Source organism: Pleurodeles waltl, chromosome 11 (assembly GCF_031143425.1).
Source record: "Pleurodeles waltl isolate 20211129_DDA chromosome 11, aPleWal1.hap1.20221129, whole genome shotgun sequence".
In the NCBI taxonomy this organism is placed as follows: Eukaryota; Metazoa; Chordata; class Amphibia; order Caudata; family Salamandridae; genus Pleurodeles; species Pleurodeles waltl.
The window spans coordinates 558,869,852-558,941,940 of NC_090450.1; positions in this window are offsets into that span (position 1 = coordinate 558,869,852).

Below are 72,089 nucleotides of genomic sequence, written 5' to 3' on the forward strand. Positions count from 1 at the left end.
TGCCACCCACCATGCGACCGTCGTCACAAGTTGCCCTCTCAGTCCCGGCCAGTCTTATCAGATCCCCACCGGTTCGCGTGAATTACGCGTGCTTGGCACAGGAACTAATTGCATTATCGATCGCTTCTGTAATGCGATGTTTACATTCTCATCTGTCACCGCGCAAGATAACCGTGCGGTCCGACCGTAAAGAGATCGACGGCCTTAACTCAAGCAGCAAAAACCCTCCGGAACACCTCTGTTGACCAGGATTTAACAACCAAAAATCTTGTACATGTCAAAAGCAGGACTACGTCCAAATATAAAGCGAGTCACACTCGTAAAATTAAAATGAACTTTGAATCATAGTATCCCGTTTGCATTCTGTTGCACAACCATACACAAGAAAACGTGTTTCCTTTGCATGATCGACATTCTTTTCAAATCACGACATGGGACTTTTTGAGGTGGAAAAGAGTGGGATCTATTGGGAACCACGTACTCAAGCTTTCTAAATGTACCAAAACATCTCCCCTGCATTTTTTGTCAAAAGACAACTGTTGTGGAAAGGTTAATGCTGACCTGGAGTTTCCCTGAAAGAGGGGAGGAGCAGGCACTTGAAAAGCCAAACGGTCCCGCATAGTTGGCTTTGTTAAGGTTGTGCAGCACTGGAGAAAAAACAAAACGTTTTGCCCAAGTTGTGTAGCTTCACATGGCCCCTGTATTGTGTCTGAGCCCTGTATTGTCCGACCGGGCCCAGCACTTTTAGGCCCACTCCAGCGCTGTCAGAAGGCTCTCCAATTCGCTCCCCTCTTTCTCTTTTTAACCTTCTGCTTCTCTCTCTTATTTTCTTGCTCCCTCTCCTGTTTATCAATTATATCTGCTAATTTGCCCTTTGAGCTGTTTTCCTTCTTTCTGGGCTTTTCTCTTTCCTTTATTCTCATTCACTTTCCTGAGCATTTCTCACCCTTTCCTTGCAGTTGTCTGTGCCTCTCACTCTATCTCATATATTCTTTGCTGCTTTTTTATTCATACTCACTCATTCACTGCCAGTTTTCTGTGCATTTGTAATTCTTTCCTATTCATTCTTTGCCACTCTTCTGTGCTTTGCTTTTTTTTCTCAGACCGTGACACCTTTTGGTCTCTTTTACACTCGGCCCATTTGCCTTTTTTCGAGTTTCACCCTCTCATGTGCTCTCTTATCTCTTCTTCTCTTTGCTTTACTCCCCACTCTTTTGCTCTCCTTCGTACCCTTCTCCTCCCCACGGGTGCCATCCTGCTTCCTCTTCGGCATCACCCTCCTTTCTGTTTCCTGCCTCGCTGAGCTCCACTCACCGACAGAACTTTTCTACCCTTCACTCCTACTTAACGGAGGCTGTGTCAGGGTCATGTAGCTGATGTGTGTAGAGGGTACACCAAAGAAATGCCTGAGGCAAGCCCATCTGCGCTTGCCCCAGCCCCGCTCCAGGACTCTTGGTCCTCCTTTCACTCACCACCCTGAATCCCAGATGCCCTCACAGCACTGCTGCTAATCCTTGCCGGCCGACACTAAGGTACCTTCTCCGCCACGTCTGCTGCACCTTCCTGCACCTTCCCACCACTATACACACAACACACACCTCACACTCACAAGACATTTTAAGGCCAGGGCAAAGTGAACCCTGGCACAGGGCCCTAGCCTTTCAGGGAGCCCCCTTGTAGTGCTAGCTCTGTTCTGTAGATAGTATTATCAGGTTGACCTCGAATAATTCTTTAACAGATTGCTGTAAAAAACATTTTCCTTTAATTTATTTTTAGTGTGAGTGATATATGGGAGTCTATTACTGACATTTTGCAGAGAAATGTTTGTTTTTCAAAACCATACAACAGCCATAAAAAGCTTGTTTTAAAATAAAACAGGACCTCACATATGAGAAATGGGGGTGGGGGGTCACAAATAATATGTGCAATAATATCAGTGAGCTGCTGCATTATATCTAAAAACCATGCCACTATTCATGAATATTAGCTGAAACTGGATCATAAATTCAAAGCTGTTTCGAACAGTGGCCCCAAATTACATTTGGCCCAGGGCCCCCAAAATCCTTAAGATGTACCTGCACACTCACCCATGCTTATCTGACCTGTCCCTGTCTAACCCAACCTCCTTAGATCGACTCCTCCTCAACTCCCGCTCCCTAACCAAACTCACCACTGAATATGGGATTCTCTGTATGACTATACAGTGGACCTGCTCTTCTTGACAGAAACCTGGCTGACTCCCACGTTGTCTCCCACGTGTATCCCCCACCAATACAAGCTCGGAAAGTCAGACAGAAGTAAGAAAACAGGAGGAGGACTCACCAACATCTTGAAAGAATACATCAAGTGCTCCACTACATTTACTAGCGCCAACAGCAATGTGAAACATCAGACTTTCAAATTCCAAGCACTGTCATCTACACCCTAAGCACCACCTCCCATCTATGGACCACCTCAGACCCTGAACCAACTTTGGAAGCCCAATTGCAGACTCTGTCACTCCTCTAATACTCAACTTCAGCACCTTCATCCTCCTCAGTGAACTCAACTACCACCTGGAGGACCCTACCGACACCAACACAGCCAACCTCCTGGAGGACTGACAAACCTCAGGCTCACCCAGAGAAAGTCTCATCCATGCCACAAAACACCTATTGGACCCCACCTTCATCAGTTTAAATAAAATCACAGCAGACAAGACCACATTCATCACCTGGTCTAACTACAACTTTGTCCATTTCAACATACTCATCTCTCACTACTGCAGCAACGACATAGCCAAACCCACACAATAGGATTGGAACAAGGTATCTGAGGAATCCTGAACTTTGGAGCTCCTACCCCACTGATCAAAACTCCTCAGCGACCTCCCCAGATCAATCTCCAACTTCAACACCTGGATCACCTCCTGTGAAGACATCATGGCCAAATCAAGACCACCAAGGCCCCTAGAACCAAACCATAAGCAAGCTCATACACAAAAGATCTCAAACCCACCAAGCACCAATGCAAGCAGCTAGAATGCAGATGGAGACAAAGCCAGGAGGACACCAACAAGAGCAACTACTGATCAGCTCTTTGATGCTACCACCAAGAATTCAGAGCCACCAAACTCCCCATCCTCAAACTTGTAGCTGTCCTAGCCTTCACTTCCAATGCTCAGAGGACCACTCTGGTCACCTGGCCAACAATCACCATTGAAGAAACCGCAGTGACCATTTGCACCATTCACACTGGAGCAGCATCAGCTTCTGCCCTCATCACATGTTCAGTAAAGGACTGGACATAATGAGCTCAGCCATCACCCTGCTCTTGAATGACTCAATCAACACTGTCACTTTCCCAGATGCCTGGAAACACACCACAGGTCTCCCTCTCCTAAAGATACCCTCAAACATCCCTGACACACTAGCCAACTATCAGACCATTTCCCTGCTACCCTTCCTGATGAAAGTCATGGAGAAGATCATGAACAAACTGCTAGCCACCCACTCAATGAAACAGCCTCCTCTTCACCACATAGTTCAGCTTCAGACCCAACCACACCACTGAAACCGCCCTCATCACTGCTACTGACAACATCCAACTGAACACGGACAGAGGGGGCATCACTGCCCTCATCTTTCAGGATCTTTCCACTGCTTTTGATAAGACTCATATTCCATCTTCATTCAACACATACACAATGCTGACATTCAGAGACCAGCGCTTCTAAATCTGCTCTTTCCTTGCTCACCCAGTTGGTCTGCTTTACTCTTTTCACCTCGGTCCCTACCAAACTCATCTGCAGAATACAATAAGGATACTTGCTCAGTCCCACTTTGTTCAATGCCTACATGGCCCCACTCAACAGCATTCAGACTCACAGATTAAACTGTAAATTTTACCAGAGGATATCCAACTCATACTCTCCATTGCCGATAAAGCATCAATTACCTGAACAAACTTCTCTACCTGTGTGTCTGAAATCACCCGATGGATGAAAATCAACTACCTCTAGCTCAACACTGACAAGATAGAAGTAGTCATTGATACTAAAGACACCTTGCTGCAGGACCCCACCTAGTGGTCTGATGATCTGGTGCCCATACCCAACCCAAATACCCATCCAAAAGACCTTGGTTTAATAATCAACAACTAGCTTATTATGACAGGTCAAGTGCACACAGTCCATGTGTCCTGTTTTCACACACTAAAGATGCTCAAGAAGAATTTGCAGTGGCTTTCCTTTAACACCCACAGAACCACACCCAGGCTCTCATCACCACCAAGCTGGATTACATCAGCTCATTCTAAGTAGGAATCAATATGCAACTGACCAGAAGACCCCAGACCATACCCAACTCAGCTGCCAAACTCACACTCAGACTTCCCTCCTGCAACCACATCACAGTGCTCCTCAAAGATCTCCACTGGCAGACATATGAAGCCTTGCACAAGATTGGCCCTAGTTACCTCAATAGTTGCATTGTCTTCCACATATCTACCTACCATCTCCACTCAGCCGTACTCCTACTCGCACAAATCAAAGACGCAGAACCAGTTCCAGCAGCAGAGCCTTCTCCTCCCTTGCCCCAAAAGTCTGTAATGACCTACCTCTGCACTTCAGAGCTGTCTTTTCAGTTCTTGAATTTCGCAAGAAACTGAAGACATGGCTTTTCACCGTTGCTGAGCCCTGGCTTGGCCCACTCCCTTTCTTCATTTCGGCAGCTGGATACCCTCCTGGGTGAGTCGTGTACCCTACAAATACACATAACATAATATAACAAAAAAAATAACATACCGTCATGTAATGTAACATAACATAACAACATAACATAAAATAAACATAACAATACATAACATAACATAGCAAACTATGATGATGCAGCAATGTGATTACATTGGCACCTGTGTTTGTGATAACCCATGAGCACCTACATCACCACACCAGCATCATGTCAGTGGCATCATGTTCCTGCTTGCACTCTCGGGTACGCCCGACAGGCCTTCTCTCTAGGGTGCCTGCTACCAAAATGAAACTAAATGTTTCCAACTGATTTATTAAGTAGCCTGAAGGCAAGGACACTGGAATTAGGCAACTTTGCACCAGTGGCGTTTTGCACATGAAAATGGATTTGCGGTTTAAGAAATTGGGCTATTAGTTGCAAAGGATCTTAGTCCTTCACAAGTTATAGGTCCACAATTGTCTTATTCCTCAGAACCACATACCCCATTGTAGCACTTGACTCTCTTAGGGTAGCATAGGAGACCAGTTCAATGACTACTCAGAGGAAGTGGTGTGGTCCAGCCATCCCAATTCCTTGGAACACAAAAAATGATTGTCCAGTCAATTCCTTTTCTTTAAAAAAGTATGTTTATTACACATTTCTAAATAATACACATTAAGTTACAACTATGTACATCAGGCAAATGGAAATACCTATGGTGGCACCCTCATATCACATTAGACTCCTAGTGCTTTTCGAACCCTATAATTAAAATACCCCCACCTCTATCAGATGCAACATCTCAATACAAGGGGGTAACTTTTTAAAATGAAGCAGGCCTACTGACTTTGTCAAAGAGTCATAATAATAATAATAATAATAATCATATGTTATGCGCTTGTCATGGTAACACATAAGGGGTATATGTTATATATGGGGGAAACCTACTGGTATTGTTAGAGTTACATCACATTAATAAAAGAACCACATGTTATGATTTACAATCAGATCACCATTAAAACCAAACAGGACCAAAGCAATAACGATATTCACAATGCATTTGTTATAAATATTACAGTGTTAATTGGTAACATGATCAACTTTTCAATTCAAAATCAACGTGTGTCTCTAAACCTTTTTCTCTATTTACTGGCCACATACTGCAGCTATGGAACGAACCACAGAGAGGTCTCTCACACTCATAGTTAGGAGAGCAAAGGCTTTAGCTCTAGAAGTATTTGAAATTATTGGGAACGTCTGGCGTTCTGAGCGCAAGGCCTTAGGATATTTAGGGTTTGTTTATAAAAAAACACACTTTAGCGGGGGCAGCTGCTGCACTCCATGCAGTATTTACAACACTTGCCCATAACATTGGTGGTGCCCCTGCCCCTCCTTAGGGCATCACATGAAAAAATATGCAAATAGGCTCCTGCAAGGCATTAAAGAAAGATCCATGCTGGTGTTTATGAATTCTTTATTAGAAGCCTGGCTGGTGAGTAAAGCGGCCTCTGCCATATTTGTTTAATGCATTTCTTATCTTGCTTTATTTTGTCTCCTTTTGTACAAGGAGCCCACCTGGCTTGTCCACTGGCCGTTTCCTCAGTTTTGTGGAAAGAGCAGGCAGACCACTCCCATGCTGCGTCTCTGGTTGTCTGGGCCCCTCTTGCCAGAGCTCTTGCTCCGGTAGGCGGGAAAGCATGATTCACTCTTTCCTCAATCCACATGGTGCCGCAGTTGCAAGACTTCCAATACATAAGCAGAAGTGGTAGAGGCAGCAAATCACGTCTCTTTTGGTGATCTTGCCACCCCAGGAGCAGTAGACTGAGGGCACGGTGGTGTTCATTCTGCTCTTCTATGTCCTGGGGAAAATAGGGTCACTAGGACTCTGATACTTACCTTGGCCATGGAACAAAAAGTAGCTTGGAAAGGAGGGCCCACACACTCTCATCTCCACAGTAATAATTGTAATAAATTTGCGCTGATCCCGGGGCTCCGGGCTACATCTAGAAAAATTTTGAAATAGTGGCAAAGTGATTTGTGCTTGTATCCATCGTTTACTTTGTTGAGAAAGAGTAAATCTGTAAATGGGCATGTCTCAAACCCAGCAGGGCCAATGCTCTCCATCTATGGCTCGGTTTGCTCCTGGCGGCCTTGCCTAGCCACCAGGAACATATTCATCAGGCATCCTGGCCTTTAAAGGGGAAAAGTCTGAAGGGAGATGGATTTTCTGGATCCTCTGACTTGGCTCAAGTGCTGGTTGGGGGCATCTTGCTCAGCCCCTCTGCTCCTAGCCTTCAGAGCAAGTTTCTGTCCATACTTCACAGGCCTCATGTCTTCCTGTCAGCAAGAGCGGAGTCCAGGTCTTTTCTCCCTACTCGTTTTCAGAGGGCATAAAGAGGCCAGTGCGACTAGAACTCAAGAGAATCATCCTAGTCATGGGATTCAGCAGCATACACAGTCCTTAAGCCATCCCTGCAGAGCACCAAGTGGCTTGTCTTTCCAGTTAGGCACCCATTCCGCTGATCTCTCTCTTGTGCAAGGGTTTTCAAGTGGGGATTCGAAGTTCTAGATGCCAGATACCGCTGCCCATTCCTAGGATGGCACATAAAAGCTTCCCCTTTGTCCCAGCCCTCCTGTACAGCCTTCTGGGACAATTCAGCATGGCGACTTCAAGTTTTCTTTGAAGAAAGCCCTTCACAACATCAGACCTGCCTACCTCAACCACTGCATCTCCTTCTATGCACCCCCAGGCTACTTGTCTGTGTTCAACTGACCCTCGCCCCTATCCTTAGGATCTGGAAGAACATGGCTCGAAGAAAATCCTTTTCCTAACTCATCGTGCAGACCTGGAACACGCTGCTGCTTCACCTCAGTCAGTCACCCTCGCTGTGTCAGTTCAGTAAGGACCTCAAGACCTGGCTCTTCAACTGACCTCCGTCCCCCCAATCAGTGCCTTGACACTCCCCGGGTGAGAAGTCGTGCTTTACAAATACGTGATTGATTGATTCATTAATTGAAGACCTCCTATGAGGGCCTCAGGTCTGTCCCTAAATGACATCACTTCCTGACCACTTTCCAACTACACCTCAAAGGTGAGCCATTACTGTGTTGCCTCCAAAAGGTCTTGACCTTCTCATTTGTTATAGTGGGTCTGGGTTGTCCTATCCCAGGTGCAGTTTGTCAAGCTAATTATCAGATGCAGATTTCCCCCACACCCTTTTTTTCTCCCAGGAACTGAGTCCCTCATTGATGATTACTCTTTTTGTGTGCAGAGGTCTTTGTTCTCTTTTCTGGAGAGCAGAGCAATTAACTTGGATCAGCAGGGTGAGACAAAGCCTTAGAATCTAATTATGAGTCAAGACATAGAAATATGGCAATTCCTGAAGCTTCATAAGGTATAAATTCAATGGGATGTGGACTACAAATTGAAAATCGGCATGCATGTTTTTTCCCAGTTTGGTACCTTGCTGGGCCCTGTAGGTCTAAGTGCAGCAAAACTAGATTAGAACAGATTTTGCCTATATGTATAACCAAGCCCACTGGAATTATGTGATTTTGCGGCTGCATCCTTTTCTGCATAATTAAGAGCTTGCAGTATTTGCCACATAATCCATCATCTACTACATAATCGGCAGAGTCTACCAATTTTATTTTTCTAGCTGAAATGGAGAAAAAAAAACAAAAAAAAACACAGTGGTATGTATTTTGCGCACTAAAAGGCCTTGTTCACTGGTCTACTTTCAGTTGCTTTTTGTATACTTTGGTGCTAAATTAGTAAAAATGAGGTGAAATATTTGTCCATACAGTGTTAACCTGTGTACAAATGACAAACTAAGAACGGAATACTATCACAAAATGTACCTCATTTAGGGCCAGATGTACGTGGGTTCAGGTTTGTGATTACCAAATAGCAAATTTTTGTGATTCGCTATTTGGTAATCGCAAACACCCATGTACAAAAGTGTGCTTTACACTGCCTGCTCTTAAAAAATAATTTTGCAACAATTTTCAAATTCTCATTTGCGAATGGGTTACCATCAACCTGAAGTTGGTGGTAAAATGCAAATGTTTTGTGAATGCATTTCGGTTGCAAAACATTCACACATACCAGTGCGATTTGGTATTTGAAATGGATGCCCTAAACACACCCTTTCCTAATACAGACACACAAACCCAATTTGTGATTTGGTAATAGGTTACCAAATTACAAATTGAGCCTTTGTACATTGAAAAATGCCTTTTTTCTTTCACAAACTGCCTGATTCTGCATATAGGGCCATATGCAAAAGAAAAAAAGCTTTGTACATCTGGCCCTAAGCCATTTAATTTGCTTTTTCCTACAACATAATTTAGCCAACGCTGCTGCATTATTTGGTCCTTTTCTGCCACATAATTCCAGTGGCATTGTGTATAATACAGTGAAAGTACTATAGATTTTCATATACGCCCTACAGACCTATTCTATGAATGCCTGCTCTTATAATAACAACTGCTCCATGTCAGTACTAATCCTTGCAGAGTCCCTTTTGTGACCGGTATTGCTCTGCGCATGATGGTAGTCTCACATACATACATACATACAGCCTTTGCATGTGCACACACATGTTCACATGTAACTAGTCCAGTGCCTTTCACCCTAGCTGCACAGCAGCAACTGTATCTTAAAAAGTGGTCACTGTCAGTTAACACACTCAGTCTATTTACATTAAATTTAGTGAGTGATATTCAGGTAGTGAGACTCACCTACAGTAAAGGGACAAAAGTTGGGTAGTTATAAGTGAAAAATCCCAGTGGACTAAATTGGTGGAATTGTTTTGCTACATGCCAATTTTGCCATAGAATCCATCATCTGTTGCATCATCTACAGATTTTAACAACAAAATGTTGTTTATAGCCTAAGTGGATCAGCATTTACTTAAAATGCTGTGACACATGTTGTAGCTCAGTGGAAGGCCATTCTCTAAGGTTATCTGGACATCTTTCTGTTGCTTATTGTTGTACGTGGGTGCTAAGCTGGTACTAGTATGTGAAACATTTGCAGAGACAGTGTTAACGTTTGTAAAAATGTCAAAATAATGAAATAATACTATCACAAAATGTACTGCATTTCAGCACATAATTTGCCTCTTATTGTCACATAATTTAGTCAACCCTGCCACATAATTTGGTCCTTTCCTGTTACATAATGCAGTGGCCATGTCAACAGTCCACTTGGAAGCCACTATAAGCTTTAATTAATAGAATAATTTGGAGCTTTATGGTGTCAAAGAGTTATTCTTTTGAAGGGTGGTGTAAGGGTGTTACAATGTCTGGAATGCATCATTTTAATGGAAACCTATAAAGAAGGTTAGTAGTTGCAGAAGCTACACTCTGATTGCTAATACTAACAATCTAACTTTTGAAAGCACTGTATGCACTTAAACACTTTTTTGTTGGGTTTACTTTCAAAAGGAAAACCTGTTTTGCACTGGAAAGTTGCCTGAAAGTAACTCAAAGCAACACTGCTGGACTTGACCCTTTCTGCAGGGACATCCTCAATCTTTTTGCCTTCACCCTCCTGTTTTCTGAACCCATTTGTGTTTGCTTTTAGAACTCTGTACAATTCACCACTGCTAACTAGTGCTAAAATGATTATAGTCTCTCCTTTAAACATGGTAAACCTTTCTTACACCCAGTTGGCATATTTAGTTTACTTGTAAGTCTCTAGTAGAGTGGTATTACATGTACTCAGGGCCTGGAAATTAAATGCTACTAGTGGATCTGCACCACTGATTGTGCCAAACACTTAAGTAGCCCTTTAAACATGCCTCAGGCCTGCCATTCTAGTATGCGGGTGCAGGTTTAAGCTGCCATTTCCACCTAGCAAAATAAACCCTTTGCCAGGCCTAAACCTTCCTTTTTATGCCACAGCCTAAAAGACAGTGCAGTTGTCTGGTTTGCTAAAGACATCATGGGGACATTTATAAAGTTGATCTATGAATGCATCCTGCCCCATTGCTTGCCATTGACTTTTTGGTTTGAAACACACATTTTCTTGCATTCCATTTGCTGCGCTATTTGTTTTAGACTGTCCATCTTGTATTCGTACCTTCCCTTGCTCAAATCTTATTTACAGTATCCTTCTGAGTGCTCACTTTCTGTATAGAGAACTATAAATCTTGTTCTTATCTCATCAGTTTTGCTGTGCATTTAAAGAGTGAGGTCAAATGTCAGGCACTGTCTTCCGAGGGCACTTGATTACCTTTTTTTCTCTGACTCCAAAGTAAAAGGATTTATGTGATAATCTTGCTGCATAATGTGGGTTAGGAAAGAGTTTTTGTCTAGCACACAACAACATTTAAATGAACTGTGTACGTATATATCAGAATTAGGAACACAAGTGAAGTACATTTTTTGTTATTTCTGAAGTGTGTTGGAAACAAATACTTTAGTATGATCAAAACAAATCATTATGCTAGGTGATGCAATTCCCACACATTTTCTTCTTTCTTCTGTGCACTGTATAGTTTTCTTGGTAAAACTGTATGTCTGTGCAAATGTAATGGTCAAATCAATTGAAAAATGTTGTGTTTGTCATGTCTGTGTACTACCACACCATGAATACTCCATTCTGTGCCACTCCACTCTACTCTGCACCACTCCACATCACTGCACTCTACTTTGCACCACTCTAATTTACACTACTCCACGCCACTGCATTCTGCACCACTGCACTCTATACCACTTCACGCCACACTTCTCTACTCTCCCTATCCTGAACCCATCAACACTATGCCAATGCTCTCTTCAGCACTCTACACCACTGAACTCTTCACCACTACACTCTACATCACTTGAGTCTAGTCCACACCAATCTACTCTGCACAACTTCACTCTATAGCACTGTACTTTACGTCAGTGGTTCCCAACCTCTTGACTTCTATGGACCCCCATGTTTTCATTACTGAAGGCCCAGGGACCCCCACTGAATCAATATTGGAATCCAGGGACCCACCCACTGAGTCATTACTGAAAGATGGGGACCATATATATAAATATTTGTTAATTTTCTAAGCAGTTGTGGACTCCATGATGAGGCTTCGAGGACCCCCAAGGGTCCACGGATCACAGGTTGGGAACCACTGCTCTATGCCACTCTGCAACACTGCCCTTTACACCACTGCACTCTATGCCAATATATTCTATGCCAATGCACTTTACTCTATAACACCTAACTCTATGCCCCTGCACTCTATGCCAATCCACTGTACACCACTCTGATCTACTCTGCACCACTGCACTCTATGCCACTGTACTCTACACCACTTTACTCCATGCCATTACATTCTATGCTACTCTACACAACTGCACTGTACCTGCACCACTCCACTCTAGGCCATTTCACTCTACTCTGAAACAATCTACTCTATGCCACTGCACTCTACACCACTCTACTCCACCTTGCACCATTCAACTCTATGTCATTGCACTCTACACCAATCCACTCTACACAACTACACTCTGTCACTGCACTCTACACCACTGCACTCTACTCTGCCTCACATTACTCTATGCCAATGCTCTCTATGCCACTTTACTTCATTCATTACCACTTCACTCTGACACTCTACTCTGCAACACTGCACTCTGACACTGAATTCTACACCACATTACGCTGCACAACTCTACTCTACTCTATGCTGCTCCACTCTATGCCACTGCACCTTACAGTTCTGTACTCTATTTTGCACCACTCTATGCTACTCTACTCTGCACCACTACACTCTATGTCACTCAATTCCACTCTGCACTCTACACTATTCAACTCTTCTCTATGCCATTGCCCTCTACATAACTCAACTTTACCCCTCTCCAACCAGTACCACTCTATGCCACTCTGCTCTGTGCTACTGCACTGTACGCCACTGCACTCTGCTCCAATGCACCTTGGTACTATACTCTAGTCTTCACCACTCTATGCTACTCTACTCTGCACCACTCTACACCACTGCTCGACTTTACTCTGTGCAACTGCCTTCTGCATCACTCAACTCTATGCCACTCCACTCTGCACCACTCTATTCCACTCTGCTTCTGCCACTGCACTCTACACCACCGCACTCTACACCACCGTACTCTACACCACTGCATTCTACTTTGCACCACTCTTCTCTCTGACACTCTACTTTGCACCGGTCCACTCTATACCACTCGACCCTGCACCACTGCACTCTGCACCACTACACTCTACTATGCACCACTCTAATCTATGCCACTGCATTTTATGATGCTGCATTCTATGCTGCTGAATTCAATGCCACTGTACTCTATGCCACTATTCTCTGAAACACTTTATGCCAATGCACTCTACACCAGTCCAGTCTGCTCTATGCCACTCCAGTGTGTACCACTCTACACGACTCCACACTATGCCACTCCAACACACGAAACTCTCTGACACGCCACTCTACAACACTCTACTGCACTCTTCACCATTCCACTCTATGACACTCCACGCCACTTACTTTTAGCCATGCTGAACAACAGCCACGCTGATGTACAATATGGCTAAAACACATTGGCAAAGCCAATAGCTCTAGCACGGACGAGACCTATTGGCTGTGTTTATTCTCCTAACGTTTCTCACTTTGCATGTGCTCTCCACTGAACAGCACATATCCAAAGTGGGAAACGTTTTAAAGTAAGTTGAAGTACAGTATTTTGTACTGGATGGGTACCTTTTCAGTACAAAACTTAGGCTAGACTCATTGAGACAGCTTTGCACTATAGTGCAAAGGTGTGTGCATGGTGCTCAGCAGCTTGGTAATGCACCAGCGCTAGGGAGACAGTAAGATAGTGCCATATCTCTGGAGATATCGCCCTTTCTTGCTCTTTACCTGTCACACAGTGAAGCGACATAATTTTGATTGCTGTGCTACATTGGATAACAGTTTGGTAAAGCTGGACCATAATCATTTTGACATTTTACAGCAAACTATCTTACATTGTTTGCAGCCTACCTAATAGCATGAACAATACATTTTTAACTTCAGCAGCCTGTCTTGGACCATTTGTAATTATTTTTTAAACTAAAGACTTACATATTCCCAGTGCTTTCTGTGACAGTGTGTGACACTATACCACTATGACTATACACGTCACGATTCCCCAGTCCACCTACCAAATCAGTGACCACCTCTTCAGCCTCTGCTGCCCTCCCCAGCTCCTCTGGCTGTTGCTGCAGCTACATTGCCTAGGACGAACTGAGAGTCTGCCTGACTCTCAGTTCGAGTTTGAGGCCCTCCTCCACATGAATACTCCTGCCTGCACCTCATCCCTGGTGGTCTAGTGGCCATCAACAAGTAGGTATCTCTCTCTAACGTACTTTACTCTGCCCTTTACTCCTGCTTCAATACTTCTGCCTTTTTTTTCTTCTTTCACTCGTTCTTCCACTTTTTATTTTTTTATTTTCCTGTCCTTTCTGTCCCTCTTCCTGCTACTCCAGCGGCCCGCCCCACCCCTCACAAAGCACCTTTCCCACCATCCCGCCTCCCAGATGACCAGACCCCCCCCTTTATAATGGTGGCCGCAGCTCGGTGAAAGGGCAACTACACTGACCTCCTGGTCGGCGTCTGCTGTCCTCCCCAGCCCCTCTGGCTGCTGCTGCCTCTGCCTTGCCTGGGACGAACTGAGAGTCTGCCTGACTCCCAGTTTGAGTTTGAAGGCCTCCTCCATCCGCAGGCTCCTGCCTGCACCTCATTCCTGGTGGTCCAGTGGCCACCAACAAGTAAGTATCTCTTTCTATCTCTCCTTTACTTTGTCCTTTACACCTGCTTCAATACTTCAGCTTTTTTTTTCTTCTTTCACTTGTTTCTCCACTTTTTCTTTTTCTGTCCTTTCTGTCCCTCTCCCTGTCGCTCCTGAGGCCCCACCCCCTTCCTTGCAAAGCGCCTTTCCCGCCCTCCTGCCTCCCAGCTGACCAGGCCCCCCGCCCCCATCCTCTCCTTAATGGCAGGCGTCCACAGCAGGTGCACCGCTGATGTGCCAAAGGCAAGCCTTTGGCCACTCCAGGTTGTACCACTCTACACGACTCCACACTATGCCACTCCTACACACAAAACTCTCTAACACGCCACTCTACAACACTCTACTGCACTCTTCACCATTCCACTCTATGACACTCCACACCACTTACTTTTAGCGATGCTGAACAAAAGCCACGCTGATGGACAATAGTGGCTAAAACACATTGGCAAAGCCAATAGCTCTGCACCCGTCCACGCCCGACTACACTCACCCAGGAACTCTGGATCTCCGTCAAGCCATCCCCCGGCCAGCATCCATTACGACGCCTTGACCCTCCACCCCCTTAACACCCAACATCTATGCGACTGCTGAACCACATCCCCAAAGGACACCCACAGACCTTTTTTGTGCAGGAACTGCAACTTCAATGCCTGTCACAACAAGCAGAAGGTACTCCCCATACCCGGAAAAACCCACACCAATCACACCCCCATCAACTGCCTCCTCCTGAACATCTGCTACCTCCAAAAGCACGCCAACGAACTCTGGGATCTGATCAACACCACCCGACGGGACATCGCCTTCCTTACCGAGACCTGGACCAACCCCACCTCGGGACCCGACATCGCCATTGCCATCCTGGATGGATACAGCATCCTAGAGAGGGACCGGACCTCCCGCCCGGGCAGAGGACTCACCATTGTGCACAAATCCTCACTACGTATCAAGGTCAACTCAGAAGCACATTGCACCACCATGGACCACCTTCACTTCCTGGTCCACACCGATCAAAACTCCTCCATCCACTGCACCCTCATCTACAGACCACCGGGCCCCTGTCCGGCATCCATTGATGACATTGTAGCTATTACCACCCCCCCAGGCCCTGGCGTCCAATGACTACCTCCTCCTCGGCAACCTGAATTTCCACCTCGAGGACTGCAATAATCCAAACACCACCCCTCTACTCGACAACCTCACCACTCTCTGCCTCAGACAGCTGATCACTATAGCCACGCACATTGCAGGACACACACTGGACCCCATTTTCACCTCAAGCAACCGGATTACCGTCAAGACCATCTCCACCCCAGACTGGACCAACCACTGCTGCCTACACTTCACCATCACCGCACCCAGTAGCCCCTCTACGCTCCCAGGATCCCCCCCAGGAAATGGAATGAAACAACCAATGAGCAACTCACCACAACTCTCGCCAAAACCCTCCCGCCTCCCCCTGATGACACCAACACATCAGCTCGCAATCTTATGAATGGATCACCAAATGCGCCAACACACGAGCCCGTCTCTGCCTGAAATTGGCCAAGCACATACCTAAGAAAGCCAGCTGGTTCATCATGGAACTGCAAGAATCTAAATGCACCCCCAGGCGTCTACAGAAAAAATGGAGGAATAGCCAAACCAGTGAAGACCTCGCCTCCTTCAGAGCCGCATCTGCCATCCATCACCGACACATCAAGAATGCAAGAAAGAATGGACTCCGAGAACTCATTAACTCCTCCACATACAACATGAACAAACTTTTCTCAGTCATCAACGAGTTCATGAAGACACCAGCATCCCCCCGTCGCAAGGCCTCTGCGACAAACTCACCACCTTCTTCCACAGCAAGATCCAAGACATCTATGACAGCTTCCTTCTGGAAAACCAACGCAGCACCAGAACCTATGAAAGACTCATCACCTCCCAGAACCCACCCAGACCATCCACAGCTGATCCACACTCACCACATAGGAAACAGAAAGCATCATGCACAGCACCCACTCCGGAGCCCCATGGACCCTTACCTGCACAACATCTACGTCAGAGCCAGCTCATCCATCGCCCCTGAGATCTGGAACACGATAAACCGCTCCATCAACACGGGCACATTACAGAGAACTGGAAACACGCTGAAGTATGCCCCCTTCTGAAGAAACCCTCGACCGACCCATCAGAACTAAAGAACTTCCGGCCTATCTCGCTGCTACCTTACTGGGCCAAAGTCCTAGAGGAATCCATCAACACACATCTGCAGAATTTCATTGACGTTAACAACTCTCTGGACAACTCTAAGTCCGGAGTCCGCATCAACCACAGCATGGAGACAGCTCTTCTTGCAACCACTGATGACATTCGATCACTTCTAGACCGCGGCCACACTGCAGCACTCATACTCCTCAACCTCTCAGCGGCATTCGACATGGTCTCCCACAGCACACTATGCACCAGACTCCATGATGTAGCAATCCACAGAACAGCCCCAAAATGGATCCACTCCTTCCTCCCTGGAAGAACTCAGAGGGTCAGGCTACTTCCCTATACATCTAAACCCACAGGGGTCAGCTGCAGAGTTCCCCAAGGATCCTCTCGGAGTTCAACTTGTTTCATCATATACATGACCCCGCTCACAGCCATCGTCAGAAGCCAAGGAATGAACATTGTGTCATATGCCGATGACACACAACTCATAATTTTCCTCACCCAAGACCAGGACACGGGCAAAATTAATTTCCACACAGGAATGGGAGCCGTCGCTACCTGGATGAGAGAAAGCTGCCTGAAGCTCAAATCTGACAAGACAGAGCACATCATCTTCAGAAATGCCACCTCAGCATGGTACAACTCTTGGTGGCCCACATCTCTCAGCACCCCACCCTCACCGACTGAGCACGTCCACAACCTAGGCATCATCCTTGACTCCTCCCTATCTATGACCCACCAGGTAAACTCAGTCACCTCTTCCTGCTGGCACACCCTCTGCAATCTCCAGAAATTTTTTCAAATGGATCCCAGCAGACTGCCGCAGGACAGTTGCCCACACCTTAATCACAAGCAAGCTTGAGTACAGCAACGCTCTCTACGTCTGCACCACAACGAGTAACATCAAAAAGCTGCAACTCATCCAGAACGCTGCCGCCAGACTTATCCTCAACCTCCCATGCCAAGAAGATATCTCCCAGCACCTGAGAGCCCTTCACTGGCGCCCAATAGAAAAATGAATCACCTTCAAGCTACTCACCCACACATACAAAGACATACACAACGTCAGACCGGCCTACCTGAACCACTGCGTCTCCTTCCACACCCAGCCAGATCTCTCAGCTCCACCCAGCAAGCTCTGGCCACCATGCAATGTATACGGAAAGCCACTGCCGGAGGATGGTCCTTCACCTACCTCGCGGCAAAGAGCTGGAACAACCTACCCCTACACCTCAGACAAAGCCCATCGCTCACCATCTTCAGATAGAACCTCAATACATGGCTCTTCTAATGAGGCTCTGTCTGCCGGCCCCCTCCCCCCCACAACGCCTTGAGACCCTAACGGGTGAGTGGTTGCGCTATTCAAAACTTGATTGGTTGATTGAGTGACCCTCCCTCCGGTTAGCAACACAGATATCTGAAAGGTGCACAATAACCCACGGAGCTTTCCTACCACAGCAATCCTGCCCATTTGAAGCACTGCCTATCTACTGCATTAAACCAGTTTAACTTGCAGTTACTAAAGGTATGTGAATTCTATTTATGTGCAGTGCCATGAATACAGATACAAAATATTTTGTTCTTTTAAAGCACTTTTCTGACCCCGTCCTTAAACTCACTGACTCAGCAGCCATGGTACTTAGGATCGCAGTTTCCATTCATATTTTAGCCACTTCAACCAGTGTGTTTTTTGAAGCAAATTGCCCGCACCGACCATTGAAAAGTGGGGCTATCCCTGTCCTGACTAAACAGGAACCGCTGCTTTGGTGGCCATGAGTCTTTTTTTCATCACGTAGTACGGTGGGCGTCGAGAGAGTCAGAATCCACTCCTTAGCGGGAGCCAAAACGAGTAGACGCGCATTGCGATCCGCTGCTACGTGAAATGCCATCCTTCAGAACAAAACAGGACGGCGAGGAATTCGAGGGCGAGAAATAAATCCATGACACGCAATTCAAATTCTGATAAGAGGCAACATTTGCAAGTGACATTTCGAAAGCCGCCACCGAGACGCCAGGGCTTCTTTTTACATGCTTATACCCATTGATGGCAGTAATGAAAACAATAAAGGTAATACTTCTTTTCTTAAACAAAGGACCGTCGCCCAACCTCCGCCGCCACCTTTCGCGCACCTCATTCCAAAGACTGCAGATAAACCTTTCTGAGAAAAACGAAATTGTTTTATCAGAATCTACCACGTGCTGAGCTAATCAAGGATGTTTCGCGTTAAATTCTTGTACCGAGCGAACTCGACCAAGGGAATGAATGCACGGTGTGATATGGTTTAATGCAGTAGATGCAGTGCTTTAAATGGGCAGGTACTGTCCTGTACTGAGTACCTGCACTTCTCAGCATCCATTTTTTAGTTGTACCCTTACTCAAAAGCTTTGGATTTTACGAAAAGTCAATCTATAATACATTTCCTATTGATTTTGCTGAAATGATATGTATTATTTTCTTAGAGTGGCTTTCAGGCAATCGTCTTCATCCACTGGTCTGATACTTTTTTATCATTCACTTTTTGTGCCACCCACTACAGCATGGGGCGGTCATTCAGTCAGACCACTTCACCCTTTGGGTGAGTGACACCATTATGCTCTTTCACAAGGAGCATACTAGCACACTACGTAGTTCCCTTCAGTGCCAAGCACTATGTCAAGGTGTGGTTTTTGAGATTTTTTGTTTTTTTGTAATTTATTTTTTAACATTGTAGCGGGCCTTGCGTCTCCCGCAACAATGTTTTTAAACAATGGCAAGTCAAAACAAGCATTGACAAAGTCACAGGTCAAGCAGCCCTTACCAGACTCACTGGCTTTGCTATCACTTGTTGTAATGGTAATAAGCACAGTCAGTACTAGAGACATATGTAAGCGACCTGCTTTCAACGTGACCAAAGACTGCAACTATGCTATGCTTCCTAACTGGGAAGACTGGTGCCGCTAGTATGAAATGCTCCTCTGCATTCTTTTCCCTGTGCACTCCTACCTACATTCCCTAACACACTAACCTTATATATTATTTCACTCACTCAATACTCACCCACTCTTTACCCATTTACAAATTGAAATGTGCGCTGTGCCCCGTGCTACATGGAGCCTGCCATGTTGTTCTCACCTATGGGCACAGCACACAACAGTTTACTATTCAGCACTGCACCACACTCCCTCTCTTACTCTGCATAACGTAACAATCTAAAATATAATACAGTGTGCTGGTCCTAACCATTCCCAGAGAATCACAACTTGTGCCTCTAGATGGATTTTACATCAGAAGTGTTTACTTATCACAGTAAGTGTCCTCACCCACGCCAATGGGTTGCATGCTTCATTACTGAGCTTGCGCCTCGTTGAACCAGCTCTGCAATGCCCAATGGGACCCTAAAAATATATAATTTTTTCTCAATTTTGAAATGTATGAGTCAACTTTAACTCATTTTACTCCCTAATGTTATTCAGGAGCTAGTCACAACCAGGAAGAGTAGAATGGTGAAAACCTCTTAAAATCCATTAGGGATCCCTATAAAGATGCTTAATTTTAGGGGTCACTCTGAAAGATTAAAAATAACTGGGAGTACATTGGGAAACAATGTTCCTTATAGGTTGACATGTTTCTTGCCCTTCTTAGTCTCTACAGATCTATGGCAATTCCTCAAGTCTAAATAAATACTACATATTGTTGGCTCCAATTACAAATGCACCATGTGCACCCACTAAAATGATCTCCAATGTGCACTCACAATGGTATGACTTACAACTCGTTGTTTGTAAAGGGTTAATCCATGAACACTAAAACAACTTGAAAAAAAAAAAAGGCAAATTAAATTATAAAATGATTGCATCACTCACCGAGAACCTATATCCTACTTACAGTAGTAAACAAAGTTCACCAATCACATCTCACACGTACCACATGTTGTGTGTTGCACCAATGTGATGTCAATCAAAAATGACATTCAAAAGACCTCATGTGTGTAATAATGTGCCAACATTCCATGTCTCTTATACACAGAGCCCAAGCCCTGCACATTCCCTGTGACAATGTTATAAGCATTTAACATTACATTCATCCTTTCCGGAGCAAGCCTCCCCTCCCCCCCACAACAGCACCAGTCCCCATTTCACATACTGTAATGCCTCCAAATAATAGGTTAGTTGATGGTGTTAAATAATAAACTTCTATCCCAAAATACTTGGTCCGGCAATAGTTGATTGTTGGACCAAGTATTATAACCAACAGGAACATATCAACCAATGTAAAACAATTGCCTTCACTTTTGGGGGTGTACAGTTCCAAATCTTTGGTGTCAGTAAGAATTAGATGGTGAATTTGCATCTACCATTCTTGGCCATCCATATAAGCACAAAAACTCATGCATCATTTACAGGGGTATGGATGAATCTGTACACTGGAGACATATCCCAGAGAGTTAGCATATAGTCAAGTTACAGGTTACTCAACCAGTGACCCAGCTCATCCCATTAGCAACTGGGGTAAATCCCCCATCCTAGAACTGCAAGCTACAACCTGTAAGGGAAACATCATTGCATAGACAGTACTCACATCCTTCAGCCCAACATGTCGTGTGCCATCTGTGGGGTGATCAAGGGAAACAATGCTATATTGCCAGCAGTGTGTGATTCTGAGGCACTGTCTTGTGAGGAGCTGGAGCTGATGGGTTTCTTGGTAAGTTGCAGAGAGTTTGTCAATCAAATTGCTTCCTGCTGTCCTTCCAGGGCCTGTTGTGGGGAGGGAACCATCTCAGAGCCAGCCCGACAGGATGCTCACACCGTTTTTTCAGTGGAGTCCGCTGAGCCTTGTGTGGCTCGGGTCTTTGCGTCCTCCATCTCTAGGAATCCAGGAAGTGTTGCTCCAGCCAGTCCCATTCTTCTTCTGGCGTATCAAAGAAGATGGTATGTTCTTCATGGATCACCTTGAGTCTGGCTGGAAACAGTAATGCATATTTGAGGCCAGCCATGCACAATTGTTTTTTGACGTCGTGGAAGGAGAAGCACCTGCATTGGACGGACAGTCTGAAACCAATCCTCGATGAATTGGGTGGTGTGGGGTCCCTCCACACCCTCCAGGACACCCACGAGTGAAATACTATTCCTTCGAGTTCTCCTGTCTGCACCATCGTCGCAGTCCTGGAGCTGTTCTACTCGTCGTCACAGATGAGTCAGCTGCAAGGAGTGATCCAATTGGCAATGGCATGGAGCTAGGGTGTAGAGGGTCTGTTTATTTTTTTTGATTGCATCAGCCAACTTACGTTGGTCATCTTTGAGCAGGCTGATATCAGTTGTGATGGCCCCCAAGTGTTATTCAATCCCCACACAGGAGTCTTGGATTTCCTGGAGAATGACATCCAGTTTGTCCATTTCGGGTACCACTTTGGTGGTGGGGCACGTACTTCTCTGGTGTCTGAGTCAATGAGCTCTCTGAGGGGTGGATCAGAAGCGGGAGTGGAGAACTGGTTTGTCCATTGTATTCTTGGTGCAACCCATCATAGTAGCCAGTGGTCTCGAGTCCAGGACACGGGTGGGGAGACGCGCACCCCACTCCGCACCCTCCCACACCTCAGAAGTCACAGGCAGTTCAGTAGGGCCCACAGGCCGCAAGGGGACCAAGCCCACTGCAGTAAGGTGAGTCCTAATCCTGGGGGAGAGAACAGCGCAGAATTCCCTGGGCAAGAGTTTGAGTCGGGCCATTCTCCAGGTCCTGCCTGCGGTTAAGTGGTAGGAGGGTGGAGCTCTCCCCACCCGCCAGAGTCTCCACCCACTAGCAGTCCACCACACAAAGAGGAGCAAGAGCGGATCTCCTAGGGAAGTGTACAGTACTAGACTGTGGTTGCTTCTGTAAGCTGCACTCAAGATAGGCAACCAGTACCAGATGTATGGGATTGTAGCCAGTGGATTCCGCCACCCCGCACGATCTGGATTACCCATCCGCCAATAGCTGAGCTTTACTGTTGAGGGTATCTATGTAGTCTCCACAGTCAGGTCAGGAGTCTGGGTGACTTTCTCAGGTTGAGGGATACTAGTGCAGGATGTACCTTGAGGGCATTTCCACTCACCTTCGCAGCACCTCCTTTCAATCAGCGCAATAGTGGCACAGATGTATGCGGCAGGGGGCCCGCATCAGTCTACTTGGTGCCCAGGAGGCTGAGTGGCAAATCACCGGGCCCGACAGAGCTCCCTACACACATTTCAAGTGAAGCCGAAAGTCAAGCCAGGTCCCCGGACAGTCAACAATGTGGATTGCCACCGGGCTTGTCGCACCATGCGTGCTGCCACAGTTCAATAGGCCGTGTAGGCCACTCTGTAGGTATCCCTCCTACTGTTGCCATGGATCTCCTCTTAACCCCCAATCATCAGTATAATTTTGCCAGCGGGGATCCTTTCAGGCCAGCAGATGCACTGGCATCCCCAAGGCTGCAGCTGTGTTTCCATCAGTGGGGCTGGCATCTGCAGACCCTCCTGCACCACTCCTACCCTCCAGTGTCATAAGAGCTGCCGGCTTGCACCATTCCTGGACCGTGCCATGATCTGTCGGGGGTTAAAATTGCCAGGGTTGCCCTCGTAACCATTGCACCTGGCACCACACTCGATCCATGAGCTGGGCCTCACTCAGGTCCTGCCACCATTTTCATCCTGGCATTCAGGGCAGCGGGCATGGCTTTTCCCACCGTCCATGGCAGGACATCTGCCAGCCGGAGACTGTCAGTTCACCAGGGACCTCAATGTGTTAATCCAACAAAGGTAACTATAACTCATGCCCTCGCCATGCACTGCTAATTACCCCACATATTACATCAGTCATGACATCTTCTGTGACATCATTTATAATATCACTGCAACATTTGCAATAAAACTATAAATGAATACTCTGCATGGTGGGGGCACTTATTAATTATTCATAATCAGCTTATATGTTAGTCCTTAGTAGTTAACACTACATCTAACACTAAAAAACCAAGTGTCATTGCATAGTGGTCTAATCCGCTGCCTCATATATACATATTTAGTTTGAGAATTATACAGAATTAATATTTCTGTATTATTTATTTTAATAATAACAGCTTACTAAAAATACCTCCAATTTTTACACCTATTAAAAATCCAAATTAATTTAAATGAACTCAAACAAACTTGAATTAACTTTAATAAGCATTACTTAAATGTTAATTAAAAATAAAAACATTGGTTGGGAGTGATTTTATTTTGTGAAAAAAATAATATATATATAAACTAAATGTATATATATTGAAACTTTGCAATTATTTATTAAACTAAATGTGCCTTTACAGTTTATTTTATTCGGTCCAAGACTAAAATATTTCTTCTATTGTTTTACAATTTTATTTTACATGAATTTTTTTTTTTAGAATTACCCTACAGACCAGTCCAACTCTGCAGGGGCTCTCCTCTACCAGCAACAATTAATTATATTGCCAGTTTAATACAAGCACTTTCAGGTTAGGCGGAGAGGGTGGTTACCATTCTTGCCCAAGGAGATTATAAATGTATCTTAGAAAATTTAGAATTGTGCTTCAGAACGTACTTTTCGTCAGACCTGAGTGATGCAGTGAATGAAAAGCTTTAGCACCTGATTTAGTCGAAAACTGTGCAACGTGTAACGGCCAAATACACTCCATAAACAGAAAATCCTGTTGGATTTCTTAAATTTGGCCATCCATGCATACCACACTATGCACAAACTGTGAGCCCCTGTACACAGATTTGATCCATTTGAGAAGCATAGTGGAAGGAAGAGAACTCACAGAGAGCCGTGTAGACTGACTTGTTGGAAGCTAAACAAAAAAAGCAATACACGTATTCATTGATCAAAGTGGTTTATAACACATACCACTATGGTCTTTACAATGAGGGACAAACCATACCTATTGCATACCTACAAGCCACATTTATGCCATCATGTTGGCATGTTTTAGAGTCTGTCGGGCCAGTCTTTACTGTTAATTTCCCTGATATTTGCCACAGATAGTGCCTGTAGCATGAACAAATGCATGCAGTCTTCCATACCTTGCACAACAGCTATACAGTGGGTCGTTACTGCCCAGATTTGCAAATATTGGCCTCTTTTTTTACTATAAAATTTGCTAATGGGGGCCACCTTTATGTTGATGCCCGAGCCTATCTCCAATCCGACCCTGGGCCACTGTGAAAAGGCACCCCTGTGTCTATTATCAGTGAGCACGTGAGCGGAGAAAGCAATATACAAAAAAAGGAAGAGTGAAAAGAAAGAGTGAGACAGGAGAAAGGAGAAATGACTAGGGAGAGAGGAAGAGAACCCCACTAGGAGACAGGTATGAGAAAAGAATGATAGCGCGGGAGAAGGAGACTGGTGAGAAGTGTGAGAACACGAGTGGGGAAAAAAAGGTGAAAGACAGGTGACGTATGAGAGAGAGGTGAGAAAAAGGTAATTGATAGAGTGAAAGACATGTTTAAGATAGATACTGGTAGAAAGGCAGCAGCAAACGATAGAAGTGGAAACTACTGAGAGACAAGACAGGTAAGAAAGAGACAGTGAGAGAAAGAAACGGAAATGGGTGAGACAAAAGAGAAAGATAGAGGAGTGAAACAAGAGAGAAAGATAGAGAGAGGAAGTCTACGATACAGAGAGGGGTGTTAAAGAGACAGAGTTAGTTTGGAAAGGTACACTTGAAAAATGGGGGACATGTGAGAGAATTAGGGTTGATGAAAAGACAGCTAGATAAGAAAGGGGGATACAGAGGTGAAAGAAAAAAATGAAAGAAAGGACAGAGCTGACTAATCGACGTGAGAGCAAGGGCGCGAAAGGGAGAGGTGAAAAAGTAACACAAATATTACAAATCGATAGCAGATGGAGTAGGAGGGAAACAGATGATGGATGAGGCAACTGTGAAAGAGACAGCTGTGAGAAAAAGATAAATTAGGAGATGGGGAAACATAGAACAAGGGGAATAAACCAGAGATTAAGAGAGCTAAAGAGGGTATCATCTGAAAGATAATGAGATGATGACAAAGCAGAAATAGAAATAAGTGGTAACAAGATGAGCTGTATAAATGTATGTTGTAAATGCTTCCAAAATTAAACGACCGTCCACAAAGATACAACAGAACCAATGATTTTTATTGATAGAGTAAATAAGCAGGCCCAATTATAAAGTACGCCACCGCGGTGGGTGAAAGTTTTATGTCGTATGAATAGAAATACCTTCTTAGGTTAGGGTGGACCACCATTGTCTACCAATGGTGCAGTCTTTACTGTGAATTATTCAGTTTATCTTTAGGGGTGGGAGGAATTGGTGGAATTTGATTATGTGGAATTCAGTGGAATCACATTACAATTCTGCGTGATTCTGCAGAATTCCGCAACAGAGCATAGTGGACATCTGGTGCTATTTTCTAAGTGCAAAATGCACCCTCACGTCAAAATATGAATGTGAGAATGCATTTTGTACTAAGAAATAGCACTGCCAAATACCAAATGCATTGCAGTAAATTCCCGTTTACACCCTTACATACTCTGCAATGATTACTGCAGAGTATGAAAGGGTGCCAAGGGGTATGCACTGTTAGTCCATTTGGTATTTGGCACTGTTGCGTATACCCCTCAGCGCCCTTACATACTCACGTTATGTAAACCTTACATACTCAGAGTATGTAAGGGTGCAGAGGGTATGCACAGCAGTGCAGAAAGTGGTTTTAAAACAGGACTACAATATAGAGCTGTCACTCTATGTTTTAAAATCAGTGCAGAAGTTTTTAAACATAGAGGGACTGTTCCCTCTTCCAATCTTGCTTAAAAACCAAACACTGCAGATTAATTCTGCTGGCAGGGCAGCAGAATGTATTAGTAATTCTATGATATAAGAGTAATGCAGAATTACCAAATTCCTCCAATTTTACAGGTGGAATTAAAAATTCTGCCACCCTTAATAAACTTTTGACTGTTGTATCTGTGTGATTATTGTTGTTGACAAAAATGGATGCAGGTGAGAAACAGAAGGCTGGGGGACAACTAAGAGTGAGATTTTTTTAAAATAGAGATTGGTGAGAAGAGGAAAGCAGAGAGAGGGGAAACAAGTGATGTAGAAAAAGGAGAGAAGAAACATAATCAGATTAGCAGAGACTTTGAGGAGATAGAAAAGTGCATGAGTGAGTAAGGAAGAGAAGTTAAGGAAGTTAGGTGAGATAAACGATAGAGCAAGAGGAGATTAATGGGGCAGCAGAGACTAGAGGAACAAAGCTGAAGATAGAGAGACACATGAAACATAAAGGAAGGAAAAAAGATGGGAGAGGAGACATGCTTCATAAAGGGAGGTAAAGAGATGAGAAAAACAAATGCAAGGGGTGGGAAGAAAGGCAGAGACAAGTGACCAGGGAGAGAAAAGTATGCAAGTTTTCTAGCAATTGTATACTCAAAGGTTAGGCAGAATATAATTGGTGCTATGTTGTGGTTTATCTGTGGACTGCTCTTATGGAGTGTGTGGGCCATTTCAAACCATGAAGCAGAGTATCACAATTCAAATCAATGTCTGATCATTTTTTAATTATCCTCAATCATCTACATTGCCAAGGGCAATACATTGCATAATGAGTCTGTACAGGCGACGCCAAAATGACTTTTGTAGTATCTAAAAGAAGTCTCATATGAGCCATTGATCACAATTTTCTTCCAAGACAATAGCTTCCAAAGAGTTTTCGAGGTACAAGGGGGCATATTTATAATCTGCGCCGTTTTGTGCGTCATTTTTTTAAATGCAAAAACGACGCAAAAACTCCACATTTATAATTTGATGCTACACCTTTCTAGTGTCAAAATATTGGAGTTAACGTCATTTTTTGGATGTATGAACCCACCTTGCGTCAATGAGATGCAAGGTAGGTGTTCCCATCCAAAAAATGACTCTAAGCCCTTAGCACCATATTTATCCCCCCTGGGCAAAAATGGCGAACGGGTGGGAGGTGGGCCTAAATAATGGCACTAAGCCTGCTTACTGCCATTATTTAATGCCTGGTTCAGACCAGGTGTTAGGGGACCTGTGGCCAAACACCATGGAATGGGCCCACAGGTGCCCACTACAAACCACAGGAACACCCCCACCCACCCCAAAGGGGCCCCATCCCGGGTGAGTATGGTAAGTATTTTTTTTTTGTGTGAAAGTGCCACTGGGGACCCTTACATGGGCCCCCCTGCATGGCGCTGGGTCCAATGGCCATGCCCAGGGGACACTGGTCTCCTGGGCATCGCCATTGGGGTGGTGGGCATGACTCCTGTCTTTCCTAAGACAGGAGTCATTTCTGGGTGCTATTGCGTCAAGAAATGACACTAGGCTGGTTAACACCATATTTATTGGTGTCAACCAGCCTAGCATCATTTCTGGCACCCTAACGCCATTTCCCCCTACTGCCACCCTCACCCGGCTAGCGTCTTTTCTTTTGACGCTAGCCGATCCTTACTGCTGGCTTGCGCCATTCCATAAATATGGTGATCGGCTTGCTCTCAGGAATGGCGCAAGCCGGCACTAAACTTTTTGATGTAAACTGCATTTGTGCAGTTTTGCGTTAAAAAGTATAAATATGAACCAAGGTGTTTTGGGCCCCAACAGCCCAATGAGCAGGGCATAATATCTTAAATTCTGCTCATTGTTGCACCAGGAGCCAGTGAAGATTTCCTGGGACATTACATGAGTGCATTGCTTCAATGTGTAAATCAGTTGCACAGACCTGTCTTCAACTAACTGGCGTTTATATAAAGAATGTCGGCGTTGTCCAAACAAAATAAAATGATTTCCCTGCTAAGTGTGCCCATGTTTTTGAAGTCCAGGAGTGGAAGAATGCTTCAAAATGAAACATGCTTTCATGATGATGAAAATCTGGGAAGTATATTGAGTTGATGGTCAATATAGACTCCTAGGATTTTAACTGTTTAGCTGATTTATGGTCCTACACCAATGACTTCTGGCATGGAAAATATATGAAAGTGAAAGAGCTACTCCTATTTGCATTATTCCAATTGTTTCCCCTTTAAGGACAGGTTTACTTACTCTCATCCAGTGACGGATGTGAATTAGACACAAATGAAGATGTTCTTGCCCTAGCTCTCTTCTTTCTGATGAACTATCATTTGGATCCCATCCGCATAGAGACAAAAACTCCAGCTAAAATATTTGCATCAGTCTTTAGGAGGATGCACAGTATTTATTCAAATGCACGAGGACAATAGAGGTACCCTGTGGAACCCCACAACTAAATTCCCTCCCTAGGGAATAAAATCTACAATCTTACCCTGCTAAACCCTGCCAAAGAGAATTGATTCTAACTAAACTTTGGCATGTACCTTGGATCCCTAGTCAGCAGTTAAACCATTCCAGAAGAAATGGGTGGTCTACTGTATCAAAGGCTTCAGCGGCATTCCCGTGGCGATGGACAACAAATGCTTTTCTTTAATGTCAGTTTGGTAGTCTCTGTACATTGCTCCCGTTAATGCCCTGACTATCATCTATTAAATAGAGGAAAACTACAGTCATGATGCTCGATCTGTTGGTGTACAACCAATTTGAACACTTTGAGCAATGGTGCCAGCTTAGAATTTAATCTAAAATTGGTCAAGAGATGCAGAAGAACTCATTATGTTTCATTTGAGAAATTTCAACAACTTTTTTGAGTGATCATTGGTCTACACCCTCAACCCAATAGGGGAAAGAATCATGTCATTCAGTTGGGCAGGGATGCAACTGTGACCCAGCGTGGCCAGTTTTAATAAGCCACAGAGAAAAGATGAGAACTCCTGACTTGTTGCTATCAGTGCTGGAATGAGATCAATACTTGCTTCAGAGTTGTTTGGGTGAAAATGTCTCTTGCAGGATCTAGAGAATGAGCATCCTCTCCTGAACTGACTGTGTGGAATCTCTGGAGATTTTTTTATTTTTGGTCACAGTACACACAACAGTCATAAGTGTGCTCAGACAGCATGTGTAGACATAGATTGAGACCCAGAGCAAAACCTTGTGGTCGGATAGGGCACACCAAGTACACCTATCATTTTCTGAGAGTGACTAAAGTGGTAGACAAAACTGATTATGCTTACAGGACAGATCTTTTTGCCTTTTGCCTGTACAAAGATGTGAACCTACTAACCTCTGTTGATTACAATGGTCTGCAAATTCCCCGCTATTGGATCTTTCACTCCATTCTTGTGAGTCATGGATGCCACATGTATATTTTACACTATGAACTTGTAGTGGTATCGAATCTAGAATATCATGGTATCAGAATATCATGGACAAAACATTGAGAACTAAAATATAGTGAAGAGAAGTGTATGTACACAAGTATGGATTTACTTCATTTACCTTCACATATATGTACCTTGATAATATACACATATATTCAAGGTATGTATATCTAAGAATAGTAAAACTATGCTTACCTGCATGCACTTTGTTTCACATTATTTTGGTACTTGATATTTTGGCAGCAATATTTTGGAAGCACAATATTTTTGTTGCTGATATTTGGACATACAATCATGTGTAGTGGGACGGGTGTAGGGTGTATGTGTTGTGTTTGGCTGTGACAGTCAAGGAATATATTTTTGAACTAATAGATGTGGATAGTGAGTATGATAAAGGCTAGAGGGAGCCTGCAAGATATGTTTCTGAATTGCAGATGTTCTAAAGCATTACGGAGGTCATTTCTTGTGAACTAATCTCTAAGGTGTGAAGCAAGGGAGATAGAGAACCCATCTGAAGAGCATGAAAAGTCTTTGCCCCTTCCTGCTTCATTCTGCACCCGAGGTGTAACAAACAACACGTTGGCAGTCTGTTGAGTGATGATGCCTCTCCCTCTGTTAGTGCCATTATTTTTGTATCTCACTGACAAGGGTTTCCTAGCCGGGCCCCTCCTTACAGCAGACATTGCAGGCCAACAACTTTGACTTGACCAGTGTGCAATGAATATGTAAAAACAAAGAAACAGCCTGAAACAAGTCACAAGCTAACTCTGTGGAATCTGCAAACTGTCTGCAATCTGGATATAAGTATGGAGGAAAAGCCCTCTTCGTGGTGCTAGGATTTCTCATTGGCCAATACCGGGGTCCCACACCAAAGGAAAAAATAAGTAAGACTTGTGAGCTTTGGGTTTGGCTTCTTGTCTGAAAATTCCACTTTATCAGATTCAGGAGCAGGAACCTGGAACTTATCTATACTACTGAAATAACTGCTTTGAAGTACCTTGAAGGAAGGAGAAAACTGTTTGCAGGAGAGGGGTACTGGAGGCATCCATGCATGAATGAAAGGCTGGCTAGAAGAGGAGAATGGTGCAGGAGGAATTGGACATCAGCCTGCTGTAGCCCAGTGAAGGATCTGCACCACCAGGCCAAGTGGTGGCTTTACGACCCTGGTCCACATGTAGTGTGCCCCAGAGTAGGTCAAATTACTTCCAGAAACTGTGCTTGTGTTCAAGACTTGTGTTTCCCCACCTAACCAGTCCACAGAGAGGTACAGGGGTGGGCCAGTGAAGGGTGAAGGGGACTATGGAACTCAGCTGAGATGAAGTAGCACCTGTGTTGGCTTAGCTTTAAGGAAAAGTTGCAAAACCATTCAGCAGTTGCATTTGCAGAAAGAGAAGTATATGTGACATTTGTCACTGAAGAAAATCACAACCACACTTGATGGTTGCACTTTCAGTTGCAGACAAGGTAACCACCTCAACCTGGGATTGGGGGCTTCATTTGTTTCAGTAGTAGGCTTGAGCATTGGGGTGAAGAAGATTCAGCTAGTACAGTCTCTGCCCACACAATCTCTATTCTTTTGAACGGAATTGCATGCCTGCAAACAGCTGCTCCATCAGAGGTCATCGTTAGTGCTAGCGTGGTTGGGACAGAGTCAGCACAATCTCTCCTGGGGAAGGTGTGTGAGTGTGCTCACAAGCAGGAGAAGCACCAGCTTGTGGCAGCAACTCAAAGCAGGAGTAACCTGTGCAACAAGACTTTAAAGATACAGTGCTTAACTGAAAGTGCAGGGACCATGATATTTACAGATGCTAGGAAAGCTCCATTCACAACAGAGGCAACAATAACTTATCACTGTAATTCCTGTTATGTCTATCATTCTTAAGGGTGAAAGGACTTTGTACATAAAGTTCTGGAAGTCACCTAATGTGAAGCACCCTGTGCGTACCAACTGCATGTAACAATCTAGGAGCTGCTGAGTGTTGGAACTGGCTATTGATCCTAGGATTACCCATATAACTGGATACATTTGTCCTTTGTATCCCATGTGGGGAATTTCCGTCCATATTGTGATTAAAGTATTTTTTGCTTTGTTATTAAATTAGCTATAGGAGATGACTTATTAATTGTTATTATATGTTACTGAGTTTTGTGTGTGTACCTGACACCATCACCCTGTGTCAGTCTTTGGCCACTCTCCTTTGCTTCCATGAGGGGTCTAGTGGTAAATGGGTGGCATTGGTGTTTGTGTCCAACACTGAGATAAGCCCCAGGGCACCAGGGATAAAAGGCTGTCATTGTTACAGTCTGAGCCCAGTAACCCCTGATTGCCCTGGAACTCCTCCAGAAGTTTCCACATAGGAACTGTCAACTTATGCTTGATTTTAAAGATCCTTTCGAGACAAATCATAATTCCCCAATATTATACCAAATGCATCAACTTTCAGATGAGATATGGAGAATTAAAAAATGTTTGAACAGCTGCGATGTACTGTTATTTTCCAACATTATTCAATTAGAATAGAGTGCCTTTCTGTCTTTTCAATTTCATTACAGAGAAGCAATTGGTTACTGCAACAGTCCCCATTCTCCTCTTTAGACTCTGAGGACTGCTTCAGATGACGGTTGGACACATGTCAATCAGGGATTACAATCTGTTGTTTAGCTGGTACTACTGCATGCTACCACTGTTCTGCCTGCATGGTATGGCACAACAATACTATTAAGTATAGTGCAATACCCTAACACTGTATTACAAGGTAAGTACAGGTGAAAGACTAGTTAATAAGGCTAAGTAGATAATGTGGCGTTAATACACTTACCATGATGATATAGTAGAGGGTGATGTACTCGATGCACTAATATTGAATGTCAATATTATCAACTTTGGTTTAGGGTCATACAACAGTAAAATACTTTACTCAGAGACATCAACGTCTTCAAACTTGTCTGTGCTTCAAAAAAAGACTCAAAGTTTGTCTCTACCATAGTCCTTGTTCTTGAAACAAAGTCCTTAGGCAGCCTTTCCTGTCTGAAGCTGTCTGCAGCTGTCTTTGAATGTTTCCTCACTAGAGCAAATTATTGTTTCTGGTTTTCTCCTTTACTGTAGACCAGGGCACAAAATGCATCCACTAATGTTAACACCAACAATTTATGATCCCCTTGCCTGGATGGAAAACTATGTAAGTCCAACCAAAAGCTTACTTTTAGAAAGCTAAAGACACAGCCCTTTATATGTTATATCTGAGAGCACAGTTTGATGTCCCTATACTCTTTTCGAATGCTACATGTTTTACCAAGCCCTTTAAGTGCATTCCAGATAACAACATTATGATGATGGTCTAACAAAGATCTCACCCTTTGATGAAACCGGTACAGGCATACTCCCCAATTTACTACCAAATCCAGTTGATGCCCTTTAATGTTATGATGTTATGTTATCAGGGTTTTTATAGAGTGTTCATAACCAGTGAGGGTATCCAGATACTCTGCAGCAGATGCTCGAGGCCAGACCTGGGGCTTACTCGAAAAGCCAAGACTTCTGCTTCTTGCAAAAGTCAAGAGAGGAGGAGGCCCTAATGTGTTGTGGGAGGTCATTCCAGGGTTTAGAGGCTAGGTATGAGAAGGTGTGACCCTCCCACCCCACTTTTCTGTATGCGTAGGAAGTGGGCTACTGAGAGACCGGCAGAGTGGAGGAGTCTGAATGGTTGGGGAATCTGAATGTGGCTGTTTAGGTAGGCAGACCCAGAATTTTGTAGGTGTGGGTGAGGAGTTTCAAGTGTGAAAGCTTCTGTATCAGGAGCCAGTGGAGTTTTCTAAGGTGTGGTAGGATGTGGGTTTGGCACACGAAGTTGAGAACTAGTGTGGCTGCTGTGTTTTGGAAGGTCTGCAGTCTTCCTGTGAACTGGTTGGTAATCCCTGTGTAAGAGGGGTTCCCATGCTCTAGTCTGCTAGTGGCGAGGCCTTGGGTGATCATTTTCCTGGTGTTGTCCAGTAGCCACTTCAGGATTTTCTTCAGCATCCTTAGTGTGTTGAACCAGGCCAAGACCACTGCATGACTTGTGCGGTCATGAAAAGCTAGTTTTCTATGATGATTCTCAGGTTTCTCACTTGCGAGCAGGGCGTGGGGGTGGATCCAAGGCTGTGGGCCACCAGGTGGAGTCTCATGGTGAGACGTTCTTCCCGAAGACTACAAACTCTGTTTTGCCCTAGGTCAATTTCAGGTAATTGGATTTCATCCAGGTGGCTGCTTCCGTCATGTATGTGGTGACCTTGTTCCTAATGTTGGGTATTTTGTCCAAGAGGGACAGAACAGTATCAGTTGCATGTTGTCAGCATACGTGAGGAAGTTTATGTTGTAAACTCGTATGACGCCAGCCAGCAGGGATCATATAGATGTTGAAGAGTAAAGAGCATTGGGCTGAGCGAGGACCCTTGCAGGAATATGAAAAAATTGTTTTGTGATTCAAAGGTGTAGGAAGCAAAAAGAACAGATGATTGGTGGAATGCTGAACAGTGCAAACATTCACCCAAGTCTCAAATATCTGGGTTTAATCCATAGTTTTTTTGCCCACTACACCACCCCCGTTTGGATCTGGCATATGCAAATCAGTCTTGACCCTGTTCCCCATGGGAACAGTACAGCTTGATTTGCCAAGTAAGGCCCTCCTTGGACTGGAAACATGCACCCTAGAACGGGCTTTGGGGTATCACCCCTCATCATCCAGGCTAGCTTGAATCCAGTGGCACAGTGAGCATGGACCCATGTACTGGCATACCCTTCCCCTCTAGGGGGGAAAAGGCAAAAAGAACAGATGATGGAAGGAATGCTGAACAATGCATTTTGGGAAAGCAAAATGATGGTTTATACCCATAACTTTGTGACTGGGGGTGAATGTTTGCATTGCACAGCATTCCGGCTATCATCTGTTCTTTTTTGCTTCAGAGGCGTAAGGTGCATGGTGAAGGTCTGGGTTCTTCTGGTGAGTAAGAAGCAGATCCATTTGCAGGCGAGTCCGTGGATGCCTATTTAGTGGAGTTGTTGGATTAGGATGTGATGCTTCCGCTGACAGCTGTGGGTGTGGTGAAGTCTTTGATGGTTGTGAAGTTTTCTGTGCTGCTGCTGGAGCTGGCATTTATCTGTTCAACTAGGGCCTTCCTCTTGGTTTCTTGGGCGAGCTGGTGTTACCTCCTGTGTGTCTTTAAAGACATCTTTTACCACTTCCCTTTTGCTGGTTCTACATTTCCATTGGAGTTGCTTGCAGTGTTGCTTGATCTTTTTGAGGACTCCTGTGTATCAACTGGCTTGTGTTCTGATTTTTGCTGTGTTACTCTGTGTAGGCACAGTTAGTAATCTACTTGTTGAAGTTCTTCATGTTGCATGCCATAATGCCTGTGTGTTTCCGTTTGTTCTCAAGTAAGGCGGTCGTCCAGTCCGCCTCTGTTAGGTTGTTCCTTAAGCAGTGAGCTTGGCTTGCCGAGTGGGCTCTTCTGGATTGACGGATGTCAATTATAAATCTGACTGTGGCATGGTCTGTCCAGGTGACAGGTTTTGGGGCATTGGTCATAATGTTGGTGAAAGTTGTGAAGAAGGGTCTAGGATATGCCAGGGGCATGGGTGGGCTCTGTGACGCATTGGGTTAGTCACATATTTTCAAAGTTATCAGGAAGGGTAGCTGAGTTGGGGTCAGTCTAGTCTTCAAGATGGAAATTGAGGTCTTGTGGAAGAATAGAAGTGCTCTGTGTAAATCGACATAATAGAGTTCAGATGTCTTGATCTCCAGGATTAGATAGGTAGGCCTAATAAGGATGAAGGTCTGTTCATACCCCAAAACACTGAACTCACCCATCACTGTACTCTGTCTTCACGATGGATATTGAGGTCTTGTGGGAGAATTAAAGTGCTGGTGTTGAGGACTTCTGTGTAAATTGATATAAATGAGTTCATATGTCTTGATCTTCTGGCTTATATCGGTAGGCCTAATGGAGAGGAGAGTCTGCTCATGCCCCAAGACACTGAACTCACCCATCACTCCACTCTGTTGGAGTTCCCTTGTAATAGCATGAGGTACCTATTGGCTGGATATGGTAAGCTCCAATGTGGGCTAGCTCTCAGGAGATGATGCTGAACACAAAGGAGGTAATGTAACCCCACTCACCTCAAACGGGAGCAATGAAATGTTCCACACTTCTCGTTGTCCACATTCAACAATACATTACAGGAACAGGTTGATAAGCAGTACACTCATGGAAGGTGGAAATCAGATTAGAGAGAAATAGAGTCACTTGATATTGGCACCCTGAAGCATCACTCTGCGTGTTACTGACTTGAACTGGGTCCTAGTGATATTTAAAAACAAGATTGATATAATGAATTCATTATTTCTGTGTTGAATCATCTAACACTAGCTATAACAAATGATATACCTACAGAATATCCATAAGCCTCAGGGTCCCTGGATGTTGGTGGAACTTTCACATTTCTGGAGCTGTAACAAAAATAATATCGCTGTTATTGATATTATGTGGCTTTTGGCATACCGTCACTATCTTCTCTGAAAAAAGCAACTACTTTCTGTTTTTTTGAGTGCACACTCTCTGTTTCTGATGCACATTAAGTTTACTTCTTAAACTGATACATAAACAGACATCCAGAAAGTTTGTATAGCTCACACTGTTAGAAATTAATCATTTTCCAAAGCACAAACCACAACCCTAAATTCAATACATGTATTATTATATCATAAACAGTCTTTAAAGCTGCTGAGGATCACTCATGTTCATTGTGTGCCTGGTATCTTCATATGAAACAACAAAATGAGTCACACTCCTTCAAGATTCTCCATGAAATAGTAATTCTTAGAGCTTGTTTCCAAAATACGATTCAAACATTATTCCAAAAAGTAAACAATCAATCTCCAAGCTTTCCACAAGGCCTGCTATCAAGGTTCTGACACCAGCAAAAAAAGTATGTTGATTGCCTAGCAAGGATGCTCTCAACCACAATAAATCTTATATTCAATATCTTCAAAATCACCATCTATGTTGCCTAAAATCACAAGAGTTGGGTGGCTTCACAAGAAATGTAGTTTCTGTATTTGCAGTTAGCCTTTATGTGTGGTGCATCCTCTACAAGCACAAATCCTTCTTCACATTGGCACTGATTTTTCAGGTGCATTGCCAACCTTTCCTTCATTGAAATGAGTGCAGCACTAGTGAGCCTGGAGTATTAAACCTTGGTGACAGTGAAAGCACAGAAAAGCAAGTCTTTGCCACAGATCATGACAGTTACACAAAGTCAGGAAGAAAGAATTATGCTAGGAACCATTTAGGGCCAAGTTTAAGCCAGATGTCTGTAATCCCTCAAGATCAAGATCTAATTCAGCTCATAAATAAAGCACAACGAGGGCCTATTTTAACTATGGATCCAACATTTAGAATCTTACCTTTGAGCTGTTTGGCCTGCAGTAGGAGAGAATCAAGCAGATTACACACCCAAGCAACAAATCCAAGCTTAGGAACCAAACTAGTTTTTAGAAAGGAGGATCCTTACTAAAGCACCACAGGCCCCAGTCAAACTTATCCCAGTCCACACAGGTCCTTCATCTGGGCTGTTTTGTTTAATAGCTCTGCACTGCCCATTGTGTCATAGGACACACCACCCCTACCTGATCCATCCTCACCCAAACAATAAGCAATGTTCGGTAGCATGATACTCTGGGCCTATGTTCAGTGATACGAAGAGCCTGTAATTATTATTTAGCAAAGAGATTAGCATACGTTACAGTAAAATAATTGGTGAGTAGTCTGTGACAAACTTTGGCATTCTAGCCAAGGTCTTTTTGATCATTGAGATTCACTTAAAATGTTTTAAAGCTTATCCAATCAAAGCAGTTTTGTATTGGTGGGAGAGTATGTTCTGGAAGAACTTGATTCTGGATATTTGTGGAGGAATAATTACACATTGTTCTGAAATGAGATCTTCTATATCTTCAACCAGACCTGTCTGGAGCATGAAATCATTTGATGGTAGACAGCTGAATACAAATTAATGTGAGACACACTTCTTACCACAACAACACTTTCTGAAAGTTACCCTTCTGAATCTCCATGTCAGTCACCTGGAAAAAGGCTCAAAGTCCCATTAGTGATAAAAGCTTCACTTAAAAAAGATGCATTTGCCAAGAAGGACACTCAATCTGTAAGGCTATTCAGATTTAGGAATGCCTTGGATCTGGGGCATGTCCAAGATGGTGACTGTATCAGATGCTCCCTAGTGAGCTCTGTGGCTGGCCCGAGGAACATCCTTCTTTTATCCTCCATCTACTCTGGGCCTAAGTGGGGGGCTTCAGGACTATTGATATTCCATATCTAGGGATCTCCAAGGGCCTTCATCGTGGAACATCGGGGACACAGGCAGTGTGAGGGGAACTACCTGCTATGGCCACTTTGAATGCTGGCAATTCATGTGGAATAACTCCACTACTGGCCACGACTTGCCCCTGCTCACTGACTTGGACTCCTTGATTTTGGCCAGCTGGAGTGATAGCTCTGGACTTTAGACCTGCGGATTGATTCTTCCAAGCTGTGGGAGCATACAACACACTGTGACTGCCCAACTAGCACCCTCTACTTAGCTGCCGGATCACAGCAAAAGCGCTTACCTTGCCTTCGTTAACTCAACCAACCCACCAGCATCTGACTTGTAGCTCCTAGTACCAGGTATCACTCTGGGAAGCTTGAGAATTGCACCTCTTACCTGAGGAAACACAAGTCCTGGCTTGAGGATAAAAACTACTGGCTTTGCCCATATCTGGTGCCATTCTAGAAATACATATTGGTGAGATTGCACAAAGCACCACTACCTGCTCACTCACCACCAGCTGCAGACGTGTGCCACAAACACTCCTAGTGGCTTGCTGACATTATCACCCTTCCCACACTACCTCTAGGGCTGCTCTGAAAAGTCACAATGATGATGAAGTCAAAGCTCATCAAACCTCTATCTCACAGTAACAGCAAGTCAACATCATCCTCTGCTCCTGTGGACTTTACACTGGACACTTTGAACCATCTTGAGGCTACCCTTTTCACCCACTCTACCCAATTTGACAAAGTGTTACTACCCCTTCTATAAACTAAAACCTCCTTGGAGGCCTGGATTGACACGTCACACTGGATGTAAATTTGTGGAGAGCTGACCATCGCAACCTAGCTGCCTGGCTGGATAAAGAGGAGTCCGCCCTGACTACAATGAGTCCTAAGGTGCAGGAGATGCAGGTGCAGCTGAAGACGATGGGGGACCAGGTGGCAAGATTGCACCGCAGAGCAGAAGACACAGAAGGGTGGTCTAGGTGCAACACCATCCATCTACTAGGGTTCCCTGAATGATCTGAGGGACCTAGTATGGAGCTGTTATTCAAAAAACTGACTGATGGCATCAGTGCTAGTGGAAAGGGGGGGCCAAAATTGTTTTCCATAGAAAGGGTGCATCAGATACCGGGCAGACCACCTCCACTGGTTTCCCCACCACGTCCCATCACTGCTCAACTTCTTAATTATTGGTACAGCGACTTACTGCTCTAGCAGTTACGTGCAAAGACTCTGGCACTACAAAGATCCTGTGATCACAGGGTACCCTAAATTCACAATGGAAGTGCAGCAACTCTGTAGCTTCCACACAAAAGTCAAACAACACCTTCACGAACTGAACTTTAAGTATGTGGGTTATTTTTTCCAGAAAAGCTTAGAGTAATTGATGGTGTGATGACCCACATTATTCCCTCTCAAGAAGACATGTGGTTTCACACTAAAGGACTGATGGAGGGCTCACCTGAAGAACTGAAAGCCAGAGAACGGCTGGTACAGAGAACTAGGAGATCCAAGCAGAGACCCATCAGAAGACAACCATCCTGGGTTCAGATGGCAGCGGAGCAGGCAGGGAGGCATCATCGGGATTGCATCATAGCACAAACTCTTTTGCTCTCTATGAACTGAGTGCCTGTCAGAGTCTGGCTCAGGTTCAGGTAGCTAGGTGTCATTGACAGCTGGCATCTCCCAGGACGCAAAAGTCACCCCACGGTCTGCAGATGCCTTGTGACACAGGAATTGAAGGCTCTGGCATGTGTACACTTGTGCACCCTGAATGCTGATGTGCCTGGGCACTCCTGGGTAAGCTGTCATGCCTGGGAAGGCTGGATGCTGACTCCTCTGTTTCAGTCCTAAGCCATGGGGATGGCAGATGCCGGTACTTCCACGGCCCACAGAAAGACTCAAAGAGGACATGTTTTTCCCATCATATAGTTTCATTGTTTTACCATATTTGTTAAGAGGTGTTTGCTAGGGGACTAGAATGTCACCTCACCGGGGTGGGCACAATTGCTGCGCTGTGTTTGTTGTTTGTTTATTGATCCCTGTGGAGTGCACATTGATGGGTGGGAGGGATGCAGTACTTACTTATGAGCCACCGTAAACATGGGTATGGGTCACTTTGGGCACACGGACTCTCCCCTGGCACGCTCATTTTTGTAATACATCATGGAGACATGTGCTGACAGTCTTACCCCTCAGTATAATGTGGCAACATGAAATGTGAGTGGCATGGCAACCCTTGGTAAATGATATAGGATTCATACATACCTTAAGCCTTATTGCACACATATCACCATGCTGCAAGAAAGGCATCTCACAGTTGCAGAACTGCAGAAAGTCCATGCTAAATGGAAAGGACAGGTTGATGGCACAACCTCCTCGGTGTTCACATGTGGTGTGCTGATATGGATTGCACTAGGGGACCCATACATGGTGTCTCGTCACAGCACGGATGCAGGAGATAGAGATCTGGTATTAGAGGAACACTTAGATGGAGCAAGGCTAACACTCGTGGGGATCTATGCACCCTACTACAATCAAACAGAATTATTTGCTGCACTTTCTCCTGCGCTCTTTTTTTTTGGCTTGGCATCAACGCGCCCTTGGATTGGGGACTTCAACTGCATACCAATGTGGTCTGGGGTTGTTCTACTCCTCTCCTGTGGGGTGTGGCAGGTGCTCGGACAACACAGCACTTCCGAGCTTGACTAACGCAGAGCCGTCTGCATGAAGTGTGGCGGCTGGGACACCTGGCAGACCGTGAATACTTATTTTTTCCATGGTTCAGGACTTCCACACCAAGCTCGATCTGATCCTTTGCACTGAAACACTGGGCCCAATGATTACCCGGTCAGAGTACCTGGTCTGCACAATCTCGGACCATTTCCCGCTTCAGGTAGTCCTGCAATGGGTCCGACTGCACACACAAATTCCCATCTGGTGCCTCCGGACTGAAGCATTATCAGAGCCCCCCCTACAGGGAAGGTCTCTGAACATGCACCACTCAGTACCTTCACCTTAAAAAGGGACCCGCCCCTCTCAGGGCCGTAGAATGGAATGAGCATAAAGAAGTGGCACAGAGTCATTGCATGCCAGCCACTTGGGGGTACGACGAGTTCTTCACAATAAATTACTGACAAAAGAGAGGGAATTACACCCCTTAGTGCAGTGGTTCCCAACCTTTTGACTTCTGTGGACCCCCCACTTTCTCATTACTGGACCCAGGAAACCCCACTGAATCATTACTGGAATCCAGGGACCCTTCACTGAGTCATTACTGGAAGCCGGGGACCCAGCCCTAAACATTATCAATGATTTGAACTGCAAAATAATGCACAAAAAATACAGAAACAAGCATTCCATCAAACCATTACACAAATTATAACACATTTTATTTAACTTTCAAACAAAGAAATTAAAAAAATAAAATAAAAAAAATAAATAGGAAGGTTGGAGCTTTTCTAAATTCAATTGAAGCCACACATCATCCATACTATATTCTGGTTGATGCACCTGCACTGTTCCCATTAATCAATCAGAGGATATTAATGCAATTTTTAGGCTACAATTTCAAATTCCTTGACATTTAGTGTGCTTTTTAAAATTTGAAATTGTACATTTAGCCACTTTATTTATACATGCTTTATTAGTCTGTTAATATTAGTTACTTTTCTAAGCAGTCATGGACCCCCTGAGGAGGCTTCACGAACCCCCAGGGGACACCAGACCACAGGTTAGGAATCATTGCCTTAGAGAAAACAGTGGCCATCCAAGAAACAGGGTTGAAGCATTTTTGACACTTACGTGGACAATATAGGGATGCAGAGATGAGATTAGGGTGACACAATTAAAAACACAGACTGACTATGCTGCATGTTGAGGGCAACTGATCGGGCAGACTGCTAGCATTGTTGATCAAGGAAGACCAACAATGCACCCCAATTGTAGCCTTCAGATGCGATGATGGCTCAATAGGCTCCATGCAGGCCAATGATGCGTTCTGAATTTACTAGAGCACTCTTTACAGAGCAGTGAATGACCCTGCCCCCAACCTGTTACATGGATTTATGGCTGGACTCCCATTACCCCACCTGCCCCCATTCCAGAGTGCCAAGCTAGAGGAAACCATTCAACTAGAAGAGATGGACTTAGCCCAGATAGCCAAAAATAAAAGTCTGAGCACGGATTGGCTGCCAGGTGAATATTATGTCACAATCTCTGCTTTGCTTGCCTATCCTCTGCTAGTGGTTTTTCAAGAAGCCAGATAGCGTGGCCAGCTCCCAGACTCACAACAAGAGGTGCTTATAGTGATCTGTTAGATATACAGTCATACTGTCTACTGTCCGTCCTCAACCTTGACTGTAAAGTCCTGGGAAAAGTACTTGAAAAAGATTGCTCCCATTAATTGGCACATTGGTCCACAATGCTTAATCTGGATTTATACCAGGACATAATACTTTGCTCAATATCCGACAACTTCTACGAGTCATTCATGACAAGCCCCCAGAGGCAAATGATGGGGTTGCAGTGTCTCTTGACATCGAGAAAGCCTTTGATACCCTTAGTTGGGAATTCTTACTGACATGACTGCAACACATGGGGTTCAAGTCGTGGTTTCTGGGGTGGATTCACACATTATACTCAAACCCGACGGCTAGAGTGCGAATGGGGCAGCTGTTATCAAACATCTTCTCAATCAAGAGAGGCACTAGACATGGGTGACATCTGGCCCCATTGCTTTTTGTGATTGCCATGGACCAACTTGCCTGCAACCTGCAGATGCAGTCACAGGACCGGGGGATTCAAGAACTAAACATCTACCACATTGTGTCCCTTTACGCGAACAATGCATTAATTTTCCTAAATGACACTGGGGACTCTTTACCAGCCTTGATGTGACTGTTAGATGACTTCGGAGCTATCTCAGGACTCGGAGTAAACTGGCCCAAATCTTGCCTGTTTCCTCTCACTCTGATCCCAGAGTCGCAAAGAGACACTTCCCCAGAACACCGACTCAAAATGGTGGTACAACCCCTGTAAATACTTGTGTGTGCAAATTTACCACACTAATAGGGCCCTAACAGAGGACAACATGGACCAAGTGGTGCAGTCGATGTGTGGCTCCGTCTCTTTCTGGAGCTCCCTACTCCTGTCTCCGCTGGGGCAAGTAACAATAGCCAAGATGCTAGTTCTTCCCAGATTGTTATATTTCTTTACTGCACTGCCAATTGTACTGCTTAGATGCTTTTTCAGAGAACTGAACGGCCTCCTCTTAGCATTGATAAGGGGTGCGGGTCACCGAGTGTGGACCTAGCCATAGCTCGAAGGAGTAATGGGTGCACCTACTCTCAAATTATATTGCACAGCCGCACAGTTGCAATGGCTGCTCCTCTGGGTAGACGTGAGTCCGGGTGCTGAACCGACAGCTGTCTGGTTGTGGCTGGGCAGTATGAGCATCTTCACCTGGGTGACTGATCGTACTTGTCCCCCACAAAGAGGATTGAGTCAGATGATGACAGCGCAGGAGTGAAGGCACATAATCCCATACTTGGCATTAATTCCCCTGGAAGAACTGCCAGACATGCGAGAGCTAGCCGACTGGCACAACCTGATGTTGTGGAAAACGGCAGGGATAGACAATCTAGGGGATCTCTTTAACGAGGGAACCCTCATGTCCTTCATGGACATATATACCATGGGACAATGTGGATGGAAATAACGACCACTACAGCAGAACTAGCTGATCACACACTGAATCCCTCCTCCTTGGCCTCCATCCCAAAGTCAAAGAAGATCAGCAGCTACACCAGTTTATCGGCCTCAGGTTTTGTTCTTTTCAAATGGCAAATCGCAATAAAGTAGAAAGCACCTGCAGTCTCAGACACTGCTAAATTGGTGACTACGCTACTACATTGGCATTGCATGGAATAGAGTATGCTGCATGCACGGCATTCTACAAGAATGGCAGGGGTGGGGGTGACAACTGGGACACATACATTGTAAATATTGAAGACAAGAATGATACACACCTACCTTGAAATGAAAGCTACGAAACCGAAGAACTGTCACTGTACAAGGGTGGTACGACCGACTCACAGGCTTCCTGCATTGTCGAAATCTAGCGGGCGGTGGATATTAGACCTGTAGGTAGCTCCACAAAATTCATGGATGTCAATGCTTAGCTCTGTATTCACATTTTGCTTATACCTGATACACCCCGGGCCCACTGCAATTCTCGATGAGTGGTTCTTTTACCCCCTCCACTCCATACATGCCTCTATAACGAAGATACAAAGGGAACTCTTTGTGTATTATTCTGTAGGTATTGCAAGTGACTTGTGCCTTGGCCATGAACAATATACATGTGGATCCGAGATGTAGCAATTTAACTGGCTTCACTTCTGTTGTTAAGAGAGAATAAACAAATTAAAAAAATAAGAATGCCTGAGAACTCAGGGTTGCACTGTGAGGCTCAGGCATATTGGTCCAATTTCAAAGCAATGGGAGGGTCTCCAGGATCTGACACCTTGACATTTCACTAACTTACTATTTTACTTTTATTGATATTGTTCCTCTTGTTTAAAGTATGTGAATGAGGGGTTGGGACAACATATTTTACAGGATGGGTTTAGCGCACAGATATCAAACTTAACATAGAGGCCACATCTATTCATGTCTTTGTGCATTTGGCTGCAAAGACGGGTATCCTTTGCAGCATGTTGTGGTCCAGAATGCACACAGGTATGTTGTCCAAGTGCTTTGTCTCTAAGTTCCTGATCTATTATTCATTAGATTTGGAAAAAACGTGAGTTACATGTGTAATACTAGATTTGTATTCAGAGAGAAGTGGTACTATCACATGAAAACAAGCAATGACAAAGCCAATAGATCGCACCCTTGGAAATTATTCACTTTGCCAATGATTTTTAGCTATGCTGTAGAAGCGGTTGCATCATTTTCTAAGATTGTACACTACTCATGCTTGTATCTAAAAACTGTGAGTGATTTGTTTCTTTTTGACATGCCAGTAGAGCGAGATGTCACAAGCATACGGTGAGTGAGAAGGGGGCACAGGCCAGGGGTAGCAACTTGGCAGTGGGGGGAACAATGGATTTAACCCAGATCAGTGACAGGGGGTGAGTGTTTGAAATGTTTCAGCAGTCCGTCCTTCCTCTTTTTGTGTTGCTATAGTCGTTCTAAGTGGCCAGGCTATGCCCAGACATTGGTCCCTTGCTCACTGTGTCGTTGGATTCAAGCTCGTCTGGCTGATAAGGGGTGATACCCCACAACAACTCCCCAACTGCCTGTTTACAGTCCAGGGAGGACCTGGCCGTGCAGTTTGGGCTGGAGTGTTCCCAAGTGGAGATGGGTCAAGACTGATTTGCATGTGGCTGGGTCCAAACTGGGGTGGCATGGTGAGCAAAAAAGCAATGCATTTAACCCAGATCTGTGAAGGGGTGAGTGTTTCAAAGTTTTCTCCGTCCATCATCTTTTTGTGCTGCTATAGTCACCCTAAGTTACCAGGGTATGCCCAGATGTGGGTCCCTAGCTTGCTGTGCCAGTGGATTCAATCTAACCTAGCTGATGAGGGATGATACCCCGAAACTGGTCCCAGGATACTTGTTTCTGTTCCAGGGAGGAACTGGCCTGGCAGTTTGGGCTAGACTGTTCCCGTGGGGAGAAGGGTGAAGACTGATCTGGACATGGGGGAATCCAAACTGGGGTGGCATGGTGAGCAAACAAACAATAAATGTAACCCAGATCTGTGACTAGGGGTGAGTGTTTGAAAAGTTTCAACACTCCATCCATCATCGTTTTGTGTTGCTATAGTTGCTCTAAGTGGCAAGGGTATGTGCAGAAGTGGGTCCCTTGCTCACTGTGCCACTGGATTCAAGCTAGTCTGGCTGATGAGGAGTGATATCCCAAAGCCATTCCCAAGTTCTTGTTTCCATTCCAGGGAGGTTCTGGCCTGGCAATTTGGGCTGGACTGTTCCCATGGGGAGCAGGGTCAAGCCTGATTTGCATATAGCTGAGTCCAAATTGGGGTGGCATGGTGAGCAAAAAAACAATGGATTTAACCCATCTCTGTGACTCGAGGTGTGTGTTTGAAAAGTTTCAACACTCCATCTATCATCTTTTTGTGCTACTATAGTCACCCTAAGTGGCCAGGGTATGCAGAGAAAATGGTCCCTTGCTCACTCTGCTACTGAATTCAAGCTAGTCTGGTTGGTGAGGGATGATACCCCTGACATTGTCCCAGAATGCCTGTTTTTGGTCCAGAGAGAACCTGTCCTGGCAGTTTAGGCTTGACTGTTCCCATGGGGAACAAGGTCAAGACTGATTTGTATTTGGCTGGAAGAGATATAGGGTGTCATTACAACATTGGCGGGCGGCGGAAGCCGGCCGCCAAGCTGTAACCGCCATGCGGCCGCACTCCCGCGGTGCCCATAACAACATCCCTGCTGGGCCGGCAGGCGCAAACCTAGTTTACGCCCGCCGGCCCAGCGGGGATGCGGCCGCAACATAGGAGCCGGCTCCTAATAGAGCCGGCGGTGTTGCGGCCGTGCGACGGGTGCAGTTGCACCCGTCGTGCTTTTCACTGTCTGCTATGCAGACAGTGAAAATCTGCACGGGCCCTTTTAGGGGGCCCCTGCACTTCCCATGCCAGTGGCCCCCAGGGGCCCCAGGACTCCCCTTACCTCCAGCCTCTTCCTGGCAGTGCAAACCGCCAGAAACAGGCTGGCGGTAGGGAAGTCATAATCCCTAGGGCAGTGCTGCTTGCAGCGCTGCCCTGGCGGATTATCACCGTCGGGGCTAAAACGGCGGGAAACCGCCGGCCCCGGCGGTGTGACCGCGGCGCTACCGCTGCGGTCGAAATATGGGTCTCCGTACTGCCAGCATGTTGGCGGTACGGACGCCACTTTAGCCCTGGCGGTCTCAGACCGCCAGGGTCGTAATGACCACCATAATGAGCAAGAAAAGAAACGTGGAGCACTGTGGGAGCAAACGTGCAGAGAGAGAAACATGGAGCAGCTGGGAGAGAAACATTTGGGCGAGAGAGCAAAGCAGGGAAGAAGCACATGATGACCAGTGCATAACAAAGGGCCAGGGAGAAGGACATGTGTGAGATCGCAACATGGTGTGCAGGGGGGGGGTCAAGAAAGACAGAATGCACTCTCATGGACTGCTTAAGCCAGAAGAAAAAAGTACATCCCTAATGTGAGCAGTGGAAGGAAACAAGAAAAGGGACAATGAACAACGGAAGGGTAACACACAAGATGGACAAGGCAAGCCATTGAACAAGAAGCAAGCAAATGAAAGTGACAGGAAAGCCAATCAATAATAAGAAAAGGCTGGCCCCATGGGTTGGTTCATTTGTGGTACATTGCAGTCTCTAGGGCTGTGACGATTTGATTTTCCCAGTCTTGAACAAGCACATGGTGCATGCCACTGGTCTAAATACACATTGGCAGTAGATTTAAATTAACAAGTCAATCTTACAACATTTTTAATATGCAGCACATTTAATGTTAGAAGGCAATCTTCAGAATATTTTCATCCCTATTCACTCATAAACAACATAGAGTGCAACAAATTAAGACTTAGAAAATAAAAACCAAACAGCTGTTTTGTTTATCTCTAACAGTTAAACAAGCCTGCTCACCACATAGTCAACCTAGTGAGGAATGAAGTGAAGACCTTTTATCAGGTTCATAATGTTGTCCAATATACATGTGTAATCTAGGTCTCGTCCATCGTCAGAGAGTTTGCGTACCCATCAGCCATCGAAAACTCCATCACCCGTCACAAGACTACTTCTACAACAAGATAGAAACCATCTACAGTAACTTTGATTCCCAACCATCTGACCTCTCCAGCATCCCATCAACCTCCACTGCCAACCACCCACTCACTGCATGGGGACAACTCAGCACACGAACACGATCACACTAATGAGCTCCATCCGCTCTTGAGCACCCACACACCGAACCCTGCCCCCTCAGGATCTTCAACCTTGGAAGAAAGTGAGATCCACCACCAGCTCACCACCATCCTTAATGCTTCATTAACCAGGGACGGACACTTTTCCAGAAGCCTGGAAGTATAGAGAGATCAAAACCCTCCTCAAGAAGCCCTCTGCAGACTCCAGCAAACACTAAAATTACCGCTGGATCTCTCTGCTACTGATCCCCACCAAAATCCTGGAGAAGGCCATAAACCACCAACTCACCGAACACCTGGAGAGACACATCCTGCTAGACCCATCTCAATCAGGTTTCGGAGCCAATCACAGCACCGAGACAGCTCTGATCGCTGCAACAGATGACATCCGCACTGTAACCGGACGGCTCCGGACGGCGATATTCAAAATATTACGACGGCCGCGAATGACGGCCCCCGACCCACTCGAGGGGGACGCCACCCTATGACGTCAGACGCCTTCGGCGTCTGGACGAAGACAGAAAGAAAAGACGGACCAAGAGGAAACGGGGAGAGAGAGACGGAAGAGGACTCTCGCCGAACGCGACCAGGAGAAAAGGAAGCCCGGACGTCGGAGACCGAGAGGAAGGACACCGTCGAAGGAGCAGAGGATCGGAAAGAGAAGGAAAGCCACAGGGGCCCTCCCGCCCCCGTCAGTGAGAAGCCGGGAGACTGCGAAAGCGCCGGCCGCGTCCCCGGAGGGGCGTGGCCAACTCAGGTACGTTCGTACCACAGCTGGGGTTTTACGAGAGGGTGGCTGTTAGGAATAGGGGGGGACAAGGGAAAGAGAGGGAGATCCTGCAGGGAAGGGGAGACCATCTAGCAGAAGATCCTAAAAGTAAACCTAACCTCACCAAGATACCGACAGTCGGAAGATTTCTAGACAGAAAGGAATGCCTGAGAACACCTATAAATAGAACCACAAACTAGAGGACTGTTGTACCCTCACCTCCCTTCACTTATGCCTATTCCCCCACCACCCTACTAACCTTATATCCTTACAATATATATATCCCACTTACCTGTTTTTTTTGTCCTTCTTCTATTTTTGTTTCGGAGAGCCTGGCCCACTGACGTAGAGGAAGATCGGAGACCTTCCCAAAGCTGGACCCGGCCACTTATGGACTATCACTCAAAACCCTGAAAGAAAAGAAAAAGGGAACTTTGTTAATTTTCTTTTGGACTACAGGTGCTTTATCCTTGTGAGCCAGGAACATAGGATAAAAAGCGACATCCTTAAAACCGAAGCACAAATAAATTAACTAAACCCTCACCTTCTGCGCCTGTCACATTATTCCAATATCCCTTTTATTTGTTTCGGGATAAAGAACCCCTTTACACGCACCCTGCTCAAAGAGGAGAAGCAGCCACTCTGATCCTGCTTGACCTCTCCGCTGCCATCGACAAGTCTCTCACAACATACTGATCAACCGACTATGCCAGATTGGGATCACAGACGATGCACAAAGATGGGTGGGATCCTTCCTCACGGGACACACCTAGAAAGTCTGCCTTCTCCCATTCACCTCACAGGTCAAGCACACCATCTGGGGCATCTCCCAATTCTCTTCTTTAAGACCAACACTCTCCAACATCTACATGACACCACTCACAGACATTGTGAGAACACACATCAACATCATCTCCTACGCTGATGACACGCAGCTCATCCTTTCGCTCTTAACAGACCCCAGCAAGACGAAAACCAACTTCCTCAACTGTATGAAGAATGTTTCCACCTGTCTGAAGATCAACACGGACAAAATGGAGGTTATGATCTTTGGCAGACACTCAACCCTCTGAAACAACTCCTGGTGGCCAGTAGAGCTTGGACTCACACCCGAAACCTTGGCATCATTCTCAACAGTGAACCCTCCATGAAACGCCAAGTCAATGCCATTTCCGCAGTCTGCTTCCACATGCTACCCATGTACCTCAAGATCTTTAAGTAGCTCCCCATCAACACGAGGAAGACAGTGACACAGACCCTCATCAGCAGCCAACTGGACTACGGCAATGCACTCTACGCAGACACCACCACTGCAGTTATGCAAAGAGTGCAGATGATCCAGACGCAGCTGCCAGACTGATCCTCAACCTGCCCAAGCAAACCCACATTAACCAGCACCAGAAGGACCTCCATTGGCTCACAATACAGAAAAGATGCTACAGCAAGCTCCTGAACCACGCCAACAAAGCCCTCCATAACCGAGGACCTGCCTACCTAAAACACCTGCTTGGCCTCCACCAACCGACCAGGAAACACCGCTCATAACACATCGCATGATACCACGCGTACGCCACTGCTGCACCAGAGGATGCTACTTCTCTTACCTCATGGCCAAAACCCAGAACGCCCTCACCTCCACACTGCACCCTCTCTGACCCACTTCAGAAAAGGACTGATAATCTGGTGTTTCAAAGAAACAGCTGCAGCAATCGCCTGGATAACCACTCGGGTGACAAACTGTGCTATACTAATAACACCTAACTGATTGATGGGCTTTCTATGCTTTCTTTTATTTGTTAAGCTTATTTGTCTTCCGGTAAGGACTTAAACAATGAGGGGCTTATTTACAAGCCCTGTGCACCATCAGTGCATCACTTTTTGCGACGCACCGATGGCGCATAGTGCAGGTCCATATCTACAAAGCCACACAAAGCCACTTTGCATGGCTTTTCATGGCATTGTAGATAGGGTGTAAGGCAACACAGCAGGATGTGCAATGAGGCAAAATATCTTTATTTCTCCTCATTGTTTCCCTCTTTCTATGTGTGCTGCATTCTGCAGCACACACAGAAAGAAGAAAAAGCCTTTGTGGATTCTTTGTGTGCAGGAAGGTATGTCTTCCTGCGCAGAAACAATCCTGTCTGCGATGCAGGCATCTTTGCACCATGGTGCAAGGGTGCCTGAGTCGGGACTAGGCAGCCTATTGTGCACCAGCGCAGGGGAGAGGACAGAAATGTGCTGTACCTTGTAGATACAGAGCATTCCTGCCCTTTCCCTGTGGTGCAGGGCAGCACAGCAAGGGCACTTGCTGTGCTGCCCTGTGCCACAGGACCTGTAAATATGCCCCTGATAGGTTAATGAACCTGTTACATACTGGTAACCTTCGTTACCCCAATTAGGGGTCCTCCTCGTCCCAGCCCTTACATCTGAGTGATTGTCCCTTCCCTCATAGGTGTAGTACATAAGTATGTCTTCTATGTTCTCTATTTTTTAATATACTGACTCCTCCCCCTTCACCTCCTCCTGATGTGTTACCAAGCTGTGGATAGTTATGTGGAACCAGGGAGAGAGGGAAGAGGACTGGGGTGAGGAGGACCCCTAATCAGGGTAATGAAGATTACTGATAAGTAACAGATTCATTACCACCTCATGGGTTCCTCCTCGTCCCTCCATCTGAGCATGTTTCCAAGCAAGAAAAAAATGGTTGCACCCCACAGTATAGATGCAAAGTATGTTTATTAGAAAAACCAACAATTAATTCATTGCCTAGTCAAAATTTTTGATCCACAATAACCATGCACATCATCACATATAGAAAGACGACAGTGTTTAATGAAAATCTGTTGTGAGGACCACTGGCCGCTGGGCAAATCTCCAACAAGGAAATTCCCCCAGCCCCTGCCAAAGAGGTGGAAACTGACTTAGTGGAACGAACTTGGACATCAGCCAGGAGGGGTTCCCCACGTAAGAGTTTGGACAGGTAATGGCCTTATGGACTCACCCACTCTGAGTAGAAACCTTCTTTCCATTTGCAACAGAACTATAACCAATAAAGTGTTTTGTGCGTTCTAAATAAATCAGAACAGCCCTTCTAATGGCCAGAGCAGAGGGAAGAGAATTCAAGAATGGTTATGAAAATAAGGTAAAATGACTTCCTGAGCATAATGGAAGGTAGAAAAGACCTTAGGAATAAACTTGGGATCCAAGCTAAGTACCACACAATCAGGAAATAATTTCAGATAATGAAAGATAGCTGTAAGAGCCCCTAGTTTCCCCAGATGTCTTGCTGAAGTAATGGCCACCAAGATCACCCCTTATCAGATAACCAGACCAACTCCACTTCCTCTAGAGGTTCAAATGGAGCACCGTATAATCCATGTAAAACAATAGACAGATACTAAGAAGGAATCTCCTTCCTAGTAGCAGGCCTCTGTAACCTGAACCTTGAGTAACCTTAATAACAAGGGAGAAAGTGTGGTGAAATCATCAGAAAAGGTACAACAAGTCTCAATTTGCCACCCATTATGTGGAAAGAGCACTAGGAGCTAAACCCTGTAAGAAATCAAGAATCTTAAAGGAATCACAATAGGATCCTCAGATATTGTGGAACACCATTTTGAAAAAGAGTTGCAGTGGTTTTTTTTAGGATTTCAGGGTAGATTGTTAATGAGAAGATTGAATTCTCCAGAGCCACTTGGTAAGAGCAGCCTAAATTCTCTAACCCCACTCATTCAACAGCCAAGTCATCAGACACAACCATTTTACCATTTGGGGAGACAGCATTGGATACTGAAGGGGAAACGGATCATGTAGGAAATAAAAAACCACAATCCCTGGAAACCAATAGAAGGGGAGGAAACCAATGATGTTTGGGTCGGTATCGACATCACCTGGGCCTTCCCCACCCTGATTTTCTGGAGAACCTTTGGCAGGAGAGGGATTGGAGGAAAAGCATACAGCAACCCCGGAAGCCAAGGGATTGACAGACTGCCCATGCTAGAGGAGATGGCATCTCTTTGCAAAAAAGAGGTCATTGTGCATAACCTGTATAAGCAAATAGTTCCAACCACGAACCCACAAACCTCTGACAGACAAGGTGGAACTGAAGAAGGGGCAAGTGGCATATCACTGAAAAGGTCACATTTCTGCTGAGAAGTTAATTTCTCCCTGAATGTAGACAGCTTCGAGTCCCAGAATATGCACCTCTACCCATGAACAAATCAGGGATGCAATCTGATTGAGGGGTATGCTCTTCCCCCTTGTCTGTTCAAGTATGTCCTTGCCACCTGATTGTACATTTGTACCACTACATTTGTCTCTATTATGAGGTCCTAAAAAACTACCAGGGCCAGCCTGAGAGCTATCACTTCCCTCCACTTTGAAGACTGGTGACTTCCTGAATGGGACCAGGGAGCTCTCTTCTCTTGTTGATCCAACACTGTTCCTCAGCCCATAAACTGGTATCCATATTTAGGAGCACAGGAGGCAGCAGTTGGAAAAGTACCCCTTCAACAGATAGTCCTGAACTAACCACCATGAGAGATCCTATGATATATGATCTGTAAGAGATAACATTAGTTTGTAATTCTGTGAAATGGGATCACAATGCTTGAGAATGTGATTCACTGCTGTTTCAAATTAAACTTTGCCTATGGAACCACAGTTGTTGAGGCTGCCTGCTCTGAACAAGGATCTTGCAGAACTCAGAGAATGTGTCAACAAGTCTCTCACAAATAACTGGAGAGCATGCATTTTGCTGATAGGATGAAATGCTGCTCCTGCTCGAGTATCAATTTGAGCTCAGAGAAAGGTCTTTTCCTGAGAAGGAGTCAGATGTGATTTTTGTAGGTTTACAAGAAGCCAAAAATCTTCCAGGGCTTGTAGTATCAGATACACATCTTGGTGTGTCTTTAAAAAGAGAGGGTGGTCAATAGCCTGTCGTTCAAGTAAGGATACAGAACAAAGCCTTTCAATTTTAAGAAAGCAATAATTTGAGCCAATACCTTTGTCAAGATTTTAGATTTTGCCAGGCTAAATGGCAGGACTTGGAATTGAAAATGATGGCCGTCCACTGCAAACATCAAGAAGGTCTGGCTCACTGCATGCACAGGCACAAGAAAGGAGAAAGGAGGCGTTTTGTAGGGCCAATGTTGTCAAATAGTCTCCTTTCATGAGTAGGGGTATGATGGACTGGAGAGAAATCATCCTGAAATGCTCTAGAAGAACAAAAGTGTTTAAGTCTTTTAGAATGAGGATCGGGGGATAGGATCAGTCTGGTTTTGGAACAAGAAACAAGTCTGAGCAGCACCCTAATCTTCTCTGATCCATTGGTACAGTGATTATTGTTTGTTATGCAAGAATGTCTGTATTACTAACATTAGACAATGAAGCTTTAAAGGGCCCTTTGTAGAAGGAGTAACTTGAAGCAAGGGTTGGGTGGGTGATCTTTGAACTTAATCTAATAGTCATGATCCACTATTGAAAGGAGCCATGAGTCTGCAACTTCTTTCGTCCAGTGGTGGAGAAACAACTTGATTCGACTTCCTACTGCTATAAAATCATTTGGGCTTCTGGACTTTATGAGTGCATGAGGATGTGGGTTGGGATTTGCTATATAAGGCAGCCCCCCGACCACAAGCCCAGCCTCGAAAGGGAAGCCTTTTGGTGGTTTGATAAATGCCCTTTCTGTACCCAAACCCTCCTACTTGGAACATGTTTGAATGGCTTTAGAATCTTGTTTTTCTTTGCTGCTTTTTCCACCATTTCATTTGATTCAGGGCCAAACAAGTTTGGACTCAAGAAGGGCAGTTTATAAATCATGGACTAGCCTCTAGCCACAGAGGAGGCACCAATTGCAGAAGCAGAAGCCCACAGACTGTCAAATACCGAGTCCGACAAGAATTGAGACACCTTTTCCAAACTGGCCAAATAGTAGGGACCTCTTTCGCCTGGAAAAAATCAAACGGAGCAGGAACATTTTTAAGAAGTGTCTGAGTAGCATATGCTGCATAGATGTTTGCTCTTATACCAAAGTTTGTAGCAGCATATGCTCTTTTTAAGGCTGTCTCCACTTTTTTATCCACAGCATCACTTAAAAAAGCATCCTCAGATGCCAAGATCATAAAGATGACATATAGGCAAAATTGCGTTGATTTTCTGAGTTTGTGAGAATTCATCCTCAAACCCTTTCAGCATTAAACGTTTGTTAAGGAAGCATGGAATAGCAGCCTTGTCAATGTTCTTCTAATTGTTACGAAGCAGATTTTGGATGACATCATATAAAGGTAGTGTATTTGTTCATAGTATCATACTGTGCCAGGAATTCGTTTTCACCAAAAGCTGGAGTAGCAAATTCCAATAATTCTCTACTATGAGCCAAGACCATCTTGAGCTAAACAAGCTAAACATATCTGCCTCTGAAGTCTTCCATGTCCTCTGGATAAACCTCCATCCCAGTCTTTTGGCAGGGAACTCCTTCTTCCTAATGGCCTATCCACAGCCTTCTTAATGAGGGATCATAGGTCCCATGTGGAAATGTGCAATAAATCTTCAGACTCACCTTGCTCAGGGGCTGACACAGCATTGTCTTCTGACAGAGCGACTCCTCAATTGGGGAGGCGTGGCGTTTAGGGCCTGGGGCCAACGTGGCCCTGGCCCTGTACACCGATCCAACGTTGCTGGCCAGGGGACTTCCACCCTCTCACCTTGTGAGACGGGGCAAAAGCAGAAGAAGAAAGAATTCTGTGGGGCTCACGGGAGGCTGGCGCCGCATCCCTGGGGCGGGTATTCAAGTATCCTCCCCGAGTTGGCGTCGGCCTTTCCTGTGGATGCGGTGCGAGCAACTGGGGTGTGGACCGCTGTGTGCCCCGAGAACTTCGTTGGACATATCCTTCACGTGTGTGGGCTTTCCGGCAGCGCCCACGTGGCCGCACTTGGATTATGGAGTCCTGATCATGGCACTCGTGTCGCAATGCTCACCCGGCCACCTGCAACTAAAGCCACGAGCCTGGGTTGAGCCAAAAACCCTAACCCCCCATCTATTTAGTCCCGTCGCAACACTTGCCGCTAGCCTGCCTTCCTTGACCTGACGGGCGGCACAGATCATTTACTAAAATAGTGACCATCGTTGGCCCCAGCCTGGGCTCAGGAACATGAGCTGGGAATTTGTAAGTGTGGGAATTTGAGGGGGGGGGTGATTTTTAAAGGGCTAAGCGTTACTGCGATATTGTGGTTATGATTGTTTAATTTTGGGATGGATTGTGGTACAATGCCCTCCCTTATATTACATTTGAAAACAGTGTACACTCAAACACAGTGCTTGGTCCAGTGGTTAGTTGCTTGGGTTCACATTGCTTTCACACTGCTTGTGTCTAGGATTCAAACCTCACCTGGTGATAAACCTTCTATTAAAAAAAAAAAACACTTTTGAAGTGGTTTACTGTTAATTGTTTATTGGAGTGTGTCTCTCATCTTAGACTGGTCATGGCTTCAGGCAAAGGTAGGGTGGGGAAGAGGAAGGTTAAAGATCCCAAATTATCACAGTTATTGAGGCTAGCCCTGGCAAAGTAAGGGGATGGCTCAGCCGAGAGTGCTGATTCAGAATCAGACAAGGAGGAGGCTGAGGTGGCTGGGAACCATCCCAGGCCCTCCCATGTCGCCCCGCTCTGCCGTTTCCCCAGTCAAAAGCAGGGCTAAGAAACAGGCCCCAGCTACCTCAGTTGGTTGGGCCCGGGGCAAGGCACAGCCGCCCACTGTAGGTCCCTCTGAAGCGGTGCCACCTGTGGCAGCACTGTTGGAAATGGCCTTTCTGCAGGGTCACCCCCAGATTTTTTGCCTTCCTCCTCCTCTTTTTCTGACTTCATTTTTGCTGGCTTTAGAACTCTGCACACTTTACCACTGCTAATCAGTGCTAAAGTGCATATGCTCTCTCCTTAAAATATGGTGACACTGGCTCATACCCAATTGGCTTATTTAATTTACTAGTAAGTCCCTAGTCAAGTGCACTACATCTGCCAGGGCCTGTAAATTAAATACTACTAGTGGGCTGCAGCACTGGTTGTGCCATCCACATAAGTAGCCCCCTAACTGTGTCTCAGGCCTGCCTCTGCAGTGCCTGTGTATGCAGTTTCACTGCCAATTCGACTTGGCATTTAAAAGTACTTGCCAAGCCTTACACTCCCCTTTTTCTACATATAAGTCACCCCTAAGGTAGGTCGTAGGTAGCCCATAGGGCAGGGTGCTATGTAGGTAAAAGGTAGGACATGAACATGTGTGTTCTATATGTCCTGATAGTGTAAAACTCCTAAATTTGTTTTTACACTGCTGTGAGGCCTTCTCCTTTCATAGGATAGCATTGGGGCTACCTTCATATACTGTTTGAGTGGTAGATCCTGATCTGAAAGGAGTAGCCAGGTCATATTTAGTATGGCCAGAATGGTGATACAAAATCCTGCTTAATTGTGAAGATATATTTTGTATTACTATTTTAGAAATACTACTTTTAGAAGGTGAGCATTTCACTACACTCAAATGTGTCTGTGCCTCCCAATCCACATCCTGCTAGGTTTAGGGGACAGCTCTCTTGTGCATTCACTCAGACAACCCCAAGCACAGGATGCTCAGTCACACTTGCATACATCTGCATATTGAATGGGTGCTCCTGAGCTGGGAGTGTGGAGGGCCTGACACTTACATGTCAAAGGACAGTAGCCTGCCATCACACAAATGGCTGCCACACCCACTACTGGGACCCTGGCAGACAGGATGGGACTGAAAGGGGACCTTGTGCACTGCTAAGCCACTCGTTGAAGGCTCCCCCACTTCAAAGGCACATTTGGGTATTCAAGCAGGGTCCCTGACCCCACCAACTCAGACACTTCTAGACAAGATACCACTGGAGAAGAAACCCTGAACCAGAACTTGCAACCTGCCAAGAGGAACTGCCTGGCTGCCCAAAGGACTCACCTGACTGCTTTTCTGCAAAGAACTGCTGCCCTGCTGTTGCCCTGCTGCCTTGCTGTCCTCTGGCTCTGCTGAGAAGTGCTCTCCAAGGGCTTGGATAGAGCTTGCCTCCTGTTCCCTGAAGTCTCAGGACCAAAAAGACTCCATTCCTGCAAGAGAACTCCCTTTTTCGGTGAAAATCAATGCACAGCCTGGAAGAAACGACGCAGAGCCTGCATCATGGTGAGAAAATCACTGCACGCCGATTCGGAATGACGCAGCCTGACTTAGCAAGGAGAAGCTCGATGCAGCACCAGTGTAGCGACTGGAAATTTGACGCATGGCCGACTGGATCGACGCAAAGCTGAGCCGGAACGATGCAGCTCGACTTCCTGAGAGGAATCAATGCAGCACCTGCCGTGCAGTAGAAATTTCCAAGCAGCCCCTGTGACTTCGTCCTGCAAGTGCCGGATTTCAATGCATCATTCCTGGGGTGTCTGAAAACCCCCCAACCCAAAGAGAATCCCAGTTTATGCGCCTGAAATCAACGCAAAGCCTGCCCTGTGTGAAAACTCAACGACGCTTCGTCTGTGTGCGATGGAAAAATTGACGCACACCTCCCAGTTTTCCACGCTTCTCCTCCTCTGTGGTCCCTTGCGGAGAATTTGAACGCAAACCAGGTACTTTGTGCTTGCAAGAGACATTTGTTGCTTTTAAAAGACTAATGACACTTTATATCATTTTTACAGTGATATTTCAACATATCCTTATTACATCTTGATCGTTTTGACCTACATCTTATCAGATAAATGTTATATTTTTTTTTAAACACTGTGTGGTGTATTTTTGTGGTGTTCTACTGTGTTATTGCATGATTTATTGCATAAATACTTTACACATTGCCTTCTAAGATAAGCCTGACTGCTCAGTGCCAAGCTACCAGAGGGTGGGCACAGGATAATTTGGATTGTGTGTGACTTACCATGACTAGAGTGAGGGTCCTTGCTTGGACAGGAGGTAACCTGACTGCCAACCACAGACCCCATTTCTAACAAGCACCCAAAGTGGCGCTTGCACCGTCTCCGTCATCAGGACTCAGGGAGGGCGCTTCATCTCAGTTCAGCAGTAACCCCTCTCCAGTTAACCCTACCCTAGGGGCATCTCAGTCAGAGGTCAGGGCTACACCGACAGCAGATGCCGTGGGTCTCACAATGATATTGGGGGCTATCCGGCAGGAGATAGCGGCGTTGGCAGCAAACACTCCAGGGGTTGGTTATGGGTCGCTTTCTTCTCCTCAGCCTGGGCTCAAGACACCCCCAGTTTAATTGCCCCATCTAGCTCAGGGTCAATTGCAAATCCCCCCGGTGCAGCCAGTTGTTCCAGGTGTCAGTCAAAGTCAGGGTTCAACACCCCTTCCCGTAGCGGTTACTTCTCAGGCGCAGGTGCAAGATGCAACATCGCAAGTGTTAATGTCAGCTACCCAGCTACTTTCTTTGATAAAAGGCCTTTCCGCCCCAGTACTACCTACCAGCCCCTTGGCCCCCACAGATACAGTTCAGAATTCACTGGCAGATCTCAAACAGCAGATCAATGCTGTGGGGGCGTTGCGTTTTCCCGGGGCAGCGGGCGAGGGTAACAAGGATAAGAGCTAGAGTGGCATTCCACCGATCGGTCCAAAGTCCCCCGCTGCATCGGAAGCGGCAACAGATAAGGCCACTGAAACCACTGCAAGCGCAACAGGGAGTGCGTGTTTGTCAGGAGCCGGGTGGCAAGATACATTATTAGCACAAAAGGGGAAATTGGCATCCCATGTCCCTTCAGATGTAAAAGACAGGATCTAGAAGTGGGAATTTGTGGATATTTTTTCACTCACTAGGGCAAAGAGGAGGGAAGTAGACCAGAAGGATAAGGAGAGTAAGGTTTCATCATCGTATGACAAAAAAACCTAAGGTGGAAGAAAGTATTACGAATTGGCTGTTTGGTTTTAACATGTACATGATCGTTATGCTGGAAAAGAAACCAGAATTGGCACCATCAATTATATTTTACTCCAATAAGATATTGAAAGTGCATCACCTTTATGGGAGTAACACTTGGTTGGAGTATGATAGGGACTTCAGATGGGCGAATGTTGAGGACCCAGACATAGGGCTGGGACCAGACTGAAGTGAATGTTGGTTTGGAATGCGTGACCAACAAGATAATGGGGAAACAGCCTTTTCGGCACCAACAGTCAGGCGACAAAAAAGGCTCCTGCTGGGCATTCAACAGGAAGGTGTGCTGTCGCCCAGCAAAGTCTGGGGTTTTGCAAGTTAAGCATAATTGCTCCTGCTGCGGGCATGCATCCCACCCAGAATTCAAATGTAATAAGAAGCCCAAGTAGAAGGGTAAAAAAGGGAGTAAGCCTTCAAATTGAAGATGCGTTGCCCACACCAGTACTGATTTCAGGAATCCTTCCATGGTTACAGTCATACCCCCAAAAAGACGTAGCAGAGTTATTGTTCAAAGGTTTTTCTTCTGGTTTTAGGATCCCGGCCCTTGGGGTAGCCCCCATCCTGCATTGCAGTAATTTTTTATCAGCCTGGAGGCATCCAGAGGTAGTGGGTAAGAAGGTAGAGAAAGAGAGGTTGTTGGGAAGAATAGCAGGTCCCTTCCATTCCCCCCACTGGTCAAATTTGTGTGCTCCTCCTTGGGAGCAATCCACAAAATGGAGCTGGGACAGTTCAGGTTGATCCAAAACCTCTCAGCTCCCGCGGTTCTTCTCTCAACGGGGTCATCGACCCTCAGCTATGTTCGATACAATATGTAACAGTTGACCATGCTCTGGAGAGGTTGCGCAGACTTGGCTGGGAGGGACCCTCTTACCAAAAACAGACATAGAATCTGCTTTCTGGCTTTTGCCTGTGTACCCTGATGATTATCAATTACTGGGCTTCCAATTTGCAGGGTCATATTATTATGATAAGTGAAAGCCCACGGCATGTTGCAGTGGATTTTCAATATGCGCACAGGCCATAAAGACATCATTCATTACCTTGACGATTTCCTGGTCTTGGGTCCTTCCGGTTCTGGGAGGTGCTTTACATGCATTGACAACTATGTTTGAGGAACTTGGTGATCCCATTGCCCCTGAAGAAACCACGGGCCCCGCGTCCTCCTTGACCTTTCTTATCATTGAGATGGACACAGTAGCTGGCAAGTGTCGCCTCCCACTAGATAAGATAAAGGCATTTAGACAATCTATTGATACAGTTTTAACACAGAAAAAAGTCACATTGCACCAGCTTCAGGCTTAGGTGGGCCAGCTCAACTTTGCCTTGCAAAACTATCCCCATGGCTCGCCCTTTCTCGCTGTCCATTGCTAGGGCAATGTCTAGTCTGAAGGAGAAACATCACTACACAAGGCTTTCCTCTTAGGTAAAGGACGATCTACACATCTGGGTATCCTTTCTGGAACATTTTAAAGACATGGTCCTATTGCCTACCTGCCCTGTACCCAGTGCGACTTTGGGTCTGTTCACCGATGCTGCTAGAAGTGTAGGGTTTGGTGCCATATTGGGCCCCCACTGGTGCAGGGGAGATTGGCCAACTGAATGGCATGCCAAGGGCATTACAAAGAAGGTGGCCTTTTTGGAGTTGTTCCTCATTGTGGTGGTGGTCACAATATGGCCCTCATTTTCAAAGACAGATCAGTAATCTTCTGGTCTGACAACGTGGCAGTAGTCGAGGCTATCAATAGGCAAGAGGCTTCTTGTAGGTTGGTCCTTAGGTTGTTGAAACATTTGGTTTTATTGTGTTTAAAGTTCAAAATTATATTCTGGGCAAGACATGTCCCTGGCGTTCATAACAATACAGCTGATGCTTTGTCTCACTCATTGATGCAGGATTTTCAGAGATACCATCAGCAAGCAGCAGAGAAGATGACAGAGTTTCCATCATATCTGTGGCAGATTGGAGTCCCGTCCTCTCAGAATCAGTGGCAGTATCTTTAGCGAGTTGCACTAGGAGGGCATATGAAAAGTCATTTCATGAGTATAGAACAGTTCTTAGGGAACCTTAGGGAGTTAGGCAAACCAGTTTCCTGCGCAAGGGCTCACCTAGCTGCTATCCGTTTTTTGCAAAATTACAGGGCAAAGAGGCACAATTAAACTATTTTCTCATTAAAAGAGCAGTGGCTGGTTGGGCCTGCCTGAAGGGCCCTTGGAAGGACAGCAGATGCCCCCTTTTGCTCCCCGTTTTAGGTACCCTCTTGTCCTGCCTTGATAAAGTTTGCACTTCTTCATTTGAAGTGACATTATTAGTGGCAGCTTTCACTATAGCCTTTTATGGTGCATTCCGGGTGGGCGAGTTAGTGGGTTCATCCAAGAGTGATTTCACCAGGGGTCTGCAGTTGGCTGATATATGCATTGGTTCAGGGTGGCTAACAATTTGGTTGTGTAAGTCCAAAACCAATCAGGAGGGGAAAGGCTAAGGGCCTCCCGAGTTCTCCCTTATGTCCACTTGATCGGTTGGGGTCATATCTGGTGGTCTGCCCAGGCACTGGTGCCCCATCATTATTCATTCACAAGGGCGGAGAATGTCTGTCTCCTTATCAATTTTCAGCAGAAATGACTGCTGCTTTAGAGGCAGCTGGGGTGGATCCAGCAGGCTATTTGCTGCATTCCTTTCGCATAGGGGCAGCCACGTGGCAGCAGAGGATAGCATGTCCTCAGAGGAAGTAAAGATGATTGGCCAATGGTCCTATGGTTGCTTTAGGCAGTACATTCGGCCAGACTTGCAATAATACAAATTACAATCATTGTGCTTATGCCACATTCATGCTGTTTTCTTCTGTTTCAGTAGCCTGGCACCACATGTGGTGTGGGTGCTCGGGCACTCCTTTACCCAGTGGGCGGCCTCCAGGCTGCAACTGCTCCGTAGACCCAAGCCGGAGTCACTTTGCAACGTGTCCTGCTGGTGGTGTGGGATCGGTGGTCTGAGAGTTACTCACCTACAACAACTCGTAAGAATGGTGATAGGGTGTGAGGTACTCCAGTTCCCAGACCTCATTGTGTTGCATATTAGAGGAAATGATCTAGTCCGACTTGGATGTAAGGAACTTAGGGAAGCAATCTTAGTAGAAATATCTCAGCTGTCCAAAGAATTTCCAAACACCGCTGTCGCATGGTAGCACATGGTACCCCAGCGTAACTGGGGTCACAAGATAAAATCTAGGATAATGAATGTGTCTGTGAGGCGTCTGAACTCTGAACTGGCGAGGTTGTGCCCAGGACTGGGGCGCTTGTGGGATATCCTGTATAAACTGCTCAAAGGCACAGACGTTCCATAAGGATAGGGTGCATTGATCGGATGTGGGCACAGATTGGTTCATCAAGGCCATATGGGCCCTTGCTCACTGTTTGTTCAAGGGTGGCCACCACGAAAGAAACTCTGGGCCTCTGGTTGCCCTAGAGGCGAAACATGAGATACTAAATGCACCCTAAGCAACTGAGGGGTACCCAAGGCAGGGTACCCTGGATAACAACAAAGGTAGGATCCTGCAGTCCTGAACCAACCGACAGATGTACATACCAGCTTGGGGGCTAGGGTGCCCAGATTGCTGGGGTGGGCATGCGACTTCCAGTCCTGGCCATTACGTTGCACCCCCACTGAGGATTGGTGTTTGGGGGGTGGAACCTGGAGCACAAGGACAAGGTACAGTGAGGTGATGGAACCTCCCCCCAGGGATACAGGTGAGGTACAGTTCACCTGTGTGGTCCAACAGTGGTTCGGGACACGGCCGAATCCTTGGTTGGGTGTCAAAAATTAGGACTGATTAATAATTTTGATATACAGGTTATGTGTTGTGTTTTTTATGAGTTATGATATGATGTAATTAATCCTACACAGTGTCTACTAAAAAAAGTGTCATCTGTTAATAAATTCTCCCAATGCCAAAGACAATCAGACTTCATCTGCTTACGTTTGGTGGGTGTTGGGGCAGGTGCCTACTGGGGGCATCCAATCCTATGACAGAGCGCCTCCCCAATTGGGGAGGTGCGGTGTTTAGGACTCAGCCCACCGCAGCACCGGCCTTGTACATTGACCCAGCATTGCTGGCCAGGGGAATTCCCCCCTCTCGCCTCACGTGACGGGGGTGGAGGAAGAAAGAATTCTCGGGGGCACACGGGAGGTGCATCATTTCTGGCTGGTGACGCATCCCTGGGTGTGTATTTACTTACCCCTCAGAGTAGGCTTCAGGCTTTCCTGTGGATGCAGTGCGGGTGTCTGGGGTGTGGACCATTGTGTTCTCCCACCCTCCCATCCCTTAGATATAAGCTTGGGGAAAATTAGTGTAACATGGCGTTACATTGTGACATGAGATACTAAACACACCCTAAGCAACTGAGGAGTTCCCAAGGCAGGGTACCCTGAATAACAACAAAGGTAGGATCAAGTAGTCCTGAATCAGCCAATGGATGTACACACCAGCTTGAGGGCTAGGGTGCCCAGATCGCTGGGGTGGGTATTGGGCTCCTGCTCCTGTCCACCTAGTTGCACCCTCACGGAGGATTGGTGTTTGGGGGGGGGGTGGAACCTAGAGCACGAAGACAAGGTATGGTGAGGTGTTGGAACCACCCCACCGGGAATACAGGTGAGGTATGATTCACCTGTGTTGTCCAACAGTGGTTCAGGATGCGGACGGATCCTTGGTTGGGTATCAAAAATTATGATTGATTAATAATTTTGATTTAGAGGTTATGTGTTGTGTTTTTTATGAGTTATGATATGATTTAATTAATCCTGCACAGTGTGTGTTAAATGAATGTCATCTGTTAATAAATTCTCCCAATGCCAAAGACAATCAGACTTCGTCGGTTTACGTTTGGTGGGTGTTGGGTGGGAGCCTACTAGTGGGATTCCGGGTCCTACTGCCCCAGCTCTGCACATGAGCAGGGAGCACGTCCAAGGACAGAAACAGCAACGGTGAACCAAGTGCTTAGCAATTCAAACCACAAGCCGACATGAGGCGTGAGGCAAGACACCTAAGCTTTTGAATTTGTCAACAATAGATGCTCAGAACCCAGTACAAAGTTTTATACATATAAATAGACTGTAAGATAATAAAGTGAATGTGCTTATCGCTCTGCGGGCAGGAACAAAAACAGGTGGAGATGAGAGATGAGAAGTAATCATAGATTAAAAAATAAATAAAAATGAGAGGAAATGTGTTACGCCTGCAGGGAGGGACAATCCCTCAGATGTGAGAACTGGAACGATGAGGACCACACAAGGCTGTAATGGCCATGTTTAACACTGTGGCCTCAGACCTAAGTCTTGAAAGCAAAGGTTCCCCCATGGCAAATGCCACAGATTAATTCAGAAGAACGAAAAATGGCAAGTTGTCCTCATCTTTGTTCACTTAACATTGTTAAGTAATGACACCAACACTGTCTTGTTATCAAAATGGGTTCTGAAATCAGACCGATGTGGTTCTACCAGTTCTGGAAGTTTTTTTAAACGGCCTGGAGTTAAATAAGCATCTGATTTTTGATAGCCAGGAAAACTGCTACTGGGTAAGTCTTGAATATTTATGGATTGTTCAGGATGCTTTTTAATAAGAGGAGTCCAAACTGACTGCCTGGAGGAGCCAATAATCTATCCATCACATAACAAATGGTAAAATAATAGATGCCATTTTTCCTGGAGTTGCCTCTGAAAGTACACAATAATCCTTGCATGTAGGTAGTGATTTTTCTAAAACGCTTCCAATGGTCACCTGTCCCACTTCCTCAAAGGAAAACTGGTATTGGCTGTCATTTTTTTGTAGATTCCAAGAGTGCCTTTTCAGTGTTCACTGGGTGCCGATTTTTTTACGATCAAGAGAGTATCTCTGAGTTTTGAATAACAAATAGATTGAAAGCATCTGCCTTCCTTGTACATGCAATAGAACATAGGAGAAAACAACTTAGTTTAATGTATAACTTGAGCAAATTCTTTGGAATAGTTGGCAGCACCTTCTATCTTGCCTGGTAAGGTGTAGTTTTTTTGTTCACAATATTGTGTTGTATATCTCATCATTAGACAGTTTTTGTTGCCTGTTGGGAGACCTATTGTTTCCAAAGCATAACACATAGTTGAGTAAACTGTGTGTCAGCCCTTTGCTCAGATGGCTTTGTTGTCCATCTCATGTGCCTGCTTTGATTCAATGGATTTTTTCTCTGCTTTTGTGTTTGTTCTGACTAGGCCTCATAGGGGCTTATTTGCAAGCCCCTATGTCCACCGGAGCATCACTTTTAGTGATGCTCTAGTGGCGCTGTGCCATTTTCCATTTTTACAAGGCAGCGTTAAGACACTTTGGGGGTCATTCCAACCCTGGCGGTCGGTGTTAAAGCGGCGGCCAACCCGCCAACAGGCAGGCAGTAAAAAAAATGGAATACTGACCCTGGCGGAAACCGCCAACAGAGACCGCCACTTTAACACTCCGACCGCCACGGCGGGACAAACAAACAGCGCGGCGGTCACCGCCAACAGACAGGCGGGAGACAATGTACCGCCCACCCTATCACAACCCACCAATCCGCCACCTTTTCCGGGGCGGTAGCCCCACCGATAAAAACACGGCAGAAAAAGCCATTACAAACGTAAAATGCTCACCTCTACACACTCCACGAGGAATCTGGACAGCATGGAACCCGAACTACACATCCTACCAGCTATTGTCTTCCTGCTCCTCTACCAGGAGCACGAACGCCGGCGCAGAAGACAATGGGAGTACTGCACCTACGACACAGGGGAGGGGGGAGGCAAAAAATTACGGGGACACACATACTCGACACACCCACCCTCACCCTCACCCACAACTACATACACATCAATGCAGAGCAACAACTCAGAGTGACACCCCCAAACCCCCCGGAAGAATGCAAAGACAAAATAAAATGATCATGAAATTTGAAGTATATTGTACGGCTAAGTAAAAAAATATATCAAACATCTATAACTATATATACATATGTAAATTGTCCTGTCCAAATTGGGTATCAGCCATTGTTCGTGGGCCAATGGGCCTAAACACATGGGCAAAGCCCACACAGGATACCCGACTTCAATGGAGAGAACACTGCAGGGGCATCAGATAGCAAAACTACAGGCACCTCAGGGGGAAGGGAAGGGGGGGCACCTCAGCCAGATGAGTCCACGACGCCAGATCCACGAGGGGCCTCCATGGCCACTGTTCAATCCAGGGGAGTGCAAAGCCACAGTCTCACAAGTCTCTACGGTGGGTGGATTGCCCACTGTGCCATCCTGGGGAGTGCAAAGCCACAGTCTCACAAGTCTCTACAGTGGGTGGATTGCCCACTGTGCCATCCTGGGGAGTGCAAAGCCACAGTCTCACAAGTGGATTACAGACTCCACTAGTTCTGGAGGAGGCATGGTGCCCAGAGTGCTTCGTGCAGCCCTGCCCGACACAGATGCGGGCCTGCCCCTACTGCCAATGGGCCAGCGGTGCTTGAGACGCCGGTGCCCAGCGGAGCGGTGCAGAGACGGCGTGCCCAGCGGAGCGGTGCTTGAGTTGAAGGGCCCAGCGGAGCGGTGCTTGAGATGAAGGGCCCAGCGGAGCGGTGCTTGAGATGAAGGGCCCAGCGGAGCGGTGCAGAGACGGCGGTGCCCAGCGGAGCGGTGCTTGAGTTGAAGGGCCCAGCGGAGCAGTGCTTGAGATGAAGGGCCCAGCGGAGCGGTGCTTGAGATGAAGGGCCCAGCGGAGCGGTGCAGAGACGGCGGTGCCCAGCGGAGCGGTGCTTGAGTTGAAGGGCCCAGCTGAGCAGTGCTTGAGATGAAGGGCCCAGCGGAGCGGTGCTTGAGATGAAGGGCCCAGCGGAGCGGTGCAGAGACGGCGGTGCCCAGCGGAGCGGTGCTTGAGTTGAAGGGCCCAGCGGAGCGGTGCTTGAGATGAAGGGCCCAGCGGAGCGGTGCTTGAGATGAAGGGCCCAGCGGAGCGGTGCAGAGACGGCGGTGCCCAGCGGAGCAGTGCTTGAGTTGAAGGGCCCAGCGGAGCGGTGCTTGAGATGAAGGGCCCAGCGGAGCGGTGCTTGAGATGAAGGGCCCAGCGGTGCAGAGACGGCGGTGCCCAGTGGAGCGGTCTTGAGATGAAGGGCCCAGCGGAGCGGTGCAGAGACGGCGGTGCCCAGCGGAGCGGTGCTTGACATGAAGGGCCCAGAGGAGCGGTGCAGAGACGGCAGGGCCCAGTGGAGCGGTTCTTGACTTGAAGGGCCCTGTTCAGCGGTTCTTGACTTGAAGGGCCCTGTTCAGCGGTGCTTGACTTGAAGGGCCCTGTTCAGCGGTTCTTGAGACGGCGGTGCCCTGTTCAGTGGTTCTTGACTTGAAGGGCCCTGTTCAGCGGGTCTTGACTTGAAGGGCCCTGTTCAGCGGTGCTTGACTTGAAGGGCCCTGTTCAGCGGTGCTTGACTTGAAGGGCCCTGTTCAGCGGTTCTTGAGACGGCGGTGCCCTGTTCAGCGGTGCTTGACTTGAAGGGCCCTGTTCAGCGGTTCTTGACCTGAAGGGCCCTGTTCAGCGGTTCTTGACTTGAAGGGCCCTGTTCAGCGGTGCTTGACTTGAAGGGCCCTGTTCAGCGGTTCTTGAGACGGCGGTGCCCTTTTCAGCGGTGCTTGACTCGAAGGGCCCTGTTCAGCGGTTCTTGACTTGAAGGGCCCTGTTCAGCGGTACTTGACTTGAAGGGCCCTGTTCAGCGGTTCTTGACTTGAAGGGCCCTGTTCAGCGGTGCTTCACTTGAAGGGCCCTGTTCAGCGGTTCTTGAGACGGCGGTGCCCTGTTCAGCGGTTCTTGACTTGAAGGGCCCTGTTCAGCGGTGCTTGACTTGAAGGGCCCTGTTCAGCGGTTCTTGAGACGGCGGTGCCCTGTTCAGCGGTTCTTGACTTGAAGGGCCCTGTTCAGCGGGTCTTGACTTGAAGGGCCCTGTTCAGCGGTGCTTGACTTGAAGGGCCCTGTTCAGCGGTGCTTGACTTGAAGGGCCCTGATCAGTGGTTCTTGAGACGGCGGTGCCCTGTTCAGCGGTGCTTGACTTGAAGGGCCCTGTTCAGCAGTTCTTGACTTGAAGGGCCCTGTTCAGCGGTGCTTGACTTGAAGGGCCCTGTTCAGCGGTTCTTGAGACGGCGGTGCCCTGTTCAGCGGTTCTTGACTTGAAGGGCCCTGTTCAGCGGGTCTTGACTTGAAGGGCCCTGTTCAGCGGTGCTTGACTTGAAGGGCCCTGTTCAGCGGTTCTTGAGACGGCGGTGCCCTGTTCAGCGGTGCTTGACTTGAAGGGCCCTGTTCAGCGGTGCTTGACTTGAAGGGCCCTGTTCAGCGGTGCTTGAGACGGAGGTGCCCTGTTCAGTGGTTCTTGACTTGAAGGGCCCTGTTCAGCGGGTCTTGACTTGAAGGGCCCTGTTCAGCGGTGCTTGACTTGAAGGGCCCTGTTCAGCGGTTCTTGAGACGGCGGTGCCCTGTTCAGCGGTGCTTGACTTGAAGGGCCCTGTTCAGCGGTGCTTGACTTGAAGGGCCCTGTTCAGCGGTGCTTGACATGTGTGTCCAGGTCACCAGATCCGGCCATTACATGGATTTCACTCGCCACCTGACATGTGGCTGCCGGGCCCTTCGTGCACATCTGTCTTCTCGCTTGCGGGGCCCTCCTGTGCTGCCGTCCCGGGCCCGTGGGTGTCCTCCTGCACACCTGGAATGGGGCTGGTGGGGCCCTCCTGGGAGGCTCGCCTGCTGCCGGACTTGTCGGGCGTGCTGCCCTTGCCACCCTTCCCTGCTCGTCTGTGGCCCTTTCCTCCCTTTGGCGGTGTGCCAGGTGGCACCCCACTCCCTGACGGTGCCAGGGTAGTGCTTTTGGAGCCTGCTGTCTTTGGCCTGTCGCACCGGGCACTGGCTTTCTTGGCTTTTTTTTCTGGGGGTGGGCTGGCCGTCTCTTTACTCCTGGCAGAAGTAGCTGGTCTTGAAGGTGGTGGACTCCAAAATCCTTGGACTATTGTCTTTGTAGGTCCAGGTTTTGTGGTGGCTGAGGTGCTGATTGGAGTCTTAAGAGATGGAGGGGGGGGGTCAGTTGTTGGAAAGAGGTCAAGGTTGGAAAGGAAAATCAATTTAGAAAGACAGGGACGGGTAGTTGTAGTGGGTATGGGAGTGGAGAAAGAGGATGTGGTTGTAGGAGAGTGAAGTCTGGTGTCTTTGGGTGCAGGTGCTTGTGCTGGAGGCTGTCGTGAGGTGGATGGCTGTTGGGTGGGTGGCTGACTGCGTTTGTGTGGTTTGGAAGAGGGGGTGACAGACACACTGGGAGAGGACACAGGGGACGTGTAAATGGTAGTGGGGGTGGTGAATGCACGTGTGCGGAGTGTTCTGGTGGGTGTGCTGGTGATGGACGTAGTGGCTGAAGATGTGGTGCATGCAAGTGTGAGTGGAGATGTCACAGGGAGGGAGGAGGGAGACGAGGAGGAGGGGGACACAGAGGAGGCAGTGGCTGTTGGCATGTCTGCATGTGGATGTTGCTTGGGTGAATGCTTGTGTGATGTGCGGTGCTTATGTCTGGATGAGCTTCCCTTGGGTGTTGAGGTGTGTGCAGGCTGGTCTGTAGGTGTGTCTGGTATAGGCAGAGGTACAGAGGAGTGGGACTGGGTTGAGGAAGTTGGAGGAGGGAGGCAGGAGACAGGGACAATGGCTGCCGTCAGTGCTGAGGCCAGAGCGTTGAACGATCGCTGATGGGCAGCCTGACCCGAATGAATGCCCTCCAGGTATGCATTACTCCGGTGCACCTCCCTTTCTACACTCTGGATGGCATTCAAAAGGGTAGACTGCCCAACCATGAGTGTCCTCAGGAGGTCAATGACCTCCTCACTGAGGGCAGCAGGGGTAACTGGGGCAGGGCCTGAGGTGCATGGGGCGAAGGAGATGACCACCTTCCTGGGTGAGTGGGCACGGGGCGAAGGCTGAGGGGCTGCTGGGAGGGCAGAGCTGGTGCGCTGGGTGGTGGCTGTACCTGTTGTTGCGGTGGGCACGGATGTTGCCGCCACCACAAGGGAGCTCCCTTCCGAGGACGTGTCTGTGTCGCTGGTGTCACCACGTGTCCCCGCTGTGGAGCTCCCCTCGCCGTCCGTCTCACTGGTGAAATCCGAGTCAGTTGCATGGCCCTCCATGGCCATGTGAGATGCAGCTCCCTCGTGCTCCGATGCCACTTCTCCTCCGCCTGATGATGCTAATGCACACATGAACAGGAAGACCACCAAAAAAGGGGGGGGAGTGGAGAAACAAAGACATGTTGAGTGCATGCATTGGCCACACCGTTGGCGGAGAGGACAGACACAGAAGCCCCCTGCACTACGCCGCGCACTTGGGGTACACTACTCAATCCATGGGACATGGCCTACAAGCCTATGGACGACAACTCCACACATAGGTGACACAGGGCCATGAATAGCTGTGCTAGGCAACCTACAGAGGTGGGGGGCGGAGGCATAGGGCCATGCCTAACGGAGGGGCCTAGCCTACAGAAATCGCCCTGGCCCAGGGATACCCACAGCCCTCCTCCCCCACCCAGACACCTCCAATGTGCGCAAAATCAGCAGAATGTGCTTGTACTCACCCCCTTGTGTCTGCTGTGATGTCCTCACGCGCCCATCCAAATCGGGGTAGGCCACCGCCAGGATCCGGGACATCAGGGGGGTCAAGGTACGACTGGCACCCCTCCTACGTTGGGAGGCCATCCCCAGCAGAGCCTCCGCGGTCTTCCTGCTCCCGCGGCGGATGTCCTCCCACCTCTTCCGTCTGTTGTGGACCCCCAGGGTCCGGACATCCTTGGCGATGGCACGCCAAATGTCGATTTTCTGATGGGTGCTGACCTATGTGACATGTACAGGGGGAGAAAAATAAAAATCATCACCTTCTGCATGCTCGATGTGAGTGGCGCCCCATCCCCACCCTTGCCATGTGGCACATGCTCTCATCTGTCGTTTGATGCATGCCTCATTCGCTCCCCTCCCCACCATCTTTCATTCACCCCACTCAACCCAGGCATTGGCCACAAAGCATGGTCCCAGTGTACTTACCTGTTGGTCTGGAGGACCGTAGAGTAGCGCATACTGGGGGAGGACCCCATCCACGAGT